Genomic DNA, 72,089 nt, shown 5'->3' on the forward strand with positions numbered 1-72,089 from the left:
AATGTGTGAAGAGCAAGAACAGTGCCAGGTCGGAACATCCCGGTGTTAGAACTGCAGCATTCCGAGGAGTTGCAAATTGGATGCACTGAAGGAAAAGGGTATGGGGCTTCACAAGATCAGGAGACGAAGCAGACAGGAGAGTCCCACACTTGGAGACATGAGTTAAAAATCCTAAGGAAGTGGCTGCCTAGGGACTGGAGGTAGGGATGGAAAGAATGGCAGATATTAGCTAAGGAGTACAGGATTGCTTTGGGGGAATGATGAAAATGTGCTAATATTAATCGTGAAGATGAATGCAAAATCCTCTGCATATACTAAAAGCCATTGAATTGTACGCTGCAAATGGGTAAACTGTGTGGTGTGAATTGTATCTCAAAAAAGCTGTTTTTAGAAAAAATTGTCCATGGTCTCTGCCTACCATCGCCTACCCCCAGGCTGCCCATTTGGGGAGCTCAGTAATATGACTGATTGAGACGGCACATTAAGAGATATGAGTCATCCTTCTCCAGTTTGACATTTTACAAGTTTCTTGCTTAACCATCAAAAAACACTTAAATTGTCTTTCTTAAAGAGACTCAGTTTAAGGGCAGTAAGGATTAGATTCCTTAGGAAAACAAGCAAATTTTAAGTTCTTCAACTCGTGATCATCTTCATGTACAAATTATGTACAGTTTCAAGCACAAAATCCCAAGCAAGCCCCATTGGGCTGTGTCTTTTCCTTGCAGTATGAGGTTGCACTGGCCAGGAGACGTGGAGGAGATGAGAAGCAAGCCAAAGTTATATCCCGAAAGACACGGAGGCCAAAAGCTATCAGTTCCACTCTAATTTCCTATGCAATGGAGCAGAGCTTCCCTGCTGGAGAACCGATTACAAGCATGCTGGCTACATAAGAGGAAACAGGCTTTCTTTCCAGAGAGAAACCCATCTTGCTGCTCTAAACAGAGCTGGCAACATGGTAGTCTGCTGACCTTTCACACTGAACTCAGGGCGGCTTCGGTCAGAAGGCCAGGAGATTGCAGCAAGGCCTGGCCAGCAGACACAGATGCAGCAGGAGGCCGAAGCCTCCAGATGCTGAGGCACTCGTCTCCAGTGCCTGCCCTGGCCTCCACAATGACATATTGTCCACAGCAGGGGTTGTGTGGCTGATGATCTGCTAGATACCAGTCGCCCAGGGTAAAGTCTGTGTCAAACATTTCAGTGCACTAGTCAGATACAAATGCAAGAAACCCTTATTTTTGGAAGAGCAACCCACAGATTTTCTTAAGAAGCAAACAGCAGAGCGAGAGCAGCACTAATTTCCTGGTGGTGACACCCTGGGGTCACACCAGCAGCAACTGTGGTCTGCACAGTCATCCAGCCCTCCTTTAACAGGGTGAGAATCAGCTGAGATCAGAACAGAGACAGCAGTATTTGCCAGAAATGAGTTGCCCAGGGGCACCTCCAGGTAGAAGGGGGAGATCAGCCCTCTCTGGGTTTAGGGCACCTCAGCTCCAGAGCCATCAGCCAGTCTCTCTCTTCCTCTCCCCAGATCCTGAGTTCCCCTAGCTGTGTAACAGCTCAACTATCTCATTATGCTTCCTGAATGTTTTTAAAGAAAAAAAAAAAATGTGAAACATAATTACAGGCTCTGACCTCAAATGACTTTAACCCTGACAAGAGCACCCAAGACTCACTGTGGGAATACAGTTTCCCTGTGATTGCCCAGGAGCAAAAGTTTCCTTTCAGGAGCTCCGCCACGTCCGCTGGCAATGCTGCAGAAGGGTTCCGGCTCACAGGCCAAACTCACGGAACAACTGGATCCCAGGCGTGAAGCCACACTGGCTGACATGTTCTCAAGCTGCTAGAACTTTTACACTTCTGAAACACTCCCGCATCATTCCTAGGCCTGCAGTAATGCAAACATCCTCCAGATATCTGAGATGTGCCCACATGAGGCTGGAGAGCACAGCTGTGCACATTAAGGGAGAACAGGATTTGGGGACTAGATTTATCGAGAATCTCTTCTGACCTATTTAGACTTAATGTGTGGTCCAAGGACTCCCACCAAGCAAATCACTTGGGGTGAGATGGAAGGGAGTGGGGGGGGGGTGGGGCCGGTGTAGGAAATTCAGATTTCTAGGCCTGCCTAGAGCTCATGCATCAGTATTTTCTTGGGTAAAGCCTGGGAATCTGCAATTAGGGGAATTCTTACACACTTTCACTTTTAAGAACCACTATCTTGCAACAAGGACACTCTAATGGCAGATTCCAATAACAGGTCACTTACCACGGGTCTGCTTACACTGCTAAGCACCATATCTACAATTATCTCTGCTGTTCCTCACAATTATATTGTAAGATATAATAGATATTTATTATCCTCCCTTGCACTTAAGCTGCTTTCTCCAGTTTCAGCTCCAAAGGTCAAATCCAAAGGCTTCTAAACAAGTCCTCACCCAAACTGGCCAGGAAGAAACATCAAGTCATCAAAGCCTCTCCAACTCTCTGCTACCCACCTGCTAAATGTGGACACTCCCCATGGTTTCAGCATCCACTCTTGTCTCTCACTCCATGCCAGGTGTTCTTCACCCTTGCTGCACATTAGGATCACCTGGGGAGTTTTTAAAACACCCCATACCCAGATTGCACCCAGCCAAATTATATCAGAAACTCTGAAGGTGAGTTCTGAGCTCCCCATGGTGATTCCAATGGACAGCAGAGGCTGAGGACCCCTGCATAGGTCTCACTCTTATAGATTCAGTCACTCCCAGGGACTCAAATACCACCTGGGGAGAGCCAAACCTATACTGGTAGCCCTCATCTTCCTCCAGAGCTCCAGACTTGTGCTTCCCACAGCCTCGTGGGTGTCTCCACCTGTATGCCCTGTAGGAACTCAGCAAGGACAAACCTTACTTTACTCTGTATCCCCCATCACACACCACGATTCCTCTCCTGTATGTAGTTCAGCCATCCTCCTATGGCCTAAGAAGGAAACGCTGGAGACACGCCTAACTCCTCTGTCACCCCTTCCTCAGGCATTATGTTGCTGACTATGTGTTCTCTTCATCCACACCTGATCATCTACTCTCAAAAATGCCATGAATCGGCCAGGCACAGTGGCTCATGCCTGTAATCCCAGCATTGTGGGAGGCCAAAGAGGGCAGATCACGAGGTCAGGAGATCGAGCCCATCCTAACACTGTGAAACCCCGTCTCTACTAAAAAAAAACAACACAAAAAATTAGCTGGGTGTGGTGGCATGTGCCTGTAGTCCCAGCTACTCAGGAGGTTGGGGCAGGAGAATCGCTTGAACCCGGGAGGCAGAGGTTGCAGTGAGCCAAGATCTCACCACTGCACTCCAGCCTGGGCAACAGAGCAAGACTCCGCCTCAAGAAAAAAAAAAAAAAGCCACAAATTCTGCATTCCACTCTATAACTTATCAGTGTTTATTTGAATATTCAAATTGTGATTCCACTGAGTAAAACAGATTTTCGGCAGACTCTATTCCCTAGCACACAGCCTCCTGCCCCAGACACCTGCAACCAAGTCTAAGGAATGTGTCACTCCCCTCCCTTTCCCCCGGGGTGTGACAGACAGATGGTGTCCATTCTCTCACATACTTCTGCCTTGGGACAGTGTTAAGCAGAGAATGACTCTCATACCACCGGTGAAATATGGGATTATTTTAGGCAATACAATGACAAATACTTTCCAATGTAATGATTATGATTTAATACTTATTTGAAGATATTTTTTTTAAAAAGTTAAACATATCAAACTTGCCATTTCTGAAGGCAGGTTCAAAAGCTCCTTTTTGAAATAAATGTATTTTGTAATGAGTAGACTTTTTTCAAAGTAAACAAATGGTGGCAAGAGTGGGGCAAAAATAACAGAGGTACCCTTTACGTGACTGATCATTAGTGATCACATTGCCCCATTGGGCTTGATAAGCCTTCAGTTGCCTTTCCCACAGGCCTCTGCTCCCTCCCCCAGAGATCCTTTTAAACTGTTAGCAATCACCCCTTTGTGCTGTGGGCTGCCCGTTTCTCTGCCTCCTCTCAAAACACTGAGCATCTAGGAGACAAGCACTGTGCCTGCTTCATGCCAGGAACCTGGCCAAAGTAGCCTTCTACATCAACAGGAGCTGGAACAGAGATGGCAGAGGACATGTGGCATGATCCTATCCTCCATCAGGGAAAAGTGCTAAGCTCTGCAGGAGAAGCTGCCAGAGAGAGATGTCATGCAAAACTCCCCACTCCCTCACCAGTTCCCAGGAATTCCAGCGCCCACAGGGAAGCTTCTATGATAGGCAATGTGTCCCCTAGACCGGAGTCATGGTCTCCGGTCACAGAAGGCAGAAGACTACCCTCCTCCGACACCTGCCGAATCTCCTGAATGTTGCACACGCTGCACAAAGATAAAAACTCAACAGCACCATCACTAGGAACACAAACAAGGTCTCTCGGATCCTACATTCAACTGATTTCTAGGTACAGCTGTCTCAGTTTAGGGAATGATTTTTGCTGTGGCTTTTAATCCCAGAATTAATAATACACACAAACTGGAAAGGGGAAAATGGAGAAAATTCTAAGTATCATTTTATTTACAGAGACAATTCTGTAATAAACTGTCTAAAATGGTGAGTTTCCTTCCTACTCTAAAATCATGGTTTATCAAATTCAGTTCACTCAGAACTTTTCAGAAACACTACTATGAAATACTTCTTAAAATGAAAAATGTACATACCCTTTGGTCCAGCAGTTTCATTTCTAGGAATTTGTCACCCATGTGCCTCACGCCAGAGGTGCCAGGATGTTCGCAACACCATTACTTGCAATGGTGAAAGGTTGGAAATAATCTAAATGTTTATTATGAGGGGAATGGTTACATAAACCATATTTAATTCATACAATAGAATACAATGCAATCTAACATGAGTGAACTCTCTATGTACCAATGTAGAATGATATCCAATATATTAAAAGCAAAGGGTAAAACGGCACATATGGCACATTACCACATAATGTGTATGTGTATTTGTTGGCACATGCATCGATTACACCTGAAAAATACCAAAGAAACTGATAAAACGACGCCTCCAGAGGAAGAAGTAGGGATGAGGAGACAGGAAGCATTGGAAGGATACTCACATTCTCTTTTGAAATGTGAACCACTTATAGGTATTACCTATTTAGACAACCCTTTTAAAAAGAAACACAGCTATGAGTTAAAGTAAAAATACCTTATTTTATTTGTTCAACTAATATTCATTGTCTACCCCTAACCCACAAGTGTGATAATGAGATACACAGTCAGGAATTTGCTAAGGCTTTGATCCTATCTGCTTGACAGTCTCCTTGGCATAGAAACAGCCAAAGTTCAACTCGGTCAGCTTGGAGATCTATCTGAAGTCTCAGAGGAGGAGGCAGTTCATATTTTCAAAGTGTTCAAATTAGCCTGCAGTAAACTTAAAAGCAGATCTAACAGCAAGATCAGATGAGTTTTGAAACTTACCGGTGGTATCTTTTCAAACCATATAAAACAGGAGTTTTTTGAGCTTTTGCTGTGTGGCAGCAGTAAGAGTCAAAGAGTAGCTTACTGGCTTGGCCCAGAGAAACCAGCTAGTTAACAGTTTGGTCCGGAATTCACAAACCCCTCAAACCTTTGTCTATCTGGCAAAGAAAACACACACACACACACATACACACCACCCTAACCCCAGGAATCTCCTCTTTCTAAATATAGCAGGAAACTGCCCAGTCTCCAGCTTACCCAGGGCAGCATTCTGTGCCTTCCAACCAAGGTGAAATGAGCCAGACACAAACATGCCATGACAGCTCGTGGCCCACACTGCCAAGCTGTTTTACTTATCATTTCCTCTCTCTCCATTCTGAGTTGCTACAAAAATGTGTAAAACCCAGTCACTATAATTTGTAAAAATTCCTCTGGCTGCTAATGCTGTTGTTCTCACCCTAAATAAACATGATTTCCTTCTTGGTCCCTGAGCTTGGAGGTTAGAATAGACTGTTAGATATGGGCAAAGCCCCATCCCATCTCCCATCTGACCTGTAAGAACATGCAGCTCAAAAAGCATACCGGGCTTTCTGATAATAGGGACACATCCAATTAATTGGACACATCCAATTAAAAGGGGGTGTTTTACACTGTAAACGTCTATATATGGTAGGGACACATCCAATTAATTGTCATCTCTCTCTCCCTGGCACACATACACACACACTAGTTTGTTTTTTTGCTTGTTTGTTTTTCCCCATCCCCTGGTTGTTTTAGAATCAGTGTCAGTGTGTAACAGAAGGGTCTGTTAAGGATGTTTCTGATTTAACCAAAAGGTTAAGCTTCAGAAACAATCTAACTACTCAAAGGAGCACCAAATTATCAACCGGCTACAAGGATGCAAAGGACCTAAACAATAGATGTCAAAGGGCTTGTAAAAACTGGAGTCAGCAACCATTCCACTTGAAGGAATACATCTCGGGGAAATGCTGGAATCCACATACCAAAGCAGGTGTGCAAATAATCATTGCAGCATGCTTTCTAATAGTGAACAACGGAGATAATCCAAATATCCTTCAACAGGAAACTGAGTAAATACCAACTATGGCATATCCACATAAAGCTCTCTGTAGTCATTAAAAAGAATGCACTACATGCATGTACTGACATGGAAGGTTTTCAAGACAAATGATCAACTGGAAAAGCAAAACACAAAATAATCCTTACAGTACAATCCCATTTATGAAAAAAAAATACAGAAAAAGGACAAGAAAAAAATGCATACCAAACTGCTGACAACGATTGTTAACTAGGAAAAGGGGGTGCTTTTACACTGTAAATGTCTATACTCTTTGATACTTTTATGAGAATGTATTCAGCAATTATCCATGTCATATTATTTTGTCTTTGCACTGTAAGATTAGGTCACTCATTCATATTGTTAATTTTACCCCTAAACCTAATCCTTCCCAAGCAAACTAGTTTAGAAAATAGTACCATCATTCACATAATTGCTCAGACCAAAAATATCTGAATCATTCTAGACTTCTTTCTTTTCTCTCATAGCCCATATGTTGTGCAGCAAATCCTGTGGGCTCTACTTCCAAAAATACCCAGCCTCTGACCACCATCTGTGATGCTGCCACCCTAGCCCACGGTGCCATCATCTCTCACCTCACCTATCACAACAGTTTCCTTACTGGTCATCTTGCCTCCATTCTTGCTCCACTACACTTGGTCTCTACACAGCTGCCTACATAATCTTTTTAAAGCACGAGTACGATCATGGCACAGCCTTCCGTGGCTGCCCATCACACTTAGAATAGCCTAAGTTCTTTCTAGAATTCAAGATCCCTATGACCTGGCCCTGGCCTATCTCTTCGTGCATTCGCCTTCATTCTGCTACAGTCACAACTGGCCGCGCCACTGGCCCCCAAACGTCCCACTCAATCTCCCCACTAATGACTCCTGCATTGGTTACCTCCATCCAAAAACCCATTACTCTATAGTCTAGGGCTTTGGAGGACATGGTAAAGGTTGAGCAGGGTCTCCATATTTGCTGAACGAAACTTCCTCTGATGGCAAAAAAATATGTAAGTTTAAAAGTTAAAACGAGGCTCACTCAGAAACTTAAATCTAGAAAAACTACTTTGACTGCTAGGTTAGTATTCCTCCACTGGCTAATTTTTAGAAACTCAATGGTCTTGACAGGATAACAAAGTCCCCTTTACAACTTGCTTTCCCCAGTAGCTCAATGGTGATAATGGTTCTTCCTTGGCCGGTTCTCATTTTGTCCATTGAGAGAGCTTGGATCATTAGCTTATGCAGGCCAGAATTAGGAAGTCCAGCCTGTGGCATCTGCCCAGAGTGATGCCCACTGGCCTAACAAGAGCAGAAACCTGAACCACAGCCTCATAAGAATCACTTTCCTAACTCCTGAGATCCTGAAACTGATCAGTTAAATACATCTAAGACGGAAGCACATGGAAACAAATAGTCCCTAAAAGAGGGCAAATGGAGAAAATATACTAAGTGCTGTTCACTTAATCATCAAAAGTTTCATGGGATAAAGTAAAGGAAAAAAAACATCTGAATAGACATTTCAGCAAAGATGATACACCAATGATCAACAAACTCATGAAAAGGTGCTCATCCTCATTGGTCATCAGGATAATGCAAATTAAAAACACAATGAGGCATCACTTCACACCCACTAGAGTGGCTACAATCAAAAAGAAAGACAACAACCAGTATTAGCGAGGATGTGGAGAAGTCAGAATCCTCATTCATTGTTGGTGGGAATGTGAAACGGTGCTTCTGTTATGGAAAACAGCATAGTAGGCTTTTTAAATAAACATAAGTTTAAATTAAACTTAAACATAAATTTACAATACAACCCAAGAAAATTCTACTCCTAGGTAAAAAATGAAATTAGAAGTGAAAACATATATACACATAAAGACACGTATGCAAACATTCATAGCAGCATTATTCATAAGAGCAAAAAACTGGAAACTACCCAAATCATCAGCTGGTGAATGGATAAACAACTTATGGTTTACAAAATGGAATATTTTCTAGCAATAAAAAGGAACAAACTACTGATACATGGTACAACACGATGAGCCTCAAACACAGCATGCTAAGTGAAAGAAGCCAGATGCAAAGGACTACATATTATATGATTCCATTTAGCTTAATTTTTCAGAGAAGATAAATCTTTAGAGACAGAAAATAGTAGATCAGTGCTTGTATGAGGCTTCAGGCAAAAATGCAGTGCCTGCAAATGAGCATGAGAAAGCTTTTTGGGGTGCTAAAAATGTTTTAAAACAGGACTAGGATGACGGTTGCATAACTCTGTAACTACAAACCACTGAATCATACACTTAAGAAAAGTGAGTGGTTAGGAGCCATGGTTCATGTCTGTAATCCCAGCACTTTGGGAGGCCAAGAGGGGAGGATCGCCAGAGGCCAGAAGTTCGAGACCAGCCTGGGCAACAACAAAGTGAAACCCCCATCTCTACAAATAATAAAAACAATAAAAAATAAAATTTTAAAAGGTGAATTTTATGGAATGTAAATTATAATTCAATAAAGCTTTTATGAAAACCTCCCCCAAAAACATGCCGACCTGAAGCAAGTTACTGCTTAGAAAGGAATAAATATAAATACAGTGTTCTTGTGAGAGACAACCATGATAAATTGGTGTGTCAATTCCAAGTGTTAGTGATCACACTGAAGGGAAACGAAATGGAAAGAAAAAAAATACATTTTTATGACTTTAAAAGAGAAAGAATAGTCTTTGTTAATGATAGCTGTTGATAATTAAAACTTAACAAGATATTCAGCCATGAAAAGAAATGAAATCCTAACACATGCTATTAACATGGATGAACCTTGGAAATATTTTGCTAAGTGAAATAAGCCAGATATTTATGACAAATATTGTATAATTCCACTTATAAGAAGTACATAGAATATGCAAATTCATAGAGACAGGAGAATAGAGCTTACCAGGGTTGGGGGAGGGGAAAGGGGGGAGTTATTGTTTAATAGGAACAGAGTTCTAGTTTGTGATTATGAAAATGTTCTCGAAAGAGATAGTAATTATACAACATGGTGAACATGCTGAAAACCACTGAATTATATACTTAAAAATGACTAAAGTGGTAAATGTTGTGTTATGTATATTTTACAACAAACAAACCTCAACAATAAGAAATAACCCAAATAAAAATGGGCAAAAGATCTGAAGACATCTCACCAAAGAAGATATGCAGATGGCAAGTAAGCAACATGGAAAGACGCCAAACATCATATGTCTTAAGGAAATAGTTAAATTGTTTTAAATGAGATACCACTACACATCTAGCAGAATGGTCAAAATCCAAAACACAGACAAAACCAAGTGCTGAGCAGAAGGTAGAGCAACAGGAACTCTCCTTCATTGCTGGTGAGAACGCAAAACAATACAGTGGAAGCCAGTTTAACAGTTTCTTAAAAAAACTAAACATACTATTAATATTACTATATAATCTAGCAATTATACTACTTGGTATTTACCCAAATGAGCTAAAAACTTATTTCCACATATAAACTGCATGCAAATGTTTATATCAGCTTTATTCATAATTGATAAAACTTGGAAATGACCAAAATGTCCTTCAATAGATAAAAGGATAAACTATGGCACACCTAGACAACAGATTATTATTAAGCAGTAAAAAGAAACAAGCTACCCAGACATAAGAAGACATGAATAACCTTGAGTACACACTGCTAAGTGAAAAAAAAGCCAGTCTGCAAAGGCCACATACTGTTTAATTCCAACTGTATAACATTCTGGAAAAGGTAAAACTAGAGAGACAGTGAAAAGATTCGTGGTTGCCAGGGGTTAGTGGGGAGGGAGGGATGAACAGGTGGAGCACATAGGATTTTTAGGGTGGTGAAACTATTCTGTATGATACTATGATAGTGGTTATATGTCATTATACATTTGTCAAAATCCACAGAATGTACAACACGAAGACTGAGCCCTAATGTAAATTATGGACTTTAGTTAATAATGTCATATTGATATTGGTTCATCAACTGTAACAACTATACCATGCTAATGCAGGATGTTAGAAATAGGGGCAACTAGAAGGAACGGGTATGAGGCGCTATGTGGGAACTTTCTACACTTTCCACTCAATTTTTCTGTGAATTTAAAACTGCTCTAACAACAACAACAAAAAATCCACTAATGATTTTAAGTGCAGGGGAGCAGGGTTTAAGCCAAAGCCAATGAGTTGAGAACTACAGACTGGAGGCAAATTTATTCAGTCCAACTAAGAACACAGAATGGAGTAAAATGAAGGAATCTTTTCAGCCAATGTTACATAAAAACTACAAAACTTTGTTTGAATTTAATTTACTGCCATTTATGCTTGTATGAGTGATATTCAAACTGTCAATTACTACCATTTACAAATAATTAGGAAATGCCTTTGATTTTCTTTATTCACAAGGTACTGAAGCAAAGCAAAAGATCTGGGGAAAATATTTTGCTACCCAACTCCACATCCATTTGTCCCACTGGGATTTTCTGAGTAACATAACTACTCCTAAACAAAGCAGGTTGGCATCAAACATCCTTTGAGAGTTTATGCCATTCAAGAAGCGCTTATGTACTGCAAAATGCCTATCCTTAATTCTAACAAGTACAAAAGGGTGACAGGCTTTAAACCATGTAACTCAATGCTGACCTTTTTACTCTTGCTTTAAAAGGCAAAGAGGATGAACCACTTACTTACCTTACTGAATCACACCAAGAACAGGTTTTTGGCCTCTCTGTTCAATGCTGTATTACTCAGTGAAAAGACAATCACTGATAATCATTCAGGGTTACCCCCAAAAGAAACTTTGCTGCTTTACAAAGCCAAGACATATTCAGTCACCCTTACCTGTCCCTCTAGCCCACACGGGTTCTTCAAAGCCTGTGATGGAGAAAGAATTACAAAACTTCAGAGGATAATACAACATCTTAGGTGGCCTTTCCTACCCAGGGCTCGGAGTCTAAAAAACAACTCGCAATATTTTCACTTAATCAAGCACATGCTGCATGTTTCTCCTTTACAGGATCTAGATCTATAAAGAATTTGCATCCCCATTGCCAGCATCTCATTCATAAAGTGGAAGTAATAGTAACAATGATCTACCTGAACTTTGGCAATCCCTAGAGGACAGTTTTACTGCCTGTGATTAGCACTCAAAAGCAAGCTAAATCCAAAGAGCTGCAAATACTAGTTACAAAATAACTGTAAAATAAAATAAATATGGCTATAAAATAAAGCCACAAAAGTTTAGAGCTATAAGAGAACACATTATCTAAACCCAGTGTTTATATAATTATGTATTTATGTTTAAGTTGTACTGGAGAAACACTTCTGTTTATAAACATAATAAACATGACTGAAGAAAAATAATACACAAACATTAATATAGTAGTACACAATGTAGCAAGCATCTCATGATACCAGAATGTCTGAAATCCAGGACACAATGGTTGACTCCACCCTCTATTTTAAGAGGTCACCTGACCTGATCAAGTAGTAGTTAGTAGTGGTAGAATACATTAGTAGAGTTGGATGTAGAGAGAACAGAATACCTAGTTCCCCATCAGTCTTTCCCCCAGATTACAGGGCTGATCCATTCCATTAGACAGCTTAAATAACCCTTCAACTCTATCACTGCAATGTTCCTTCCTACCAAAGAATTCCTGCCCCCAAAAAAATAGTAGTAGGAAAACTGTCAGTCACCCAAAGGAACCCTCCTCAGATTCAATGCCAAAATAGAAAATACCAGTCCAAATCCTAGGGCTTGGTGCAAGAGCTTCCATTCCGGGCAAGTGAGATGGGGCAGAAGTAAGAGCTCTGCATTGGCAGGGACTCCATCTCTGGCTCAAACCAGGTGGATTCAAAAGCTCTAGTCCTGCAGCCAGAGCTGTGTGACTCAGAAGAAGTGTTTTCCCCAGTCTCTGTTTCCTCATTTGCAAAATGAATCTAAGCACATGAGATAATTATAGGTGAAGAGTGCCTGGAATGAAGTACACCTCTGCAAGCACAGGGGTAGCAAAATATTCACTGCTACACCCTTAGTGCCCAGTGCAGCCCAGTGCAGTACCCAGTACACCACAAGCACACCAAAAGTTTGCTGAGTGAAGCAGAGGACCCACTAAAGCCAGCCTGAGGTTCAATCAAAATTCCTGGGCCCAACCTGTGAGTGGGCCCCCAACTTACTCCAAACCAGGGACCCACGTCCCCAAACCAAGAATGGCCTTGATCATTGACAAAAGAAGAGTCTGTTCATATGTTTCAGGTAAAGCACAGCCTGAGAATCCGCATCACATCACAGTCCTGTGTTCATTTCATCCCAAAAGATAGGCACTCTGAGCTGCCCTGGCATTCCATTGTCTCTCTCTTCATTTTTAGAAGCAACAAGCTGACAAAATGACATCTCAGGCACCTGACTTTTATAAGTGCCCTTTAAAGAGGCTTGGGAACAATTCTCATAGCTAGGACTCTATTCTGCTAAGGCAACCTTTCTTAGCTGAAAGGTATCACCTACTAACAAATCCATCACAGAAACAGATAAAATAACAGAGTCAGAGACAATTCCACTATCTGCCTTCATGTGGTTCCTGATTCTTAAAACTAAAAGATGAACTGAGCTATTTTTAAATGGGGAGACTGAAAAGGCACCAAAAACGTTCTCACAATCCAAAGCACTCATCCCTAGAGCACGCTTATTTGGCCAGAAAAAGAAACTCTCTGGCTCTGCAAAACTGAAGCAGAATGCAAAATTGCATCTCTCCCCTTGTACCAAAAGGAAAAAACGCAAAAATGGTTTTACAAAAAGTCCAAGAATGTTTGAAATACGTTTAAACTTCTTTCTGAGGACTATGGACATTACTTCTCAGACCTTTACGTTTTCAAGGATAATGGGAGAGGTAAAAAGGAGAGCTTGGGAGCAGGAGAGGGAGAGAGTTGGGATATGTACATTCTATTTTTAAACCCTCGCCCACAGTTTAGAGTAAAGGAACACTCTGATTCTCTACTCCCACCCCTATCACCTTCTGCTAAACGCAAGAATCAGAACCTGCGCACGTACTGATTCTAGATTTAGAGATCACTGGCTGCCAATACTCTAAGGAGGCGCAAGCTAAAACCAAGCATTCCACCCAGGGAACCCGGCGGCCTGACTGGGCTGGAGCTGCGTACAGGGAGCGAAGCAGTCGCAACCCGCCTTTTCCCAAGGGGAGGCAGCGCCCCCTCGGCAGGGCACGCTCTATTCTCACGGCTGGGCACCCAAGGCTGAGCAACTCTGCCCTGTGGGATCTGCCCGCAGGCTGCGGCGCGCTGGGCACTCTGGCCCCACTCCTGAGGACACCTGCGTGCCGTGCACGCCCACCCGCGGTGCCCCAGAGCACCACCCGCGCTCGGTCACCTCCCGACCATCCCCGAACGCAAAAGGCGGAGCGACGGGTCTCTCTCTTCATCTGATGGTTGCCGGTTCGCCTGCTTTACGTATCCATCCTGCCTCGGAGGCGTCGACACCGGTCCCCCAGTGTACCGGGAGCAGAAACCCGGCGGATGCGCGGGCAACCCGGGCTGAGCGCCACCTCCCAGTCCCTCCAGCCCCGGGGCCGCGTCCCCGCGGGGCTCGGGACACTCACTCTTGAGCGCGGTTATGAGTGACTTCCCGTCCTTGATGAGCTCCTTGATGAATTTGTTGGTCTTGTCCAGCTCTGCTTCGTGCGACTTGAGCGTCTCTCGGAAGTGCGGGCTATCGAGGCAGCAGTCGCTGAACTCGAGAGCTGGGAGCCCCATGGTGCCCGCGGCGCCCAGCCGCGGGGGCGCGCCTCCCCCGGGACCCGGGCTGCCCGCTCCCCAGAGCACGCACGCGGCAGGATCCCGACCGGCTCCTCCGACGGCCGCCGGCTCCACAGGTGTGGCGCTAGCTCGCTCACCGCGCGGTGACCTCCGGCACGCAAGACTCCCGAACCGAGCCCGGACCCTGCCGAGGGGCTGCTGCTCCGGGCGCGGGCAACGGAGTGGTTCGCGAGCAGGAAACGCAGCGCCGACCCGCAGCGGCGCCGGGAAGCAAGCGAGCGAGCCAGCGAGTGCAGACGCCGCCTCCCCGCCTCCTTCGCTAGCTAGCTCTCGGCAGCCTCGAGCGCCCTCTCACAGCAGCCTCGGCCGCCCCGCCGGCGTCTGGGCCGCTCGAACCTGCTAGCGATGACTTAATCCCCGCCGGGCCAATCAGCGCACCCTCCCCTGCCCGACCCTCGGGCCGCCCGGGGACGCCCGGCCCTTCCGCGGTCTTGATCCAATCAAAGGGGCCTGGAGGCAGGGTCTGCCGCCGGGGGCGTGGCCCTCGCCAACGCCTAGGTCCGCAGCGCAAACTCCGCCTCCTATTGCCCTCCCGGCGTTGCAGATCCCGAAACCTAGGGGTGAGCGTTGCTGTGCACTCGCTCCAGCACCCTTGCCCGCCTGCTCCGGCCCGAATCCGAGCCGCGCATGGGGAGTCTGCTGGTCCTGGGGGCCGAGGAGCCTCGATGTGCCAAGCATGAAAAACCTGGGAACTGGGGCTGCAGTTCACCACAACATGCCCTGCATTGCTGGGCAACCGATTTTACACTAAAAATGCAGCCTCCTGCCCCGGGAGAATCCCGAGCGACCAAACGCTCCTCTTCCAGTCAGGCAGAAAAAAATGTTATTTGCATCTTAAAATTACCAGCTCTTGCCTGCAGTCTTCCCGCCCCCTACGGTCCGTCTCCCTCACGGCCACTCCTGCTCAGAACCGGCCCACGGCTCCCCTCAGCCGAAGGAGCTCACATCCTTACTAGAATTTCAGCCGCCTGTTATTTTCCTGCTCTGCATCTAGCACAATTTTACATCATTCCGTCCAATGCCTGTCATCCTTCGCTACACGGTAAGCCCCACGAGGGCAAGTGCCCCTGCAATTTTATTGTCCGCTGTTGCATCCTGGCACCTAGCACAGTGGCTGGCATTTAATAACAGATATTGAGCGCTTACTATGTGCTATGTGTGCTATGGTGATTGATAAGTGTTTGTGGAATAAATGAATGGATCCTTTCCCAGAGCCATCTCCACCTCCCACGCCCAGTGCATTGCCCTGTAGTCCCTCTGTTCGACCGCAGGACTCAATTCTGGCATCTCACTCGTTGCACTTGTCAGGCTGGGTCCCACAGGGTGTCTAGTGCTGAATTGTGAACTCCTGGAGGATAGGGACTGTCCTTGAATAAATTATCTCTATGTCTTGGAACCAGCAGCCCTCCTTCAGCTACGTGGGGGCTTCATGTTTGTTTGGGTTGGTTTGTTTTTTAAATAGGTCTGCTATGTGCAGGCACTAGCCTAGATGGTAACAATACAAAGATGAATAACAAAATGAATTTAGCTGCTGGTGGTATTAGGAGAGATGGAAGCGAACAAGCGATAACCATGCCTTGTGATAGGATGGAAGGCCTGGGTGCTTGGGAACATGGATTTTTCACTCAGGAGGGGTCAGAGGTGTCCCATCTATATTAAGAAAGCAATTGATGTATTAAATTCATAAATGGAGCATGGTGGTTCACACCTATAATTCATCATTTTTGGAGGCCAGGTGAGAGGGTTGCTTGGGGTCAAGAGTTCAAGACCAGCTTGGGCAAGACCCCCCCTCCCCCCGCTGACCATCTCTATAAAAAAATTGTAAAATAAATAAATGTATAAATGAATGAATGTGATCTGTTTGATAGGTGTATCTACAAATTTAGACTTGATAGCAGGTCCAGACAGCTATCTGATAGATAATTACAACCAAAAATCATTGTTCTTCACTTGCCAACGATGAGAAAGATCTAGAATGGAAACCCTATGAAACTCAATCTGTTTAATGCTTTATCTTGAGCCCCTAAAGGTAGGTGTTCTGGTTATCTATTAATACAGAACAAATAACACCAAAAGTTAATGGTTTAAGACAACAGTAATCATTTTATTTTCTCTCACAATCTCTGTGGGTTAGGAATTTGGGGAAGCTGAAACCACTGGGTGGTTTTGGCTTGAGGTCTCTCATGTGATTGCAGTTGGATGGTGACAGGAGCTGGAGGAGTGGATGGTTAGCTGGGCATCTCCCACTTTTCAGGTAGACTCAGGGCTTCTCCATATGGCCTTTCTCTGTGGCCCAGTTTAGGCTTCCTCATATGTGTGTGAACATATACAGCTCACAAGGGGAAAGCTGCATCACCTTTTATGACCTAGCCTTGTGAGGTGGGAGGCCTGCAGGACTTGTTTTCCAATCACAACCCCACTGATCAAACCAGGATTCAGTCAAAACAGGATTCAGTGAAGCAGCCAGCAGAAACCAGCAGGCAAGGAAGAAAGACACTTTTAGTTGCCCTCACTGCTCATTAGCATGGAGACACTCCCACCATTGCCATGACAGTTTACAAATGCCATTGCAACGGGCCATGGCCATGGCCTGGAAGTTACCTTGTATGGTTCTGGAAACTCCCTGCCCCCTTTCTAGAAAGTTCTAAATAACTCACCTCTTAATTAGCATATAATTAAAAGTAGGTATATGTACAGCTGCCAACAGCCCTATACACTGCCCACCCTGAGCACACTCCCTATGGGATAGCCCTGTTCCACAAGGAGCAGCACTGATTCAATGAAAGTTGCTTTCTCTTACCACTGGCTTGCCCTTAAATTCTTTTCTGGGCAAAGTCAAGAAGTCTCCTGGGCTAGGCTGCAATTTTGGGGCTTGCCTGCCCTGAATCACTTGGAAGCCACATACTTCTACCACTTTCATTAGCTACAAGCAACTCATAAGCCCACCCAGATTCAAAGGGAAGGAGATTAGACTGTACCTCTAGATGGGGGAATGATAAGAATGGGAGATATTATCGTAGCTATTTCTGAAAAATATAATCTGCCACAGTGGGTCTAGCATAAATGGTAACATTCAATACATGTTAAATGAATGAAATAAAATGTGATCCACAATTATTTGTTTTATCCCATTGAGGAATAGTAGGTAAATGTGTATAAAATAATATATATGTATAATAATAACAACAATAATGTATCAGCTATCATTTGTTAAGCTCTCAGTTTATGCCAGGCATTATGGTAAATTATTTACATGCATTTATAGCTGTCGTAGTGGCACACGCCTTTAATCCCAGCTACTCAGGAAGCTGAGACACAAGAATTGCTTGAGCCCGGGAGGCAGAGTTTGCAGTGAGCTGAGGTCGTGCCACTGCACTCCAGCCTGGGCGACAGAGCAAGACTCCGTCTCAAAAAACAAACAAAAAAAATTATTTACATGCATGTAATCCCTACAGGGTGAGACTGGCACTATGATAGTTCCCATTTTTTCAGATAAGAAATTGAGGCCTAGAGTTGTAACCTGAACCAGCTTACCCAGATAATATTAATAATTCTGTGTGGCACAAACATGTAACTTAATATGCCCATTCACAGACAAATATGTAAATATGTGAAAAATCTGTAAATTTCTCATAAATTTAATCTGGAATTTCCACATAAGACCTCCCACACTTTAAGCAGTATTACTACAAAGAGAGAATCAGAAAGAGCAGTACAGGCTGGGTGTGGTGGCCCAAGCCTGTAATCCCAGCACTTTTGGGAGGCTGAGGCAGGCAAATTACTTGAGGTCAGGAGTTCGAGACCAGCCTGGCCAACATGGTGAAACCCCATCTCTACTAAAAATACAAAAAAAAAAAAATTAGCCGGGCTTGGTGGTGAATGCCTGTAGTCCCAGCTACTTGGGAGGCCAAGACTGGAGAATCACTTGAACTTGGGAGGCTGAGGTTGCTGTCAGCCGAGATCGCGCCACTGCACTCCAGCCTGGGCAACAGAGTGAGACTCTGTCTCAAAAAAAAAAAAAAAGAAGAAGAAGAATGCAGCAGTACAGAAACTGGCACATGGAGGGCACAGTTGTCTTTCTCCTCCCAGAAAATCAGCTCATGAGGGTAGAGATTTTATATCATTCAATGCAGCAACCCCAGCTTAGAACAGCAACTGGAATTTCAAAGGTGCTGAACATCAATGGGAGGGACACATGTTTAATAAGAAAGAAACAGGACTCACGTGACAACATCAGTTATGACCATGCACATAAATAGAAGAGAACAGTTAAGCCGCAGAAATCACTTTCATATGAAATAGAGAAACAATTTAGGCAACATTTGGCCTAAATCCTTTGGAAGAATGTCTGAATTCCTTAAAGTTAGCAATTAGTTCAAACAATTCTGCTTTCAGTATGAGTATATTTTAAACCTCAATGGTCCAATGGTCCAAATAACTTTACACCTGCCATGCAATTACCTCCCGTTTGCAGAAACTTTACCACTGGCAAAGTACTCCCATGTACATTGTCTCTGAGCCCATATAATCAGAAGTGGGCATGGACCAGTCACACATTGGTTCCTGAACACCAGTTTGAGAACAGATCTGATCCATGATGAAGCATTCATGGGTCCTTATGTAACTGAAAAGTTCAGGGATAGATCTAGCTTCAAGGAAGCCTCTGTGGATCTAGAAGATGAAAACAGCACAGGTTTCTCTCTCCATCCCTCAAGCTGACCTTTGTCTGTGGTGGCTTCAGTCTCAGTGACTCTCTCAGCTTCTCCAAATTACACCCAGCAATATCAGCAGGAAGAGAGTTTTCTAAGAATTCCAATAGAAATGACAAGACTGGAGTCAAGGATGAAACAGCCCCACTCCAAAAACATAAAGTATTGGGGAGAAGTTTTTCCACCAAAGGACAAGCACAGTGCATTTAGCAGGAAAAACAGAGATCGCTGCTGCAGAGGCAGAAGCAATAATGTATAGTACATTTGACCTGTCCCCAACTCCCTCACAGTGAATGCGCCTCCTGCCGCATTCCCATGGTCCCATAATTCTAGTTAGCACTTATTCATGCTTTTTTATGGTCGATACCATATTTTGTGCTGCACAGTGACTTCTCCTTTTTATTATTACTAGATAAAATACCAGTTTTCCTATTTTAAAATAACAATTTAGGGTTGATGTAAATGTTCTATATCTCAGTTATGGTGGTGGTTACACAGGCATTGCATTTGTCAAAACTCATGGGTGCATTTTATTGTGTGTAAATTATACCTCATTAAAGATTGATTTTAAAAAATAATGATGATGGGCCAGGCACGGCCTATCCCATGCTTATAATCCCAGCACTTTGGGAGGCCAAGGCAGGCGGATCATGAGGTCAGGAGATCGAAACTATCCTGGCTAACACGGTGAAAACCGGTCTCTACTAAAAACACAAAAAATTAGCCAGGCTTGGTAACACGCAGCTGTAATCCCAGCTACTCGGGAGGCTGAGGCAGGAGAATTGCTTGAACCTGGGAGGTGGAGGTTGTAGTGAGCCAAGATCACACCACTACACTCCAGCCTGGGTAACAAAGTAAGACTCTGTCTCAAAATTAATAATAATAAAATAATGATGGCAGTGATGCTGGTATTTATTAAACTTTTGTTGTGTAACAGGATCTGTGCTAAGCACTCTATTACATTTCCTTATTTAATGTTTACTGCAATCCTGAGAATTAGATGCTGCTACCATCCCCATTTTACAGATAAGGAAACTAAAGCTTAGAGAAGTAAGATGCCTAATGTAGTTACTGATAGAGCTCGGCTTAGAATTCGAATCTATCTGGCTTAAATAACTACATCCATATAAAATGTCTATAGAAATACATTTTATATGTCTAAAAACATTGTTAAATAATAATAGCCAAACACCTAAAAATTGGATGAGATCACATATGATGATGGAGGAGCGATCTCATTATGAGCTGTATGTGGTTTTCCAGGGCTTTTTGCTGGTATGTCCCAAATATGTCAATAATTATACAAGCCTCTAATCTGCTTTAGCTTTAAATCACAGGCCCTACAATTTCTGTAGAAGCAGTTGATTGAAACAGACATAAAATCCTCAATTTCCTTAAAGAAAAAAGAATAATCTATCCTCAGAAAGTCACTGGCTCATAGTTCCTTAAGGGAGGTAGCAGCACCTATTTAACTTTCTTTGGCTCAAGAAATTAGTGAAACTCCTAACATTTGTTCTACACAAGTTTTACATGTTAGCAACACTTTTATTTTCAGTTTTCATGATTTATTTCATGCTTGCCACTTTTCTACCTAATATTTACTCTTTTCCTTACTCATTTATTGAAAGTGCTTATATAACATTTACTATATACTGGATACAGTTCTAATCACTTTGAATGTATTAACTCAATTAATACTTAGCAACCCTATTGTTATCTTATCTCCCTTTATAGGGGAGGAAAGTGAAATGAATCACCTGTAACTAACTAGTGGCAGAGGTGAGATTCTCAAAAGGTAGTCTAGCTCCAGACTTACGTTACGTTTCTAGCAGAACCCCAATGTGCCCAACTAAAGAATTTAATTTCTTAGGTTTTCACACAGCTGGTGGTGGCCATGTGCCACTTTTCTGACCACTGAGATACACTTGGAAGTCTATTGGCTGGGGCTTTGGAAAAGTTTGTGTGTTGTTGTTGTTTTTTAATAAAGAGACAACTGCTGACACACACCTTCTGCTTACTTTCCTTCCCTATTCTTTTGGCCTTAAATGTGGATGCAATGCATGCAGCAGCAGCAGCCATCTTACAGTCATGAGGATGAATACCACATGCTAAGGATGGCTGGATGGGAAAATAGAGGGAGCCAAGTACCCTGGTGACACCCACGAGCCACAACACCCATCTCCAGAGTACCCACCTCCTGACTACTCATCACATAGAGAGGGAAAAAGCAACCTATTTCTTTAAGCTACATTAATGGGGTTTCCTGTTACTCAAAGCCAGACACTACTGTAGTTGATATAATGCATTAATTATAAAACCTATTGCTTCACCTCCTCTTGGATTTTGAGCAGCCGCATTGATCCATGGTCCTTAGGTTTTAGAAAACCGTAGTTTTAAGGATGATTTCTTAAACATTTAAAGATGATATCTGCATTTACAGGGTAGGAATATGTATTAAATGAGGAAAAGTATTTAAGAAAAAGGACAATGTATTGATAAAAATAAACTGTTCAAACGCTAATATGAAACCAGAAAACTATCAAAGACAATTTCAACCGAGACCCAGAATTATCTGGGTCAATAAAAATAATTGGCCTATTCTTCTATAATTGTTGGTGCTAAAATGACCAAATAAATTAGTTCACTTCAGTAACCTAAACTAAAACATTCCTATGTACCTTGCTGTCTTTCTTGCCTCCAAATCTTATACATGAGTATATGCTTTAAATGGACAATAGCATATTATAGATCCTGAGAAATCCTGTGTTAAGTAATCCTGTGAGATTTTGCTTAACCAAGTATTTCTTGTATTTCTTTGAGCACAGAATCCTGTTTTCCCCCCAAACATTACATTCCATGCATAGTGTTCTATAAAATACATTCACGAGGGTGTGGTATCTCACACCTGTAATCCCAGCACTTTGGGAGGCTGAGGCAGGCGGATCACTTGAGGTCAGGAGTTCAAGATCAGCCTGGCTAACATAGTGAAATCCCGGCTCTATTAAAAATATAAAATTAGCTGGGCGTGGTGGTGCGCGCCTGTAATCCCAGCTACTCAGGAGGCTGAGGCAGGAGAATCGCTTGAACCTGGGAGGCGGAGGTTGCAGTGAGCTGGAATCACACCACTGCACTCCAGCCTGGGTGACAGAATGAGACTCTGTCTCCAAGAAAAAAAAAAAAATTGCGTTCAGGAAATAAACACTAACATAGACTACAGGAATAAGGACATACAAGATAAAGCAATAATTTCTAGTCTTTTGTCATTTTAGTTATTGCAAAATAGGTAGTCTGTCATGAAGCATTAGCAAACTTTCTAAAGCAAGTGGGAAACTATCACTTCCCAACTTCAAATCCTTATTGATGGATGGGCTTTTCATCCATGGGAATTCATATTTCTTTAGATGGCTCTGGTTTTGAGATGATGCTATGGTTTTTAGTGAGTGCATATGTTTGTTGAAGGTGGCTTAGTGCCAGTGAAGAGGGCAATATTTCAATAGATAAAGTATTCTGATCTTCTTTTCTTCTATGGAGAAGTCAGGATGAAAAATCAATGCTAAAATGGATTATCCTCCATCTAAACACAGGGCAAATGGGATGCAATGTCTGGTGGGGGAGAGTGAATACTGGCAGATTTCTTTACATCCCCATTTTCCTTTGTATTTCTTTTCTGGAATTTCCCATCACTGTATTTCTATTTTTGACTTTAAAAAGCTAGTAGCTGTGGACTGAGCGCAGTGGCTCACGCCTGTAATCCCAGCACTTTGGGAGGCCGAGGCGGGCGGATCATGAGGTCAGCTGATCAAGACCATCCTGCCTAACACGGTGAAACCCCGTCTCTACTAAACATGCACAAAAATTAGCCGGGCATGGTGGCAGGCACCTGTAGTCCCGGCTACTAGGGAGGCTGAGGCAGGAGAATGGCGTGACCCCAGGAGGCGGAGCTTACAGTGAGCCGAGATCGTACCACTGCACTCCAGCCTGGGCGACAAAGTGAGACTCAGTCTCAAAAAAAAGCTACTAGCTGTTACATTCTCAAACTAAAGCATTCTATCACTATAAAAACTAAACATTTAAAGATTATTTTGCCTGAAAAGTAACAATGTGAACTACTCAACTACTCCTGTGCTTCCCAAAGCTGGTCTGATGATACAGGCCAGTCTATAACGTCTTCTTTGATCCAAAATGAAATGAGAAAAGCAATGACCATGTAAAGTTTTTCATGAAGTTTAATATATTTCATTTTAAAGAGTGTTTTTGAGATTATATTCTTCCTACAAATTTGGCATTAATATACTTTTTTGTATTAACATACTCCTTTTATAAATAAAATGATGAGTGAAAATAGTAGCTGTGTTTTTAAAAAATACCCATTGGGGCCAGGCAGGTGGCTCACGCCTGTAACCCCAGCACTTTGGGAAACTGAGGTGGGCAGATCACCTGAGGTCAGGAGTTTAAGACCAGACCCGTCTCTACTAAAAATACAAAAAAAAAAAAAAAAAATTAGTGCGTGGTCACAGGTGCCTGTAATCCCAGCTACTCTGGAAGCTGAGACCGGAATATTGCTCAAACCCAGGAAGCAGAGGTTGCAGTGAGCCAAGATCGTGCCATTGCACTCCACCCTGGGTGACGGAGCAAGACTCCATCCCAAACAAAAAAAACAAACAAACCCCACTGGCAAAATTAATATTTGGAAGTTCTATGTCCCTCCAACTTTGTTTGTTGTTTATTTTTTATTCCAAAATTTAGAAACCACTTCTTAAGCCCAAGGCAGTCCTGCGTCTAGTTTGCCGTGTTGCCTGTGACTTGCAGAGTGCCTAGCAATAGTAAGCAATCAGTATAGTTGGTCAGCAAACTTTTTCTATAACAAACTTTTAGGCTTTGTAGGCCATACAGTCTTGGTTGCACCTACTCAACTCTGCTATTGAGGCAGAAAACCAGCCAAAAACAGTGCATAAAAGAATGAGTGTGGTAGCTACATTCCAGCAAAATTTATAGATGCTGAAATTTGGATTTCATATAAATTTTATGTCACAGAATAGTCTTTTTTTCCCCACCATTTTAAAATGTGATAATCATTCTTAGTTCATGGACCATACGAAAACAGATGGTAGGCTGGAATTGGCCTGTAGGCTGTAGTTTGCCCATCATTGGGCCAAATGAAAGAAAGGAGTGAGCAAGTACAGAGAAAGACCAGAAATCCAGAAATTTCAAATGTATAGGTACCAATTCTTCTTGGTACTGAGTGCCCGTGACCTCAGGAAAGCCAATTTAAGGTACCAGCATAGCCTGGTTTTCCAGCTATAAATTAGGGAAAGCAATTCAAATATATTTCTTCAGGTTATCATTGATGAGAGGTATTATAAATGACAGTGAGGAAACATGTTGCAACTAAGAAGGACCAAATAATATAACCATGACTATAAAAGAAAAAAAACTAATAGATGTATTTACTAAACTAATTTAAAAGTTTCAATTTTCTGTTTCAAAAAAAAAAAAAAAAAAGAGAGAGAGAGAAACAGGAGTCCCACTGATTACTGTAGAATTATCTTTGAAATGGGCTATTCATGGAATTACAGAACCAAGGAGCTTTAGGGCTAAGAGAGATCATGAAAAACTTCCAGTTTGATCACATTGTTTTAAAGGCAGGGGAAAATACCAGGAAAAAAAGATAGTTCCCCAAAGTCACTTATTTAGAGAATGAGAATAATCTAATAAGATAATACATCTTCTGAAGACTGAATAGGAAATAAAGTCATGTAATAAAAAGATCATGGGGTTTTGAACCCTGGGTTCAAATACTGCCTTCTACAGTTAACGTTTTTGAATTTCAAGCAAGTTACTTAACTGGGTCTCAATATCTTCATCTGTAAATCAAGGACAATAATATTTTATAGAGTTATAGTTAAGAACAAGTGAAGTAATGTACACAGTAAATTATATACCTAAATTATTAGGTATATAATTTAAATGCTTAATAAATGAGGATTTATGTTACATGAACTTTTCAAAGCTCAAAATTTACCACAGCTGCTAAAAAAAAATTGAAATTACAGTTTCTAAACTGAGCTAAGAAATGAAACCCACATATTTGATGTTCTTACAAAACTAATTTTATCTGTATTCATTGAAATACTTCTTGAGTTTCTATTTATATATTTCTGGAAGACAATATAGTGCTGTTTTTAAACTGGAAACCACAAACTAACACACTTTCATTGCAGGATGGAATTTGATTGCATTAAAGCCGATTTGTCACTGAAATACCCCAAAGCTCGTTCATTGTGGAGGAATCCTAGACCCTGTAATCTTTTATTTCGGTTTCTTATCTGACAATAATTTGGTAAATAAAATAAATGTAGTACTTAAAATACATAGTTTCTGCAGATCATATTGGGCCAAAAAAATACATTAAATGCCCTCATATTGTCATTTTCAAAGTAATGCTAAGAGCAAAATCTTAAACATCACAGACATAGGTTTTAACAACAGCTCTGCCACTTCATGGCTGTGTGACCTTGGATAATTTACTTAGTCTCTCTAAGCCTCAGTTTTTTTGAGTGTGAAATGTGGTTAATAATAATAGTATATACCTCATGGGGCTGTGTGATGATGAGATGATAGGATGCACATAAAATGCTCTACTTAGACCAGTGTCTGCAATATAGTAAGTGTTCAAAAAAAGTTAGCAAAATTAAATAACATCATATTGTTGGGAGAAGAACTTTGACAAATTCCATTTTCATGATCTTTTGTTTCTTCTGGTGGGTGTTAGATAAAACTTGAAAAGAACTGATTTTCAGAGTAATATTATAAATTATAAATAGTTGCTCATGTGAAGATAGAATTGGAGGCAGATTTCTTCCATTGTTCTATTAAGTGAGGAGGAAACCAATAACCTTGAGGGTTTCTACGAACTGGGAACACAGGCTTAATTCAGGATTCTAAAAAAGGAACAGATGAGCTGGTTACTTTGGAGACAGCAGAATCTAGCCCTTCAGAGATACTTCCCTGCCCTCCCAATTGAAAGTAATTCCCTCTTACTTCACTAAAATATAAGTTCCCTGTTGGCAAAGCTCATGTTGGGTCTATCTGCTTCATGGCTATATCATCAGCTTCTAGAACAGTGTCTGCACATTGCAAATTCCCAGGAACTACACAGCAAATGAATAAATGAGTGATTTTATGAGTGGACAATGCTGGTATATGCTCAGTGCTTCAAATTCTCCTTAGAACTGTAAATAAAAGGTGAACTGATCTTATAGCTGTCATAAGAGGAAAAGAGGAATATGAACTCATAACCACACAGGCCCAGTACTGAAGTCTTGGACCACATGGACTCAGAGTTTCTAGGGGAAGGAACAAAGGGAATATATGGCAGTTGGGTAACCCCAGGCCAAAAAGAATAAAGAAAAAACATCTTTACAGACACATAGATGTGGAAGTACACCATCCACTGAGACCTGGGGTAAATGGGAACTTGGTGGGTTGTTTCTTACTTCAAGCATAACAATCTTTCTTCACTTGGCCTCTGGGTCTCCACCCACTCACTTTCTCTTGGGTCTCCTTCTATCTCACTGATCCCTCTTTCTCAGTTTCCTTTTCTGATTCTTCCTCATTTTCCCAATCTCTAAATGTTAGAATACTCCAGGCCAGTTCTCAAATCTCTATCCAAACACACCTCCTAGGTGACACCAACTTTGAATACTCCATAGCTTTGAACACTGTCAGCACACTAACAATTTCCAACATCTAGCCCAGCTTTGACCTCGCTCCTGAACTCAAACAGGTTTTCACAATTGACTGCTCAACACTCTACTTGTATATCTGAATAGGCATCTCAAATTTAAAGAGAGACCAGAATTAACATCTCTCCCTCTCACCTCTGAAATCTGGATTTTTCTCCCCAAACCCCACTAAATCCATCCTTGTAGTTGTTCAAGACAAAATCTTAGAGCCACCCTTTTCCCCCCTCACAATTCATACCCAGTCATCACAGATACCTATTGCCTGACTACTTTTCCACCTATTCTGCTACCACCCTGGTTCAAGCCACCAAACATTCTTTACCTGGATTATTGCAACAGCCTCCATCTTTTACCTGGATAATTGCAACTGATCTTTTTATTTCTGCCCCTGCCACTCCCTGTGGTCAAGCCCAGGCAACTGGCTGTGATCCTTTAGAGTGAACATAGAAGATAGCATATCACTCCTCTGATCACAACCCTCCTGTGGTTTCCATCTTACCAGAGTAAAAACAAAACCACGATCTGACCCACAGATACTCTTCTCAGCTCGTGTCCTGCCCTTCTCCTTCTACCCACTCTGCCCCAGCTACCTGGCCTTCTTGATATTCTTCAAACAAGGCATACCTACTCTCTTCCCTCAAGGCCTTCACACTTGCTGTTTTCTCTGCCTATAATTCTTTTTTCATAGATATTAACAGGACATTCTTTTTCTTCCTTCAAGTCTCTATTGCAATATCATCTTTTCAGATAGGCTTCCCCTACCTTCCCCATCCAAAATAGCACACACACACACACACACACCATTACCCTGTTTTATTTTTCACCACAATCCTTATCATGGTTGTTGGTGATGTATACTTCTTGTATGATTTATGGTTATTTTCTTCACAATAGAATGAAAACCCCATGACAGCAGGGTAAGAGAGTGGGAGCGTGCTCTTTTAGACAGAAAAGTCCTTTGCTCAGTGCTATATCCCCTGGGCCTAGAACAGTGCCTCACACATAACAAGTACTCAAAAAAATTATTGAATGAATTAATGAATAATTTTGTTTTGGTGACATATTATGTGTATTCCAATAGGAAAATGCAAAGTCAATAACCATTTGCTGAATGCCTTCTACAGGGTGAATACTGTGCTTGTTCATTTCATACTCAGAATGCAGTACAAAGACTAGTTGACATTCCATATGGATTTAAAATTAATTTAGAAAATATTAGTTTGACAATTCCAGATAATGCTTAGAAAAACTGAATATAATAAATGGTTTAAACTAGAGAAATAGGATCTTATTTTTTTGTTAGTCATTCTTCTGATCCATTGTGTCAAACTAGTATGTATTTTAGGTTCTGTAGTATTTGTTTTTGGCCTCTAGAATTAATCCTTTGCTCCAGAAAATGCAAATTAGATTACCTCCAAGTTTCTGCTGGCCACCTTCCATCTCAAGCTTAGATAACAATCTCCTTTAGCTTTTAGTATTTTAGGGAGTTTCTTTGTCACATGAAGAGAGCTATGAAGACCAAGAGGAGAGACAGACCTATCATTATGAGAAGAATCATAAGCACTTAAGCAGAAACATAGATCTACAATGATAACTGTTCTTTCACTCCCCAGACATTTACTGAAATCTTACTATGCTTCAGGTGCTGGACTAGGCACTGGGGAGCCAAGGATGAACGAGACATGCCCACACCTTCAAGGAACTCACAAGGGAGTCTGAGTGACAGCCAGAGGACCTGAACTTCAGAGTGCAATGAGAGAGGATGCCCAGTGTGCTATGGGAGCCAATGCAAGGGCACTCAGCTCAGCCTGAAGAGTGCCAACAAGGCCTCCTAGAGGAGCTGCACCTCAACTAAAGCTTGGGGTGAGATATATTCCAGACAGAGGGTAGAGCATGCACAAAGCCACAGTGGTATGAATCTGTGTAAGGTGTGCAGAAAACTACAGACATTCAAGGCAGGTCACTCTAGAGGTAAAGCTGGAAGTGGAGCAGAGGGCAGGATACAGGGAACTTTATTTAGCATATTAAAGAGTATAATAGGCAATAGAGAGCCACTGAAGCAGGGGAATGTGATTGATACATGGATATGCTTGGAGGGAGGGAGACCAGCATTTAAATAAAAGGTGACACAGGTCTGAATTAGGGAAGGAGGAGTGAAGATGGGGGATAAGAGGTCAGACTTAGAAATACTGAGTCAAAAATCAGTGGGATTTGATGTTAGGGAGACTAGAGGGAGGAGGCAAGGACAATCCTGAAGTTTTGATCCTGGAGGGTATTACCAAGTATTAATACAAGTACAGATAGAATCAGGAAGGAAGAGGATTTCATTTTTAGGTATGTTAAACTTGAATCACTAGGGAGAAGCATTCTATTTATCCATTCAAGAACATTCAAGAACTACCTATAAAGGAACTCTACATGAATTTCCAAGTGTGAATTTGGAGGGAGAATCTAGACTTCAGAGAGTTGGGTATGATTAGCACACAGATATTCAGGAGTTAACCTATGAGGATGGTTGGCCCAGTACCTGGGACAAAGGAGGCTCTCAGTGGGTGCCTGTTGAAAAGAGTAAAGGAAGAGTTACTCTGCAAGAGTATATAAAAAGAGAAGAGCTGGAAACCAAAGATGAAACTCCAGAAACACAATGCTTCAGGGGTGGGTAAGGGAGGCAGAAAGGAAGTGGTCAGAAAGGTGGTGTCATGGGGATAAAGTAAGATAGGCATAGGAGCCAAGGACACCACCACACTTCATCAGGTATCATAAGGGCTTGTAAAATTCTGAGCCTTCTCCCATGTTAACATTTCTTCATGAATTAATCCTAAATTGAAAGTTAAGGCCAGGTGCGGTAGCTCATACCTGTAATCCCAGCACTTTGGAGGGCCAGGGCAAGCAGTTACTTAAACCCAGGAGTTTGAGACCAGCCTGGGCAACATGGTGAAGCCCTGTCTCTACAAAAAAATACAAAAATTAGCCAGGCATGGTGCAATGTGCCTGTAGTACCAGCTACTCAGGAGACTGAGGTGGAAGGATCACCTAAGCCCAGGGAGGTCAAGGCTGCAGTGAGCCATGATTATATTACTTCTCTCCAGCCTGGGTGACACAGTGAGACCCTATCTCAAAATAAAAATAAAAAATATAAAAAGAGGCCGGGCACGGTGGCTCATGCCTGTAATCCCAGCACTTTGGGAGGCCGAAGCAGGTGGATCACGAGGTCAGGTGTTTGAGACGAGCCTGGCCAATATGGTGAAACCCCATCTCTACTAAAAATACAAAAATTAGCCAGGTGTGGTGGCGCACACCTGTAGTGCCAGCTGCTCAGGAGGCTGAGGCAGGAGAATTGCTTGAACCCAGGAGGCCGAGGTTGCAGTGAGCCAAGATCATGCCACTGCACTCCAGCCTGGGCAACAGAGCAAGACTCTGTCATAAATAAATAAATAAGAGTTAAGTAGGTCTCCAGATGGAAAATATAAACATTTCTTTTTTCTAGAGCTTTTTAATCTTCTAATTCAAGGGTTATTTGAGCAATAGCTGCATTTCTAGTTACCAATTTTAATTCCAAGTTTATGCTGTTATGCATTTTTGTTTTAAATAATTTTGGATACTTTTTTTCCTCATTTATGATGATTATTTTCTATTCTTGGTGTTAACTCCCTAAAGCTAATTTAAACCAGAGCATGCAGCTTTGTCAGTGTAAAAACAACTGAATGTCTAAGATTGGGTTATTTAGAATTACATTCATGTACTTATGAGAGAGATTGTGGCTTCTGGTCAATTCTATGTGAGTGTGATGATTACTGGCTGCAAACATCTATTTTTCATTTGTTTTAATTTGATTTGTTTTTGCTTACCATACCCAATTCTGATATAAACAGTACCAAGTTTTTCTTGAGGAACCACTTCTCTCTGATTCCTAGTCCAAGTGATTTTGGTAAAGCTGAGTCCACTGAGCTTCAGGCGAGGGCATGCAGCCCAGAGATGACCAATGAAACACTGTAAACCCGTGGGCCCAGTAACGGGCTCAGGAATGAGCTTAGGACCCACTCAGAAGAAATGAGATAGAATTCTTGGACTTGTTAGAACAACCAGGCCAAAAGTACTCTTAGCTGAACTTGAAGCTGCATGGATATACACCTAGAGCTGATGTGGACCACTGCTCCTGTAGCACACTGGGCATCATGGGGAAAGACTCAGAATGAAGCGAACACAGAGGAAAGATGAACTGAGAGAGGAAGAAAGAGAGACCAAGTACTGAAGACATTCTTTGAGATCCTGTCTCTGACCATCTCTAAAGCTAGCATATTGCCATACTCCTCAAATATGTGAGCCTATAAATGCCCTTTTTAAGGGTTGGTCCTTTTTTTTTTTTTTTTTTTAATAGCTTTTCCACTACTTGCAACCAGTAAGTCCAGGTGATAGATATCATTTGATCTCTATTTTCTCTGCCTCATCTACCAACAGGGACTCAAGTGTCCAAGTTCATGCTTCTTCCCAGCTAGCCTATTGTGCCTTCCACACTGTGCTCAACATTTTCAGGTCAGCCCCTTGTTATTTTCTGTATCAGGCCCACTCTCCACTACTTTGTGATCCGTGTCAGTGCTCGATTCCTAAGCTGAATTCACTGAACTCACAGCCTAAACTGTGGACCTCACTGCTTCCCATGGACACTTCCTGTTTATTATATTCACCTAGAACAGGCTCTTTCTCCTTTTGCCAATCTGTTTGTTTTAGTAAGTAGAGGCAGGACTGGCTGGAAGCCACTTCTGTCCCCAGGCTTAGAAAGCCCAGTGCTAAATTGTTGGGCCTGGCTGCCACCCAGCAGCACCGGTACATTCTGTTCAAGCTCAAGCTCTCGGTCCCGAATGTTGTACTTGCTGCTGCTTTTCCTCCCTGCCTCCCAGGACAGGTTTAGCCTGATGTTATTCCCAATTCTGTCATCTCTATTGTTGCCATGCCACCCAGGACCTTTGTTATTTCCCCTGCAGGGATCTTGGGAATTTCTGTGAAATCATACCTTAGTGGTCTAGAGTAATCTAGCTTCCAAACACGATTTCACAACCACTGCAGTGATATCCTCCCTTCTCAAATAAGATTGTTTCTCCTTTCCCTGCCTCTGGACAGGCATGATAAGTCATTCATATCTGCCAAGAGAGAAAAATAGCTATCTTCAAAATTATATAAGAGGAGAAGAAGTTTTCCTTCAGCTTTCCCTGAAACACACAGAAATAACAGAGGGACAGAAGCTTCTCTGAGTAAAGGTAATGACTTGATCTCCTTCCTCTGCTTTCATTATCTTTCTCTCATTCAATCAGTATAAATGGAGTAGACTTTTATGTTCTTCTCAAGCCCTGAATTGAATTGTAACCATTATTGATTCAACCAATATTTACTTGAGCATCTATTACATGCCAGGCACTGTGGTAGATAATGGGTTCACAGAAGTAAGTAAGACAGACATGATCCCTGCTTCACTTAGATTAGAATCTAGTGAGGCTGGAGAAAAAGCAACAAATATGTAAATAAATAAATGAGCAAAATTTCTGACAGTTAAACATGCTATCAAGAAAATACAAGGAGAGGCCGGGCACAGTGGCTCACGCCTGTAATCCCAGCACTTTGGGAGGCTGAGGTGGGTGGATGACCTGAGGTCAGGAGTTTAAGACCAGCCTGGCCAACATGGTGAAACCCCATCTCTACCAAAAATACAAAAATTAATCAGGCATAGTGGTGGGTGCCTGTAATTCCAGCTAGTCAGGAGGCTGAGGCAGGAGAATCACTTGAACCTGGGAGGCGGAGGTTGCGGTGAACTGTGATCGTGCCTCTGCACTCCAGCCTGGACAACAGGGTGAGACTCTGTCTCAAAAAAACAAACAAACAAACAAACAAACAAAAAAAAAAAAAAAAAAACAAAGGAAAAGAAAAGAAAATACAAGGAGAGAATGTGTTTCCGAGTAAGGGTACTATTTTAGATACAGTGATCAGAGAAGACTATTCTGAAGAGGTAATATTTGAGATAAAACCCAATGAAGAGAATATACAAACCACATGGAGACCCACCCAGAAGAGCATTCCGGGAGGCAGCACATGCAAAGGTCCTGAGCCTGAAGCTGGCTTGATATGTTAGAGTAGGGGTTGGTAAAACATAGACCAAGAAATAACAGAGGGACCTGGCCTGTGCTTTATTTTTTTCTTTTCTTTTCTTTTTTTTTGGACAGCCCACAGCTAAGAATGATTTTTACACTTCTAAATGGATGAAAAACAAAACAATTTGTGACGTGTGAAAATTATGTGAAATTCAAATTTCAGTGACCATAAAGAAAATTTTTATTGGAATATAACTATACTCATTCATTTATTTATTTTCCATGGCTGGTTTTCATGCCTCATTGGCAGAGTTGAGTGGTTGCAAAAGAGACCATGTGGCCTGTAAAGCCTGAAATATTTACTATCTAGCCCTTTGCAGAAAAAGTGTACAGACTCCTGTGTTAGGGGAACAGGAAGAAATATCTTGCCAAGCTTGAGAGAACCCTGAGTTCCTTGAATTCCTCAGGAATTCTTGAATTATTTTGCCTATAAATAACAGAAAACCAGTGTCCAGTTGACTTAAATAGTGTGAAGGATTAAAATAGCCATAAAGTGATAATTTTCCCATCAAGAGGTAAATGATGTCCTCTCCCCTTGAATCTCAAAGGACTTTGTGACTGCTTTGACCCATAGAATATGACAGAAGTGATGCTGTGCCAGTCCAGGCTCTGGCCTTAAGATACTGGAGGCTTGTACTTCCTGTCTCTTGGAATACTCTCTCTGGAAGCCCCTCACCCTGGGGAGGAAGTCTGAGTACCTTGAGATGGCCATGTTGAAGAGGTCATGTGTGTGTGTTAAAGGTCCTAGCTGAGCCTACACTTCCAGCCAGCAATGCCAAGGTGCTAAATATGTGAACTCTAAAGACCAGCCAACTGAATACCACTAAGGGACCTCAGTCAATGATACATGGAATAGAAGAATTATCTAAATAAGTCCTTCCTGGCTTCCTGGCCTACAAAATTGTGAAATGTAATAACATGGATGCTGTTTTAAGCCACTCCATGTTGTGGTAACTGTTTTATAGCAATAGACAACCAGAAGAAACAACACAGAACTCCTATTATCTCACATAATAAGAAGCTCAGAGTACAGCAAGGGCCATCTAGAATACTGCTTTTATTTATGCATATTGGTACTGCTTTTATACAATGTCCTTGGCGCTACTTTTCGCTTTGGTTGGTTTAATTGTTAGACTGATAGCAAGATGACTTCAGTAGTCCTGGGAGTCACATTCAAACCCGACAATGTCCAGAGAGAGAAGACTATTTTTAAGAAAGAGAAAATGTAGGCTAATCAAGATCTACCTTGGAATTGGGAATTGGGTCACCTCCCCTGAGTCACTGGGGAAGGGATGGACACCTGATTATAATTTAGGTTCTATTAGAAAGGAAGTAGGTGAGTGGATATTGGGTCAACAATGCACTTGTCCAAAGTATCTTTCTTCCTGCCATCATTCATTCATTCATCTATTCATTCATCCAAAATAGTTTACATTTAATCATATGAATATGCTTTTTGTAACTCAAAAGTAGTCAAATAACCATAATTTCAAAAGGTTAAGCAATGTTTATCAAGCCTGTATGACAGTGGGAGGTATGGAGCTAGATGTTAGGACTATTAACACCTAATTTATAGCAATTAAAGGTGCTAAGTTCAAGAAAGGGAAAGAACAGGACCAGCTATATAATCTGCAGAACCCAGTGAAAAATGAAAATGGAGGACCCCGACTCAAAAAGTATTAAGAATTTCAGGATGGTGACAACAGAGCATTAAACCAAGCATAGAGTCCTTCTAAGTACAGAATGACTCTACAGGTTGTATGTCCATGAATCTGGCTCTGGGAAAGACCAGATGACCACAGAGAGAACAGGAAGGGCCCTAGTTTAGATTGAGTTGGGGGAAGAGGGTGTTAGGAAGGCCTCTCTGCGGAGGTAATATTTAGGCAAGGACCTGAAGGGTGGATAGGAGTACCCAGGTAAAGAGTGGAGGAATGCAGCTTCCTAGAAGAATAGCACTCTCCCTTCTTCTCCATCCTCCAGGTTGGTTAAGAGGCTTAGCATTCGCCTGTCTTTATCAGCTGTGATGAAACAAGACAAAGGTAACAGATCCTTTTCCTGTTTGTGCCAGCTCAGGCCTATTTCCCAACCCTTTTTTGTATTCCAGATCTTGGTACTTGGGTACCCTACCCGTATAATCTGATCTTCCCCCTTTAATACTGTAGATAGTCAGGACCACCCTAGAGGGGTCCCAGCCTTGCTCCTTGCTCAGTGCTTAATATGCTCAAGGCTTAATATGCTCAACGGCAGATGCTTTCTAGGAAACAGCCTAACCTGCATGATCCACTTGGTGCAGGCTTGTCATAAACAGGGAAAGACCTCTCCCTGTCCTCACATTCCCTCAAACCCCAAACCATGAAATCAGCTAACACAAATTGGACCTCAAAAAATATTATCCACAAACCCAAACCTTTCCTCTGAAATTATTGCATTCATCCATTTTGCATTGCTATAAAGGAATACCCAAGACTGTGTACTTCATAAAAAAAAAAGTGTATTTGGCTCATGGTTCTGCAGGCTTTACAAAAAGCATGGCACCAGCATTTGTTTCTGGTCAGGACTTTAGGAAGATTTTACTCATGGAGGAAGGTGAAAGTAGAGAAGATGAGTCATATGGTAAGAGAGGAAGCAGGCGAGATGGAGGAGAGGTGCCAGGCTTTTTAAACAACCAGCTCTCACATGAACTTATAGAGTGAGAACTCACTCATTACGGTGAGGAGGGCACCAAGCCATTCATGAGGGATTTGCCTCCGTGACCCAAACACTTCCCACTAGGCCCTACCTCCAACATTGGGGGATCACATTTCAACATGAGATTTGGAGGGGACAAATATTCAAACTGTATCATATCTTATCCCATTTTTAATTCTGCAATGTTCTCTTCCTATATCAGATCCTATGGAAATTTGATGGCGTAGTGGGCCTCCAAGTTGGTTGTAAGCAGAATCAGACGAGAGGCTTATTAAAAATACAGATGCCCCAGCCCTATGCCAAACCTAGCTTCTCTATTTTTAATAAGCTCCACAGGTAATTCTGATGCACTGCCAAGCCTCTGAACCACTGCTTTAGCAGACTGGATGGAATAAGGAAAATTCCCATTTGGCTGGTGGGGGTCAGAACATTTCCTTTCTGCCACTACCTGTGGCTCCTGGGCAAACCACTTTAATTCAGTTCCTCAGTTGTCCCTTTAAGTAAAGTGATGATTCCTCCATGACATCTCTGCCCTAGAAGCTTGCTGTAGTATGAAAGTACTGATACCTTCCCATGATCTAATCCCACTTCGGGTGGCCGTGCCTCAGTTTCCTTGAGGAACTACCTGCCCCTCTCCCACTGTAGGAAGGCTTTGTAGGACTGTCAGTCAAGGTGCTCTGCTGCCCCCTGGCTGCCCCCTGGGCCCAAGACCCAGTTTGGCCAACCAGATTTTCTCTCCCAGGAAATTAAATACTGAGAGAGCTGAAGCAGAGACAAAATAAATGAAGTTGATTCATCTGGTGTGGGTGACCCCAAAAATCTGTTAGTTTCTGCTTCCTAAGCTGTTGCCCTGGTTCCTGTGCTTTCAGAAACCTGGTTTTGCAGCCTTTCCCTCAGATCTGTAAGCAACCCTGATAACCTTGTAATAAATTGTTTCTTTTGCTTAAGTGAGCCAGAGTTAGTTCTGTTGCTTACCACCAAAGAATTCTGATTCTCACAATCAAAATCTTTGATAGAGTGTTGTATATAATAATGATGTCATAGCTTCCATTCTTATAAAGCCATTGTGAATGATTCTCTTGTAGCTAAAGTGACCATTCTATAGAAGGTCAAAAGTTTGTTTTAATAATGACATCTTTGTTCCAGTAATTCCAGACAGTGAAAATTTCTCAATAGGATAAGAGGTTATTCACTGTCCTGCTGAAATATCTTAAGTAGAAACAGGCCTTGGGTAAATACTCTTCCTCTAAACAAAGCTTATTGTTCTGGACCCAGGGAAGGAAAGGACAAGAGAAAAAAGAAAAAGGAAAAAAGTTTCGGCTCAGTTTAAACCAGCTCGCATTCAGCTATATCTGCCCTTTACATACAAATTTAATAAAAAGTTGACTCTTTATGAATTTTTTAAAGGCTGGAAATTGCATCCAAATACACATTTTAAGGGGTGACTATTGCAGAGAAAATAGCTTTGGTGATTGAACCCTTTTCTCTCATCAGCCATTTCTACACCCATCTGATTGTTACAGTTTTTACCCTTTCTTATTGTTGCTGGAATCCTATTTCTCATCTTTATTGGCTGTTAACAGTTATGAGCACTTCCTGTGAACCAGGCACGATGATAGATGTTTAACACGTATGACCTCATTTAATCCTTACAGTGCCCTTCAAAGCCAGTATTATTATCCCCATTTTACAGAGGGGAAGCTTGAAGCTCAGTGAGGTTAAGTAATAGGGCTAATGTGCAACATGACCAATCACTTATTACCTGGGTGTCCCTATCTGTCCCCAAGTCTTCCTTATACTGTGACCCATTGCCTGAAATTGAAAGTATCTGCTTAGTCCAAGGCATCACTGGAAAGAATATTAAATGTGACATTGCATCTCAAAAAAAAAAAAAAATGACAACTGAACTCATTGCCCATGTCACATTCTATATTCCTGACTAGACTATAAGCTCTTTGAGAGCAAACACTATGTTTTGTCCACCGCAATATTACCAGCACATGCCTAGCACAGAGGAAGTTCTCAAGAAATGCTTATAGAATCAATGAATATCCTGTAGGGTCCTCAGAATAAGGGACCATAACAAGGTTAGGAGAAAGTGTCAAGAAATCCCTTTTTGGGAAATAGAAATTCCAGGTTACCCCTAGTGAATTCAACCAACTTTGAAGTTTGGCCAAGCCTTTAAATAGCATTGGATGATTTCAAACATGGAATCCTGGGCAGCGATTTCTCTTCCTGAAGAGCTGTTGCAGCTTCTATGCATAGTCATGCTTTGGCTTGAGTTTATGAGGAACAGAAGTTTCAAAAAATCTGATTGGGAAGTATAAGCTAAAAGGCTCAAGCACCAGTCATACTTTTCCCAGGGCCAGTAAGCTTTCCGAGAGCTCAAATCCAGGTATCAAGCTCTCCATCAAGGACTGGGAACATAATGTTATTTTATCATTTTCAGAGATAATAACCTGAGATAATTTTTGGTTGACATAAGACTCACAACATATCCTTGGGTGAACTCTTTTCGTGTCTTAGTTCCTCAAATGGAAAACAGTCAAATAAGCACATATACAGTAAAAATCTCCCTCCAAATCTGTGAGGTTCCCTCAGTGGAGTCAGTCTCATTCATTCACTGCTATTTAGTTCAGAATTTGACCTTTGGATTCAGATAAACCTGAGATTAGGCTTTGACTTTGACATGTATCAGCCATGTGACCTTGAGCAGAACATGGTAGCTCTCAAAGCCTTAGCAGCCTTGTCTCTTGCAGGGAAGATGGTAAATGATAATGTGTTTAACGCGCTTAAACCAGTGCCAGGCACATACAAGGCAGTCGGTAAATAGTGACTTATAGTGATATTTCTGCTGGCTTCACTTGCACATTTCATTCAAAACAATTGAAAAGTCCAGTGTGTTCCTGGTGTTTTAACTGGCAGGTGTGATCTGAAGTCATCCTTCAACTAAATGGATTACTTTATCAACTTCCAAATTGTAAGCAAAATTAATCTGAACTAAGGCAATGAAGTGATACAGACATACAAATGAAACATCTGTCCTGATCTCTGCCTTGAAAAAATTTTAAGACTGAAATATAAAGCATGAAACAGGTTTGATTTTGAATATAGCAAACAGATGAAACATCACTCCTTTCTTAAAAGAGATTCTTAGCAGGCATTTTAAAATCCCTATCCTGTCTTGTTTTCACTAGATCACTGGTCAGTACACCACAGTTTCAAGCTAGATAATTTCAAAGTTTCAAGACATCAGTTAGATCCCACTGACTACAGGTAGATCTATCTGAATTAGAAAAATTCTAACACTGACGAGAGAACTCTTTCCTAATGTTAGGTGTGGCGAAGGATCTGTTTAAGCTATCGGAATATGGAGTAGCTTATAAGAATTAGAATACAATTTTCTGTGTCCCCCTTTCTCTTTGCCAGGGACAGTTGGTATTGATCTGGACATGCAGTGTGAGCAAAATAACTTTATGTCATTGTAAGCCACTGAGGTTTTAGGGCTGTTCATTTCTTGCAGCATAGCCTAGCCTTTCCTAACAGATATAGAATAGATATAAATGCAGCTCACATGTATAACAGACATACTCACGGAGTCACACACAGAGTCCTCTCATCTTGGTCTACAATTAATCTCCAGAAGTTAGTGGTTTAGTGGAATAGAGACAAAGCTCAGAACTACAGTCAATATCAGAATAGCTTTAATACACTGGCAGAAAGATTCAGAGGCATCTTTTCTATGTCATCATGAGAGTGAGAAGCATGATTCCTAAATCTGTATTCCTGGCTGGAATTCTCATCTGTCAACAGGTGTCATTGTCACCCTGAAGAGAACCAGAGCAGGCTCTGTCTCCCTCATCCTCGCACACTCTCCTGGTGAGTTGTAGAGCTGGGGCTGACCTCAAACTGAGAACTCCTTGGGACATAGCATGAATCCCAAGTAGCCCTCACTCTAGGGAGGTTTGCTTTTTTTTTTTAATCTGTATCTCAAGCCTAGAAGAAGCGCTCAAGGTTGATGCCAATCTTTGACACGTCATCTATTCCCAAGCCAGCTTTTCCATGAAGGAATCAGTGATCTTCCAAATATTTTCTTTTCATAGCTGAAATGAACAATAAATATTATTTATTATTTTAGTAAGAAACACATGATCTAAATCCCACTAGTAATAAAGATAATGGCCATTTGTTGAGGGCTTGCTATTTGGCACTATGACACGTACCATTTTATTTAATCCTCACGACAATTTGATTAGGTAATATATTATTAGAGTTCTCCAGAGAAACAGACCCAATAGGATATATATAGAGATATATGAGGAGATTTATTATAGAATTGGCTCACGCAATTACGGAGGATGAGAAGTTCTACAGTATGATGTCTGCAAGCTGGAGAACCAGGAAAGCTGGTGCTGTAATTCAGTCTGAGTTTAAAGGCCTGAGAAATGGGAGCAGGAGCTCATAGTGTAACTCAGAATCTGAGGCCCAAGGCCAGAGAAGCTGGAGGGTGAAGAGGCTTGCTGGTGTCAGTCTCAGAGACCAAAAGCCTGAGAACCGAGAGCATTAATGTCCAAGAGCAGGAGAAGATGGATGTCCCAGTTTCAGCAGAGAGCAAATTCACCCTTCCTCTGCCCTGTCATTCTATTCAGATTGGACGATGCCTACCCACATCGATGAGGGTGAATCTTCTTTCCTCAGTCTACTGATGTAAATGCTGATCTCTTCCAGAAATATCCTCACAGACACACCCAGAAATAATGTTCTGCTAGCTATTGGGCATGCCTTAGCCCAGTCAAGTGGATAGATACATCATCAGTAGGTACTGTCATTTCCTTTTTTACAGATCAAAAAACCAAACCTTAAAGTGGTCAAGTAACTTGCTTAAGGTCAACCAGCCTAGAAACAGGAAAAAATATGCAAATTCAAAAGCTGTTCTTTGCAAGGAGGCCCACTTTACTCCCCATCCTGGCCATAGTATTATATCTCAAGCTCCACACCCAAGATATAAACCCTGGAGTTTTCCTTGTCTTCATTCTGTTGCCAGTGACTTGATTACATCATTTCTGGTCTGACACCAGGACAGCTCCAGTATGTTCCCGAGAAGAATCAGGCCCCAACACCTGCTAATTTCTTCCTGCATTTGCAGAGGAGAGCCTGGGAACTTAACCTAAGAAAAAAACAAAACGAAGTGATCCAAGAAGAAAAAAACCCCTGGGATGAAGAAAAGTTATTTTCCTCTTTGATAATTCTGTGTAACTAGTAACTGTGGAAGAGAAAACTGATCTATGGGTTTGTTAGAAACTCTGGGGCCTGAGGCGGAAATAGACACTGTGAGACCAAGAAGGGGGTGGAACCAGAGGCTACAGCCAGGAAACAAAAGACAGGAAACAGGATTTCTTCTTGCCAATGTCCAAAACAAAGCTGATGAGGAGTTTGGCAGGAAGAGGGACCACCATTTCATACTTCCAGTGGAAAAAGGACTAAATGCTCAAAATTGAAGATATGTGGGAAGGGATGAGTCATGGAGAAACGGTGATACATAATCTTCTCTTTCTGAGAACAGTCCTGCTCGGCATCCTTTTATTATTTGACAGCAGTCCTTGTGCCTCTCTATGGGAAGCCAGGAAGGGGCCAGAATCATCTCATGCTGCTTGTTATGGGATGCACAACTAGGAAGCTGCACTTTCTTCCCCTTCCCCTCCTCTCCTTTCCCTCCTTCATGTATTACTCTTCCCTCTTCCTGGAATGCATCTCCCACTGTTAGCGTAGGTAACTCTTCTTTATTTTTAAGTCTTAGCTTAGATGTCACTTCCTCAAAAGAATTTTCCTTGACCCTTATTCTGTGACAGAGTTGTTAGCTGCCTATCCAGGACCCATTCTCCTCTCTTTCTTTTCTTCTTCTTTTTTTTTTTTTTTAAAGACAGAGTCTCACTCTGTGACCCAGGCTGGAGTGTAGTGGTGCAATCATAGCTCACTGTAGCCTCGAACTCCTGGACTCAAGGAATCCTCCCACCTCAGCTTCCTAAGTGTCTGGGACTACAAGCATGTGCCACCATGCTCAGCTAATTTTTAAAAATTATTATTATTATTATTATTTTGTAAAGATGGGGTTTTGCCACGTTGCCCAAGCTGGTCTTGAACACGTGGGCTCAGGTGATCTGCCTACCTTGGCCTCCCAAAGTGTTGGGATTATAGGCATGAGCCACTGCACCCAGCTTTATTTGCATTTATAACCAAGCTTTCAGCCTAATATCTACCAGGCTTGCAGCATATTGACTTTCTTTCACTGGAGGACATTATCCAAACAAAACATTATCCAAATAAAAAATAGCTCATATTTACTTGTGTGTGTTGGAAAGAGCTATTACTGGAAACTATTTATATTTTGTTTTAAAATTTTTTTCTGGAAATTTTTTTTTTTTTTTTTTTTTTTTTTTTTGAGGCGGAGTCTTGCTCTGTCGCCCGGACTGGAGTGCAGTGGCCAGATCTCAGCTCACTGCAAGCTCCGCCTCCCGGGTTTACGCCATTCTCCTGCCTCAGCCTCCCGAGCAGCTGAGACTACAGGCGTCCGCCACCTCGCCCAGCTAGTTTTTGTATTTTTAGTAGAGATGGGGTTTCACGGTGTTAGCCAGGATGGTCTCGATCTCCTGACCTCGTGATCCGCCCGTCTCGGCCTCCCAAAGTGCTGGGATTACAGGCTTGAGCCACCGTGCCCGGCCGGAAAATATTTTCAAATCATTTCTTTTGTGGGGAAAATGTCACCTGGATGAAATATTTGTCAAAGTGTGGTTGCACCTGTTCCCATTTATCATTTGATAAATTGGCATAGTCCATGCACAGTTGTACAAAGTACACATCATGCAAACCTTAGCTGGTAAGTATAAAAATGACCACTGACCCCTGATTTGCAAGCAGTCTCAGACTTGGTTTGGACTCTCCCAGAAGCAAACCTGGAAAAAATGATTCAAGTGCAAGCCCTTCATTTGGGAAGTGTAGGACACTGCTTAAGGGTTGGGAGGTGATAGAAGAAAGGAAGACAGCCAAAAAAGGATGTATTATTCAGCCAGATACTATAGTAAGTGACAAGAGTCTAACCCCACAGGGATACTCTGGGGAATAGTATCCCACAAGAGGCATGGGGAACTGGGATACTTATCCACCAATTCTCATCAGCCATCAGCTACTTCTAGGGTGTTAATTCCCTGGCAGCCTACAGGCCAAGGCAGAGGGGACTTCAATGGTTCCCAGAAAATCCCTCATGCACAGAGATGCAGATACTGGCAGTTAGATGTGTCCAGAGCAAGGACCGTAAGGTCTGATGCACGCTGACAGCCCTGACCACTGCCCCCTTCAAGCTAAGCTCAGACTTCAATGTCCTGTTTCACAGGGGACATAGACATTTTTAGATAATACAAGGACACATTTATTTTTTAATAGTTACAAATTAAGTTTCAACATTCCCTTCCACCTAATGCACAAGGTGCTGGTTTCCAGTTTGTGGTAGTGATGAAATATATAGATTGCAAAAGTAATCAATTTTTTAAAAGAGCATCAGTTGATTTAAAGTATATTGAAGAAAGGCCGGGCACGGTAGCTCACGCCTGTAATCCCAGTGCTTTGGGAGGACAAGGTGGGCGGATCACTTGAGATCAGGAGTTCAAGACCAGCCTGGCCAACATAGTGAAACCTCGCCTCTACTAAAAATACAAAAATTAGCTGGGTGTGGTGGCATGTGCCTGTAATCCCACCTACTCGGGAGGCAGAGGCAGGAGGATCACTTGAACCTGGGAGGCAGAGGTTGCAGTGAGCTGAGATGATGCCACTGCACTCCAGCCTGGGTGACAAGGTCAGACTCTGTCTAAAAAAATAAAATAAAATAAAAAGTATACTGAAAAAATAATTGTACAGATAGTAATCAATATGCAAAGATAATGGGGAAATGACTGAAGCTTGGAAAACACTGACGGATATTTTATAGGTAGTGAAATGGAAGCATAAAGCCAGGCCACCAAGAATCTATGAAGGAATATCTATTGCGTACCCAGCACTCTTCTAGGCATCAAGAAGGATGTAAGAGACAGAGAAAGGATGAACTCCACATTGGGGTTTTTGCCAGTAGCAGTAGTAGTAATGGCTAGCATTTAATGAGAGCTTTGGTTCTCCTGACCTGCCTTCCTTAGGAAGCTCTACTAGCCTTCAAAAAATACATGAAACAATAAAGGGTGCTCTATGCAGAATAAGAGGGTCAGACTTACTAGGACGATTTCATTAAAACTTCAGAGGGAAAAGCAGCAGTATGGCAGCGTAACCATAGACAGAACTGTACCAAACTGGCAGTGTTCAGAGCCAGAGAATAAGGAAGACACAGCCTTAGGTTTTTCCTCCATAGACCCATCTCCTGCTCCACTCAATCTACAGAGCAGGACTCAGCATCTGGGAGCAAGCAGGATAAAGAAAGAGGAAGCAAGCTGCTGCTGAATGTTGCCAAGCTACTCCCAAAATGTGCTGCCTTGAGAGGCTGTCTTATTGTGCAAGAAGACATAAAATCCAGATGGCAGTTTCTGGATTCTCAACTTTCTATACAGAAGTCGTATTTTTTCCAATACATCCTAATTCTATTTACTGTGTGCGTGATGGCCAAATGTCATTAACAATGGCCAGGCATGAAAATAAAGAAAGTAATTAGACTAGGAAATAGCTTGGCAGCTGCATCAGCTATGTGCTCTTCGAGTGGAGGTGCGGTGGTCAGGAACCATTACTGGGCTGCATTCAAGTGTTGTATGGCGTCTGGGGACCAGTCACATATGTAAGCACAAATCTAGACTGACGGCAACATCACATTCAATCAAGGCCCAGTCTTCGCAGAGGAGCCACAGACCCATTACAGATAATGCCTGAAGGATTGACTCAGAAAACAAATAGACTTTTATTTGCATTAGAACTTGGATTGGCACGTTGTTTACTTCCCGTAGGTGCAAAGAATACAACTATGGTCTATGCTCACATAGCTCCATGTCATTCTGTTTTCAAACTGGGTTAGTCGAGCCTGGAAAAACCATCCACTGGGCCAATGATAGATGAGGTGGCTAATCAAGAGTGTACCTGGGAATCAGATACTTGGCCCTGAAAGCTGGCTATGCCACTCACTCTAGCATAAGACCTTAGGAAATTTGCTTAGTTTCCCAGAGCTTTTCTTCTTCTGTAAAATGGGACAATAGAAGTATCCATTTCATTTTGAGGATTAAGTGAGACAAACTTTTAGCTTCGTGCCTAACACATGGTAAGTGCTTAAGATATACATGATTATGACTAAATATGACTGATTTTTATGGTAGAAATCTTTATTTAGCCTTTGATGACCTTCTTTGTGAAGAGCAGCAAAGGTTATGAAGAGGAATTGGCTCAAAAATGAAGACAGAAGTCGATCAAATCCAATCCTCACTAGAAGATAAAAGAAGAAAGAGGAAGGGGATATTAGTCAGGGTTCTCCAGAGAAACAGAATAAAAAGGATCCATATAGATATCAAGTAAATTGATGTTGGGAATTGGCTTATGATGGGGATTATGGAGGGTGACAGGTCCTATGATAAGCAGTCTGTAAACTGCAGGACCAGGAAAGCTGGTGGTGTAATTCAGTCTGATCCGCAGGCCTGAGAAACACGGGAGTTTATAGTGTAACTCCCTGTCCAAGGCCAAAGGTCTACATCGGGGTTAGGGCATAGGAAGGGAGGTAGGGAGGTATGGGTGCTGCTGGTATAAATCCTGGATTTTGAAGGCTCAAGAACCAGGAGCTCTGATGTCTGAGGACAGGAGATGATGGATATCCCCGTTCAAGAGGAGAGAGAGAGAAAATTAGCCCTTCCCCTGACTTTTTGTTCTATCTGTGCCCTCAACATACTGGGTGGTTCCTGCCCATATTGGGGAGGGCAGTTTGTTTTACTCAGATTCAAATGCTTGTCTCTTCCAGAAACACCTTCACAGATACACAGAAGCGATTTGGGCATCCCTTAACCTAGTTAAGTTGACCTGTAAAATTATCCATCATAAGGAGAAGAACTAGCTGGCTAACCATGAGGTTCTGAAATACTAAATGGGAATGGAAAACGTGAAAAATAAAGAACTCATCATAAGAATACACTTCTCAGAAATACAATTTAATTTTATGGTGACAGAGCATAAGATTTAAAATAACTTAGTAGGAAACTGCATATGTTCATTCCTAAATAAAAAGAGAAATAAGAAAGAATGTAATTAAAATGCCCACTAGAAGTGATAAAGGAGGTCATATTGTTTTTGCTGGTAATCTAGTAGTGTGAATATTAAAATAATATCACCCATGGTGGTATACACTGTGGTGGGATAATGGCATTGTTCCCACTGTAGTACAGGCACCACAGTCTGCCCTGTGCTATGATGAGGTTTCTCAAAGGTCTCCGGCTTCCACTTTTGCCCCTGCACAAACCATTCTCTGCCTACCAGCCAAAGTTACCTTTTAAAAAAAATACATATCAGCACCTTATCTCTGCAAGAATGGCCATAATCAAAAACTCAAAAAATAATAGACGTTGGTGTTTGGACGAACGGAGGCAAGATGGTGCACTTCCGGGTTCTTCTTCACCACCAACTCTTCCCGTGGGCGGGAAAATGCAGCCGGCGACCCAGGAAGGTGCAGATCAACTGGGCATGCGCCAGGTGACGTCAATCCGAAGAGACCAAGATTTACCTGGTCGCACCTGCGGAAGGCCCCCCGACACGCCCGTGCCCCGCCTATTGCCCTCCCACTCCTAGAAAAGCCACTCTTGGCCAGTGAGCCACGCGGCCTTCTCACAGCCCCACTCCTGTCAGGATGTGGAGACTGTGGGAAGTCCGTCCGAGAGCCCCACCGGGGGGGACTCTGCCAGCCTCCTTTGCCGGAGGCCGACAGACTTCTTCCCCACACCTTAAGTGACCAAAATAAATGTGCAGTTTTGCTCCTACCCTTTGCCTGGTCGCTGGTTCTTTTGCGCCTGCTGGGCTGGTCTTAGAAAAAACAAATCAGTTGGCATGGATGCAGTGAAGAGGGAACACTTTTACACTGCTGGGGGGGATGTAAATTAGTGCAACCACTATGGAAAACAGTGTGGAGATTCCTTAAAGAACTCAAAGTAGAGCTTCCATTTGATCCAGCAATCCCACTACTGGGTATCTACCCAGAAGAAAAGTAGTCATTATACAGAAAAGATACTTGTACACACATGTTTATGGGAGCACAATTTGCAGTTGCAAAAATATGGAACCAGCCCAAATGCCCATCAATCAACGAGTGGATAAAGAAATTGTGGTATCTATACACCATCAAATACTACTCAGCCATAAAAAGGAACAAAATAATGGCATTCACAGCAACCTGGATGAAACTGGAGACCATTATTCTAAGTGAAGTAACTGAGGAATGGTAAACCAAACGCCGTATGTTCTTACTGATAAGTGGGAGCTAAGCTATGAGGATGCAAAGGCATAAGAATGATACAGTGGACTTTGCGGACTCCAGGGAAAGGGTGGGAGAGGGGTGAGGGATAAAAGACTACAAATTGGGTTCAGTGTATACTGTTCGGGTGATGGGTGCACCAAAATCTCACAAATCACCACTAAAGAACTGACTTATATAACCAAACACCACCTGTTCCCCAAAAACCTATTGCTATTAAAAATATATATATATTGGTTGGGGCGCAGTGGCTCATGCCTCTAATCCTAGCACTGTAGGAGGCCAAGGCTAACTTGAGCCCAGGAGTTCAAGACCAGCCTGGGAAACATGGCTAAACCCCATCTCTACAAAAATACAAAAATTAGCAGAGCATGGTAGTGTATGCTTCTATTCCCAGCTACTCAGGAGGCCGAGGTGGGAGGATGGCTTAAGCCTTGAGATCGAGGCTGCAGCGAGCCAAGATCACACCACTGCACTCCAGCCTGGGTGACAGAGTGAGGCAGTCTCAAAAAAAAAGTATCAGATTATGTTACCATTCTGCTTCAAATCCTGTGGGCTTCCTAGTGGATTTAAAATAAAATCTAAACAACTTAAACAGTGATCTGGCCTCCAGCGACTTCTCTGGCCTCATCTTGCACCACCACCTTGCTCATGACTCCAGAACAGGCCAAGCTCATTCCCACTGTGGGGGCTGATCCCTCCGCCTGGATGTTCCTGCCCAGACATCTGCATGGCTGGTTTCCTAGCAGCGGAATCTCCAGTCAGACATCACCTCCTTAAAGAGACCGCCCTCCACCACCCAACCAAATGTTAATTCTCCCAACCCATTCTCTCCTGGATTACATTTTAAAACTTCTCTTTATAGCACTTTAGGCAAAATTGCCTTGTATGTTTATGCACTTATCACCTGACTCCCCCTGCTAGGAAGTGAGCCTCTAGAGAGGGAACTTATTCACTCATGAACCTCAGGAACTAGAATGGTACCTGCCACATAGAAGAGATGTTTAATAAATAAGTAAATAAATAAATGTATGTTTCACTCTCTTACTACTCCCACCCCAGCACCTTCCTGCCTTGGGGGAGTTTGTGATTCAGAGCTAAAAGCAGAAGTTGTCTGAAGCCAGCCTGTCGTTCTCTCTTTCGTGAAGATCTTACCAAGCTAAGGAGCAGATGCTTGGGGCCCCGGGGGCTGGAGCATGCGGGGCCTTACTGTGGTTGGTTGAGAACAGGAGGAACAGGATTTCTTCAAGCAGAGGGAGATCTGCAGGTTGGTGAACGATGGGTCCTAGAGATACCTCCTTGTAGATCCCTGAAGTCATGTGGGATCTGGGGAGTTGCAAATGGAGGAGGAACAGAGAGCTTCAAGGTGGGCTAAGGAAGGCAGATGCCAGGCATGAGAGCCAGGTATGAGAGTCCGGCACCCTGAGAGGCACAGAGGTTCAGGTTTCAGATGCTCACCTGACAAGGTGAGCCTGGACAAGGCTCATGCACTAGTCCCCTGAGTCAGCTATAGTGGAGCCCCCCAGTGTCTGGCAGCCTGGGAAACCTGGAGGGTGGAAGGTTTGGAATAATAACTGAGATGGACTTTCCTGAAGCCTGATAGAACAGGGGCTGGGAGTTGGAATTCATATCATTTTTTAAAAGTAATGAAGTCATGGGACATTTCAGACACCTTTGAGTTTGGGAAAGAGTACACGTCTGCTGCCCAATAGCCAGCCCAGGAATACTACACTTATGGCAGCTTTCATTGTTAAGAACTTAGAATGCCAGGCCTGGACTGGGCACTCCACAACTTACCCCCTTAAATCTTAAAACAATGCTATGAGAGAGACACTATCTATCATCTATTTAAAACTGAGGCCCAGAGATGTTTGACTGCTAGATCTCCAGGTCCATCCAGGGTGAGAGGCAGTAGTGGGGGCTCCACTTTGGAGGCCAATCCACTTGAGACCCGTACCTCTACTCTTCCCCACTCTGCCTAGAAGGTTTGTGAAGAACTCCTGGTCAAAAGCCAACCCCCAGACTAGCTCTTTCTGCATCAGCTTTGTCCTGCAGCTGGAAACAAGCAAGGACTGCCTGCCTGCAAAGAGAACAATCACAGCCGTCTGCTCTCCAGGTTGAGTGCAGTGTTCTGTCCCACAAGGCTGCAGGGTGAGAGAAGAGTGTATTGCTTCCCTCCAGTTTAGGACTGGGATAGTTTTCACCCTCAAGAGGTTCAAGACAAAAGCGTGTAGGTAGGCTAAGCCGACTCTGATGTCCTCCCCTCTCCCCAGCACCTGCTGGAGGCAGCAAGGGACACAGACATTGTCTGATTTTATCTATTTGTTGGCCTACCCATTGCAAGACATTAAGTGTTGTTTTCCTACCTCAAAGACACAAAGATCTCTTCCTAGAGTACTAACAGGTAACATGGCCAAATACCACACACACAAACAATGTGTAATCAACCGCTCCCTCCTGGTGGGGAAAAGCAGCCTATTTTGCAGTAGATCGCTTGCCTTCCCATCTGCTCTTCCCCTTGTAAGCACCCCCTGGTGCATTCCTCCTACCCAGGGTTATTCCTGGGATTGAGGAAAGGACCAGGAAAATGAGTTCATATGGGAGGATTTGCAATTTCATCATCTCATTCTTGAGAAGTGAGGGCAGGATTGGGAGGGGGGTGAGGAGGAATATCGTTTAAAAATAGGAGTCTAGAGGAGACTGTGTTCTAGATAAAGCAATGACTCCAAGGGTGGAAGTTGAGGCTACAAAGTCAGGGCAGGAACACAGCTGTGATCCCCTCAAATTACAATGTAAGTCTCTGGCTTGGGACTTAACCCTGAGGAACCCATTTGGCTGCTGGGACCTTCAGTGTCTCAGATTTTTCAAGCCTGACCAGTAAATCTTAGATGAGGCTCACTAAAAGTGCAATATATGCCCCACCCTCTCTCTGCCTGCCTTGTCGCAATTCTATGCCCTATCAGTTTTCATTCCTGAGACCAGGCCTGTGCCCAGGGCCAGTGTAGGGTATGTAAAGGGAGGCCCAGAAGGTGTATTTGGTTGAACTTCCAGGACAGAGGGGGCCTCAAACTCACACAATTGGTGACTCAGGATATTTGCACATTCTCACCAGGCTCAATCAGCAGGGAAGTTGGAGTTCTCAGCAATCAGTCACTTGCACACTGGAAGACTGTTCAGATATCCTCCCCTAAGGAGCTGGGGAGGGGTGGGGTGTGTAGTTGACTAATAGCCAAGCTGGATCTGCCACATTGTTTATGCCCAGGCTCTGCTTCCTAGAGCTGCTTCCAGCCAATGACTGAACATGGTGGGGTTCTAGTGCAGGACCTCTCTAACCATGGCTTCAGCACTCTCCATTAGTTTGGCTGAAACTTTCTTAGAACTGCACCAGAGTCTGAAACTCTTCCTAATGAATCCTATTCTCAGCCTCCTTAACCAGATGCAGTTCTGCAGAACAGTCTGAAGGCTCTCCCTATCTAATCTTGCTCTTTCTCCTTTCTGCAGGTAAATCTCTTGCGCGTCATCACCCTTGGCATCTGTTTCTTAGAGGACCCCAACTAGTACAGAAATGGTTGGAGAAAACAGGCAGAATGATAGGGCTTGGGAACTGCCTCACTCACTGCCAGGGAGGCAAAGAGGACACCATCCTAAGTAGACTGTGGGACACAGAGAGTCCCTGGCATAAGGTGGCAGCCTAATTGCTGAAGCTGTACTGGTGGTGGCTTGGGGACGCTTACTGGTGGAAGGGAACAGCCTTGCAGGTGGGACAAATCAGGCACCTGAAAGATATTCAGGGAGGCAGTGTCCACAGGGACAGAAGAGTTAACTGTTTTTTGCTAAATATTCTTGAAGCCCACCAGAGGGGGAAGAAACTGAGGTTTTTGTTTTGGTTTTGTTCTGCTTTGTTTTTTTGGGACGGAGTCTCGCTCTGTCGCCAGGTTGGAGTGCAGTGGCACAATCTCTGCTCACTGCAAGCTCCGCCTCCCGGGTTCAAGCAATTCTCCTGCCTCAGCCTCCTGAGTAGCTGGGACTAGAGGCGCACACCACCATGCCCAGCTAATTTTTGTATTTTTAGTAGAGACAGGATTTCACCGTGTTAGCCAGGATAGTCTCGAGCTCCTGACCTCGTGATCTGCCCGCCTTGGCCTCCTAAAGTGCTGGGCTTACAGGTGTGAGCCACCTCCACCGGCTGAAACTGAGGTTAACAAACAGTTATACAAATAGTTAAAGGCTAAGTGTGAAAACCAGAGGGCTTATTTGGAAATTTGCCAAGAGGCCCTTATTTCCTGCAGTGGAAGGGCTAACAGAGCTGAGGACCAGCTGCAGGACTTGATTGTTAGAGGTGTCGAGTTCTAAAGACATTCAAATGCTCAGCCTAGACTAGCCTATTTTACTAAAGACAAGATCCTAACTGGAAAACCTGGCCCCTGATGTATGGAGACATCTAGATGGATGCTCTGGGCTTCTTATTAGTAATATCCAAGGGGATGAACCTCTTCGTCCACATCCCCATGAGGTGGTTCTGCACCTTAGAGATTGCAGAGGTAACCCAAGTGAGTACTTCCCCATGCTGACTGATGCTAAAGAGACCTCTTCCCTGCAAAGCACAGGTTCTCTGGTCCCTCAGAAACTGCCTTCACTCTCCAATACCTAGGATTACATTTCGGGATGTGCCGAGCCTGACAAGGGAGAGAAGAGACTATACAATGTTTAATAAGAATGAGCTAGCATGAATCAAGAGAAGAAAGGGAAGGATTTTAAGGGTTAGATTTGAAAGTTCTTGATCAAGGAGTAATAACATAGGACTGAATACGCAATAATTCATTGACTTGGGGGTACTTTCTTGGGCCATGGGATTTAACACCTGGTTAAAGATCCCCGGAGTTAGGGGCAAACTTACTGCTAGGTAGCTATGGTACGCAGCCTCAAATATAATGGTCCCTATGACCTCGCCTCCTAATATTCATGCCCTTGTTTAATCTCTTCCCACTGAATGTAGGCTGAACTTATGGATTCACTTTTAATAACTAGAATACAGCAGAAGTGACAGGATGTCATTTCCATGATTACATTGGTTGAAATTTTAAGTGTATGCTCCCTTTCTCTTTAGCCTCTTCATTCAGCCCAACCACCAGGTAAAGAAGTCCAGGCTACCTTTCTGGAGAAGCCACATGGAGAAGAGAGATCCTGGAGGTTGGGAGGCCAGAAGGAGAACTGAGGCATCCTAGTTGACAGCCAGCACCAACTGCCAGCCATATAAGTGCACCTTTTTGGAAGTAGACCCTACAGCCCCAATCAAAGCTTCAGATGATGCCTTGACTGACACCTTGACTACAACCTCATGAGTCCGAGCCAGAACCACCCAGCTAAACCATTCCCAATCTGACCCACAGAAACTATGAGATAATGTATGTTTGTTGTCTTAAGTCACTAAGTTACGGGAAACAATAACTTAGCACAGCAATCAACAACAAATTCAGTAGCTCCTAGAAGCTCAGAGAAAGTAATGGTCCATGGAGGCCAAGACGGGTGGATCACGAGGTCAGGAGATGGAGACCATCCTGGCTAACACGGTGAAACCCCGTCTCTACTAAAAAATACAAAAAACTAGCCTGGCGAGGTGGCGGGCGCCTGTAGTCCCAGCTGCTTGGGAGGCTGAGGCAGGAGAATGGCGTGAACCTGGGAGGTGGAGCTTGCAGTGAGCTGAGATCCGGCCACTGCACTCCAGCCCAGGCGACAGAGCGAGACTCTGTCTCAAAAAAAAAAAAAAGAAAAAAAAAAAAAGAAAGTAATGGTCCATGCTGAACAACATAGAAATGCCTAATTCACCCCAAAAGATAGTAGAGAAAGAAAGAAAGAAGTTGAAGGAAGGGAGAAAGCTGGAATGGATACATTCTGTGAGGCCAGAGGATCATGTTCTATGAGAGGCCTCAGAGCACACACCACCAACCAAGGCTATCAGGGCTACCATCACCATGGAGAAGTCCAGTGGTAGTTCTCCTCTCCAGGCCAGAGAGCTGGTCACAGGGCTGGGCTGGTTAGTATCCACAGGGATGTCTCCTCATGCTCAATTAACAGAGGCCAGGTACATTAAGCATCAGAAGCCAGCTCTGGTAGCTTTTACCATAATGACTGGCAAGTTTGAAGGGGCAGCTAAGAGAGCTTCATGGAGTTGTGGCAATGACTGATAGAGCGTGGCACTCCTAGGAGCAAGATAGATGGGCAACCTACAAGGTGATGCTTACCGTCTATAACTCCCCCATCCCCTAAAAAAGCAAGTGTGAAGGAGGAGGAGACTGAGGGAAATTACCCCAATATGAAATCATGGGGCTGGGCACAGTGTCTCACGCCACTTTGGGAGACCCAGCACTTTGGGAGACCGAGATGGGCGGATCACCTAAGGTCAGGAGTTCAAGACTGGCCTGGCCAACATGGCTAAATCCCATCTCTACCAAAAATATAAAAAATTACCCAGGCATAGTGGCATGCACCTGTAATCCCAGCTACTCGGGAGGCTGAGGCAGAAGAATCACTTGAACCCAGGAGGCGGAGGTTGTAGTGAGCCAAGATCCTCAGACTGCACTCCAGCCTGGGTGACAGAGCAACACTGAAGAAAGAAAAGAAAAGAAAAGAAAAGAAAAGAAAAGAAAAGAAAAGAAAAGAAAAGAAAAGAAAAGAAAAGAAGGAAGGAAAGGGAAAGAAAGAGAGAGAGGGAGGGAGGGAGGGAGGGAGGGAGGGAGGGAGGAAGGAAGGAAGGAAGGAAGGAAGGAAGGAAGGAAGGAAGGAAGGAAGGAAAGAAGGAAGGAGGAAAGAAGGAAAGAAGGAAAGAAAGTAAGTTCAGACTCTCACTCAGTTCCTGAACCAGTGTCAGTTTTCAGATCCAGAACTAGTCGACTGAAGGAGTGAATTAGTCCTTAAAAGAAAGGACCTGGAAAGGCTATAGGAGGTGTATACTAGAATATTTACTCAGGTTATTGTACACTAAGAAAAGGGGATACCTGGATATTTATTTATTTGTTTATTTCTTTTTAATTTTTTTATTTTTTTTTATTTTTATTTTTTATTTTTTTGAGACGGAGTCTCACTCTGTCGCCCAGGCTGTAGTGCAGTGGCCGAATCTCAGCTCACTGCAAGCTCCACCTCCGCCTCCCGGGTTTACACCATTCTCCTGCCTCAGCCTCCCGAGTAGCTGGGACTACAGGCGCCCGCCACCTCGCCCAGCTAGTTTTTTGTGTTTTTTAGTAGAGACGGGGTTTCACCGTGTTAGCCAGGATGGTCTCGATCTCCTGACCTTTTGATCCGCCCGTCTCGGCCTCCCAAAGGGCTGGGATTACAGGCTTAAGCTACCGCGCCCGGCCGATACCCGGACATTTAAAACACTTGTAGATAGATGTGAAGTGACGTTGATGCCCAGAGACCCAAAGGATGAGCACAGTCCCCTTATTAAAGAGGAGGCTTACAAATGTTAGGATACGAATGGACTCATGGCTAAAATCTAGTTCACGGAAGGTCTCCTGGATCTGTTAAATCACCATATGATCATTTCCCCAGTCCCTGAGTGTAAAACTGGGATTGAAAAGCTTAGCAGTTGGTATGGCATCCGCATTGGTTCCTCGGCCTGTGAGGTAAGAATAATGGTAGTAGAGAGGGTCAAGTGGAATCCTCTGAAGCTACCTGTTCCTTCCTGGCTAAGACAGTAAATAAAAAATACTACATCCTACAAGGATGGAGACAATTAGCATCACCATTAAAAACCTAAGGGATGCATTGCTGATGGTCCCTCTCATATCTTTATTTAATTTGTCAGTCAGGCCCCTGCAGGGAACAGATGGATCCTGGAGAATGACTGCAGACTACTGCAAGCTCAACCGAGTCATGGCCCTGATCACAGCTGCTGTGCTGGAGGTGGGATTTCTGCTAGAGGGGATTAATAAGCTCTAAAGTACATATAAGGTATGTGGCCATCAATTCAGTAAATGTGTTATTTTCTATTCTAATTAGAAAAGAGGATCAGAAACAAGTCATTTTACCATGAAACTGGCAACATTTATTTATAATTTTGCCTCCGTGCTCTCTTAACTCTCTGCCCTCTGTCATGATACAGTCCTGAAGACCTGAACTAACCAGACGTCCCACAGAACGTCACACCAATGCATTATGCTGATTGATGGTGTCATGCTGATCTAACAGGATGAGCAAGAGGTGGCTAAACACTGGAAGCCTAGGTGAGACAAGTATACCCTCAGCATGCGAGATGGATGCTGTGAAGATTCAGGGACCTGCCACTTTAGGGAAGTTTGTAGGGGTCCAGTGTTCAGAGGTTTCACAGAATATCCCCTCCAAGATAAAAGAAACATTGCTGTAAGCCTCAGAGAAAGACTCATGTCGAAGTCCCGGGATTCCAGAGCAAGGCCACGCTATCCACAGCAGACAAGTCTCTGCCACTGGAGAAACAACCCATAATGTGTTCCTGGGCCCTAGCAGAGATAGATCCCTTGGCCATTGGGTACAAAGTGATCATGTATCTGAAACTGCCTATTATGAGCTAGTTTTGTTGGATCAAGTCATAAGCTGGGTGAGTGAAGCAGCACCACATTGTAAGATGGAAATGATATACTTGGAGTCAAGCTGCATGAACAGGTAGTCCAGACCCCAGGTCACCTGTCACAGTTGCACAAGTGTTTCTACCCCAACTGGTACCTATGCCATGCTGGGAGTTCTTTTTATTCCCCAACTTTTAAGTTCAAGGGCACTTGTGCAGGATGTTCATGTTTGTTACATAGGTAAATGTGTGCCATGGGCCAGAGGAGGAGAAAGAAGCCCTAGCTTGGTTTATGAATGGCTTGGGTTGTTAGGTGAAACGCAAAAGGGCATGGCAGCTGCACTCCAGCTACATCCCAGGAGTCGTCTTGAAACACAATGGATGGAGATGGAAAATCTTCCCAATGGATGGAGCAGAAAGTGGTGCATGTGCTCACCTACTTTGCGTGATTTGAGGTGAGACTATAGAGATTTATGGGCAGAGGCCAGTGGCCTGCTCATCAGATTAGGGTCTGGGAGATGAGGAGATCTGGGACAGACACATATGGGAGGGGGTACAAAGTGAGGATTTTTGTATCACATTTTAATGCCTGCCAGAAAGCACCCACCATGGAAGAGGTACTCAACAACCAAGGAGACAAATAATTCAGCAGACTGATGTCATGTGCATGGTGGGCACAGGCATGGAGTGGCCTTGGTAGCAGAGAGGGTGCCCACACATGTATGGGCCAAAAAACATGGATCCCCACCTACCATGGCTGATCTAGCTACTACTACCTTTGAATGTTCAACTTGGAAGCAACATAGACCAGCCCTAAGATCCATGGCATGGGTACCAGGTGGGGTAGAAACACTTGTACAAGTGTGACAGATGACCTGGGGTCTGGACTATCTGTTCATGCAACTTGATTCCAAATGTATCATTTCCATCTTACAATGTGGTGCTGCTGGGCTCACCCAGCTTATGACTTGATCCAATAAATAGGCAGTTTCAGATATATGATCTGATAGATCACTTGGCTATTGGGTACAAAGTGATCATGTATCTGAAACTGCCTATTTACTGGATCTATCTCTGCTAGGCTGTATAGTTCCCCCACAAAATTCATATGTTGAAGTCCTAACCTCTAGTACTTCAGAATGTGACCACATTTGGAGATGGGGTCTGTAAAGGGCATTAAGTTAAAATCAGCTCATTAGGGTTGACTCTAATCCAATATGACTAGAGTCCTTATAAGAAAAATTGGACACAGACACATACAAAGAGAAGACAACGTGAAGACACAAGGAGAAGATACCTGTCTACAAGCCAAGGAGAGAAGCCTAGAACAGATACTTCCTCCATATCCCTGTGAAACTTGCCACACCTTCATCTTGGACTTCTAGCCTCCAGAACTGTGAGACAATACGCTTCTGTTGTGTAAGCCAGCCAGTCTGTGCTACTTTGTTATGGCAGCCCCAGGAAATTAATATAGCCCCCAATGTAGCATTATTCCTGAAGGAAACCGACTGGCTACTTGGTGACAAGTTGGCAACATTGAGCTCTTTCTGTCTTGGAAGGGCTATCAGTTCAACCTCATAGAGGGAATTGTTCAGGATATGGATTTGCCTTTCCTTCTGACTCAGCCTTAGTCAGCACCATTATTCAGGGGGTTAAGGAATAAATGATCCACAGTTGTCCTACCCAACATAGCATCTAACCAGGGGTCCCTTCACAGCAAAAGAAGTGCAGATGTGGGCCCATTAACATGGGATCCACTGATCATATCACCCAGAAGCACACCATCTAGATGCAGTGGGCCTTGCAGTGTGTGGAAATGGCTTTCTACAGGCACAGCTGAAGGATGGGTGCCATGCATCAGGATCTGTCATAGGCATTAAATCAGGGATCTCAATGCCACTGTGTACCCAGTAGGATGAATACATTGATCAGGAAACCAAGGAATGGACGCAGGAGTGTCCCCACTTACCACTATTCCTAATGACCCATTGAGAGACTTGGTATTTCCTGTCCCCACCACTCTAGGCTCTGCAGGGTTGGAGGTCATGGTTCTCAGAGAGGACAGATGACACAGCAAGGGTCCCACTGAACTACAAGCTATGGCTGCTGCCAGGGAAGTTTGGACTCTGTGTGTCTAGGAGACAGCAGGCAAGGAGTTGCCATCTTGGCAGAGGTAATTGATCCTGATCAACAAAAGGATATAGGGATGCTTGTACACGATGTAAGTATGAGGGCATGCATGTGGAACCCACGGGACGTGTAGATAGGTACAGCAACCCCAGTTGAGAAGGCTGAGACTCAGGACCCTCAAGAATGAGGGTTTATGTCACATCACCAGGTAAGCTATAAAGGAATTTTAAATGGCTAGCAAGAGGGAGGGGATCGGCATCACCTGCAGCACTGAGACGCTGCATCTACTGAAGCTACAGAAGCTGTAGTCCATTTTCATCTCCTTCTAATTTCCCTACCAGGAAGAGAAACTCATGAAAACTCCGGAGGAGCTGCTTTCTGAGTGTATATGGAGAAGCGGGTCTGTGAGGACTAGGGATGGACTGTGGAAGCCATAGGAATGCAGCACTCAGGTCTTGCTTCAAGAAAGAACCTGTTGGAAGGACTGCAGTTAGCAGACAGTCTCCAGATTCAGTATCTTTGAGATAGACCTCAGTGTTCATGCTAGAGCAGCATTCTCCCCAAGCTGTTCCCAGCCAATGATAGTTTGGCAGAAGTACTAGAGCCAAGCCATTTCTGGCCAGCATGGACAACTTTGTGGGCAGGCTTTGTGCTGGGGCCCCAGCTGGGCTTGACAAGATGTTCTCAGAACCGCTCTACAGCCTGAAGCTCTTCCTACCCAGTCCTCCTTTCTTCTCCCTCTCCTTTCAAAGGCATCAAAGCTATAATGCAGTCTGAAGGCTCTCCCTGACCACTGCTGCTCCCTTTCCCCCTTATCTTTCAAGGCCAGGAAATCCAATAAATCTCTGGTGGTTTTTTTTTTTTTTTTTTTTTTTTGGAGACAGAGTCTTGCTATGTCACCCAGGCTGGAGTACAGTAGTGCGATCTCGGCTCACTGCAAGCTCTGTCTCCCGGGTTCACACCATTCTGCTGCCTCAGCCTCCCCAGCAGCTGGGACTACAGGTACCTGCCGCCACGGCCAGCTAATTATTTTTTTTTTGTATTTTTAGTAGAGATGGGGTTTCACCGTGTTAGCCAGGATGGTCTCGATCTCCTGACCTCGTGATCCACCCACCTTGGCCTCCCAAAGTGCTAGGATTACAGGCATGAGCCACCGTGCCCAGCCAATCTCTGGTGGTTTTAATGCCATCTTGGGGCCTGAATTGACATGCTAGCACTCCTCATCAGAACAGGCAAAACCCTTGGAACCTGCATGCCCTTGAAGTTGAGAATTGAAAGAGAGGGTTGGAATTGCAATTCCTAAAAAGCAAACACGAGTTTTTAATTTTCTGTTGCTACTCTGGAAAGGAACAGGCACTCCAAAACTCGGAGAAAAGAGGAAGTGAGAGTGGAGTCCTCAGTCCTCTTAGTTGGTTTCTTTTCATGTCTTGGATCTCTGGATGGTGGGCATTCTTGGATTCAGTCCTTGGACACTTCTATTCCTTTCTTTTTTTTTTTTTTTTTTTTCTGAGACAGAGTCTCGCTCTGTTGCCCAGGCTGGAATGCAGTGGTGCGATCTTGGCTCACTGCAACTTCCACCTCCAGGTTCAAGCGATTCTCCTGCCTCAGCCTCCCAAGTAGCTGGGACTACAGGCATCCACAACCATGTCTGGCTAATTTTTGTATTTTTAGTAGAGGTGTGGTTTCACCATTTTGGCCAGGCTGGTCTCGAACTCCTGACCTCAAATGATCCACCCACCTAAGCCTCCCAAAGGCTAGGATTACAGGCGTGAGCCACAGCTGCTGGTCCACTTCTACTCCTTATTAAGCTAACTTTCTATTGGATCTTGTGGAGCTTTGTGGCTTAAAATAACATTTATGTGCTGATGACTCTCAAATTTGTATGTCGGGCCATCCAAATGAAAAATTCTTATGCTTCCAAGGATGATTAAGAAAGAGAAAAGAAAATCCACAGAATAGGACAAAATATTTGTGAGTCATATATCAGACATGGACTTATACCCAGAGTATATAAAGAACTTCTCAGTTCAACAATAAAAAGATAAACAGCCCAGTGAAAAAAATAGGTAATAAATTTGAATAGACATTTTTTTTAAAGCAGATATAAAAGTGGCCGATAAGCACATGAAAAATGTTCAATATCATTAGTCATCAGAGAAATGCAAATCAAAATCACAATGAGATACCACTTCACCCTCACTAGGATGGCTATAATAAAAAAAGACAGACAATAACAAGGATGACTGAGTATCTGGAGAAATTGGAACTTTCATACATTGCTGGTGAGAATATAAAATGTACAGCTGTTTTAGAAAACAGTTTGGCAGTTCCTGAAAATGTTAAAAATAAAGTTATCCTATGACTCAGCATTCCACTTCTAAGTATACCCGAGAGAACTGAAAACACATGTTCACACAAAAACTTATACATGAATGTGCATAGCAGCATTATTCATAACAGCCCAAAGTGGGAACAACCCAAATGCCCATTGACTGACGAATGGACAAACGAAACATGGCTGATCTAGACAATAGAATATTATTTAGCCATAAAAATGAACGAAGCACTGATACTCATAAGTGTACCTTGAAAACATGATGCTCAGTGAAAGAAGCCAAAAACGAAAGACCACGTATTTTATGATTCAATTTTTATAAAATGTTCATAATAGGCAAATCAGTAGGGCAGAAAGCAATTTCATGGTATCGAGGGCTTGAGGGGAGAGAGGACCGGGGAATGACTAATGGGTGTGGGATTCCTTTTTGGGGTGATGAAATGTTCTGAAATTAGATAGTGGTGATTGTTGCACCATCCATCCCGTGACTATACTGAAACCTACCACTCTGTATATTTTAGAAAGAAAAATTTATGGTATGTGAATTATTTCTCAACAAAATTTTTATATTAAAAAAGAAACCATAGGAATGAGAAAAAAGTGATTATGTCAGTCAACCCTGACCTCTCTCCTCAACTGAATGTTGGTTATCTCCTCCTGGCTACTTGCTATCTCCATCCGGATGCCTAACAGGCACCTCAAACTTAGCATGTCCCAAACTGAACTCCTTGATCTCGGCATCCCCCCTAAATTTGCTCCTCCCATCATTTTCCCATCTCGTTAAATGTCAACTCCATGTTTCCAGTTGCTTATGACAAAACAAAACAAAACAAAAAACTGGAGCCATCCTTGTCTTCCCTCTTTCTTTACACTCGACATCCACTCTATCAGTGAATCCTATCACACCTGTAAGATATTTGCAGAGTCGGACCACTTCTCACACTTTCACACCTGTCACTCTGGTCCAAGCTACCATCACTCTTGCCTGGATCATGGCATTCGCCTGGCAACTGGTCTCCCTGCTTCTGTCATTGCCCTGTGACAGGTCGAACTGTGTGCCCTCCAATTCATGTGTTGAAGCTTTAACCCTCAGTAGCTCAGAATGGGACTGTATTTGGGGACAAGGGTTTTGAAGATGTGATTAAGTTAAAATGAGGTCATTAGGGTGAGTCTTAATCCAATCTGACTGGTGTCCTTATAAGACGAGGAAATTTGGACACCCAGACACCAGGGACGTGTGCGCGCAGAAAGACCCTGTGAGGACACAGTGAGAAGGTGGTGGCAGCCAGCCAAGGAAAGAGACTTCAGCAGAAAGTCACCTGCCAACCTCTTGATCTTACTTGAATGACTGGCCTCCACAACTGTAAGAAAATAACTTTGTTGTTTAAACCACTCAGCCTGTGGCATTTTATTATGGCAGCCCCAGCAAACTAATGCCCCGCCCCTGCTGACACCTGTTTTCTACACAGTGGCCAGAGTGGTCTCTTGAATCATATTGCCTCCCTGCCCTACAGCCATGGCCTGGAGAGTCTCATTCTCCTCCTGACCTCGTCTCCTCCCCAGGGCTGCTATGTTGCCCAAATCCCCAGGGTGCCGTGAACTTCCTGCTCCTTCCGGGCCTCCCCTTTCACTGTGCTTGGGCCACGCTGTCTTTTTGCGAGTTCCACAGACATCTATGACTCTCGTGCTCTGTGGTTTTTGCACACACTGTCCTCTGCCTGACACTCTTCTCCCACACATCGGTGCAGCTCCCCGCCTCCATCTTTAGGTTGCTGCCCAAACGCCAGTCCCTGGGGGGCCTCCCTAGTGCCCCTGTTTAAAATGGCCACACCTCTCCCCACTTTCCTTCCCTGGGCATGCTGTGGTCATTTTCATTAGCACTTAGCACCACCTGACATATGATGATCATGTGTGGCATTGTTTACTTGCACAGTGTTTCCCTCTCCCACTTGGAGAGTGAGCTACATGGAGATAGGGGCTTCATTTTTATTCTGGCTGTATCCTCCATGCCTCGGACAGTACCTGGCACATAGTAGAAGCTCAATAAATGATAGATTTAAAAAATAATAAAGGAAAGGGTAAAGGAATTGATGTCACTTGGGTTATCTTTAAGCCTGACCACTTCTTCCCTTGCTAAAAAGCTTAGAACTGGCTGGGTGTGGTAGTTCACGCCTGTAATCCTAGCACTTTGGGAGGCTGAGGCGGGCAGATCACCTGAGGTCAACAGTTCAAGGCCAGCCTAGACAACCTGGTGAAACCCTGTCTCTACTAAAAATACAAAAAATTAGCTGGGCGTGGTGCCACGTTCCTGTAGTCCCAGCTACATGGGAGACTGAGGCAGGAGAATCGCTTGAACCAAGGAGGCAGAGGTTGCAATGAGCCGAGATCATGCCAGCCTCAATGACAGAGTGAGACTCTGTCTCAAAACAAAACAAAACAAAAATCTGTGTGCTGTCTTTAGCAAGTGTGCCAGGAGTTCATGTATCAACCTCTACCTAGTTTCATTGGTTCCCCTTCCTTTATTTCTCTTTGTTGTTATTCCTCTTCTTGAGATATACTGTATGCAATTTTAAAGCTATCTTTTGAGACAGGGTCTCACTCTGTCACCCAGACTGGAGTGCAGTGGCATGAACACAGCTCACTGCAGCCTTGACCTCCTAGGCTCAAGTGATCCTTCCACCCCACCTCAGCTTCTCAGGTAGCTGGGTCTATAGGCACGTGCCACAACGCCTAGCTAATTTTTTTTGCTTTTTGTAGAGGCAAGGTTTTGCCATGTTGTCCAGGCTGGTCTCAAACTCCTAGGCTCAAGCAATCCACCCATCTCAGCCTCCCAAAGTGCTGGGATCACAGGCGTGAGCCCTCCAGCCTAAAGCTGTCTTAAATTTTGACATGATATGGAATATAATAAAATAAATTTTAAAACAATTTTTTAAAAATGTCTCCAGTGTCTGGCCTTCCAGGATGGCTGTTTGATCTCTGGCCACCATGGGGTGGAAGAAAGACACTTTGCATATTCCTGGCTTATAGTGCTGAGTGGACATGTGTTATTTTCATCTCAAGAGTTTCCAGGAGAATTCTTCTGAAGATGTAAAAATTCTCCCAGGGGCTGAGTATGGTGGCTTTTGCTTGTAATCCCAGCTACTTGGGGGACTGAGGTGGGAGGATGGTTTGAACCCAGGAATTCAAGGCTGCAGTAAGCTATGCCTGAGCCACTGCACTCCAGTCTGGGTGACAGAGAAAGACCCTATCTCTAAAAAAAAGAAAGAAAAAAAAGAAAAGAAAAGAAAGAAAAAAATTCTCCCAGGGATCATCAGCTGCAGAAGAAGAAAAGATACCCTCTTGAGGACCTCGTGGTCAAAGAATACTGAAAAACAGCGCCCTGGGGGAGGAAAGTGCATCTTCTTACCCTGTAAGATGTTGTTGGGCCAAAGTTGAAAGGAGAGCTTTAAAACTTGCCTGCCCTAAAGGGCACAGAGGCGGCTTCTGGGTTAACCGCCTGGGTGCCAGCAAACTCAGGAACAGAGTGGCATTGTCTGACCAGCTGGGTTCCTGGAGAATGCCTCCGTACTGGCTCCCCGCAGGGGAGGAAGGCTCCTGGGGGCTGGCAGCAAAGCCTGTCCTGAAACACTTCCCAGATCCGCAGACTGTACCTCTCCTCTCCCTTGGAGGTCAGACTCTGCCTTTGACCTTTGGGATCCAAGTTTCCAAACTCCCTGCTTACACAGTCCCTGCCCCAAGACTGCCCAGAAGAGTGCAAAATCCAGCCAGGCACAGTGCGTCATGCCTGTAATCCCAGCACTTTGGGAGGTCAAGGCAGGCGGATCACTTAAAGCCAGGAATTCGAGACCAGCCTGGCCAACATGGCAAAATCCTGTCTCTACTAAAAATACAAAAATTAGCTGGGCATGGTGGTACATACCTGTAGTCATAGCTACTTGGGAGGCTGAGGTGGGAGGACGCTTGAACCTGGAGGCAGAGGTTGCAGTGAGCTGAGATGGTACCACTGCACTCCAGCCTGTGTGACAGAGCAAGACTCTGTCTCAAAAAAAAAAAAAAAAAAAAAAAAAGTACGAAAGCCAAGCAAACCTACAAGCAGTGGCAGAAGCTTCTCCAAGGAGAAGGTTACTAATTCCAACTAGCCTGTTCGCCAAAGAACTGCCCAGTGTCTTTTCACACACTCCATTGCAACTCTCAAAGCTGGGTCATAGTCAAGGTGAGGATCCCTGGTGTTTTTCCATCACAATTCCTTCGCCTCAGACTCCACATGGCTTCAGATTACATCACTTTTCTACTTTCTTTGCCTCTTTTGTGTTATGTTGGCCAACAACACTTCTCTTGGCTGCTGAGGACAGTCTAGTTGAGTCAGGGAAAAAAAATCTAGGGTCTGCAGGACAGAAATTCAAGCATAATTGTTCTGGAGTAGTGGTCAAATACAGTGCATCAGAATCACAAATGGCAGCAGCTCTAAAACTTGACTGTGTTCAAGAGCCACTGAGGGACCTGTGGCAAAAGTCACCTGTTAAAAAGGAAGCAGTTGGCTGGGCACAGTGGCTCACACCTGTAATCCCAACACTTTGGGAGGCCGAGGAGGGTGGATCACGAGGTCACAAGTTCAATACCAGCCTGGCCAACACAGTGAAACTCCGTCTGTACTAAAAATACAAAAAAATTAGCCGGGCGTGGTGGCAGGTGCCTGAAATCCCAGCTACTCTGGAGGCTGAGGCAGAAGAATCGCTTGAACCCAGGAGGCGGAGGTTGTGGTGAGCCGAGAACATGCCATTGCACTCCAGCCTGGGTGGCAAGAGTGAAACTCCGTCCATCCACACCCTAGATAGAGCTGTCTATATAGTGGGTTTGGGGTATGGCCAAGGGACCTGCATTTTTAACAAGTCCTCAGGGGATTGGAGGCAGCCAGTTAGGGGACCACCCTGTGAGCTGGTTAATAACGCAGTTGTTTGGGGCTGGCCACACACCTACTGATTCAGAACTGGCAGCCCCGTGTGTGTCATATTCCCCAGAAAAACCCGGCACACAGCTGAGTTTGGGACCCACTGCTGCAGAAATTATCTCATTTCAGAAAAAAATAAGCCAGGCTTATACTTTTAAGGTCCCCTTTCTCTCTGGCCACTTATAACTGCCCGAAAATCAAGGCACATTATTGCTGGCATAGAAACCGAAGGAAAACTTGCACGTGCCCCAGCAGCTGAGATCCTTAAACAAAAAGGACTACAGAAACGACAAGCATGATTGTAAGAATTGTACGCAGCTGTTCTTTCTTTTCCTGGGTATGGTAGGAATCTCCAAGGTCAGTGTGGCCTCCTGGAGCTACCCACCTGGCTGGAAGACCATCCCGCTCTGTGCTATCTGGGAGTGCAGGCAGCCGCAGCCGTATCTGCCCATCACCCAGGAGCCGGCGTGGCTGGCACGAGTCCTGAGTGGCTACATATCGCCACCAGATGGGCTCCTCCATGCCAGGTGCCAGGTTGCTGCAGCTGCCAGGGAGTAGTCCGTCGGTAGGACTGTCTGCACCTGGATAGAATGATGTAACCTACAGGAACACAAGATTCACAGGCGTGCAGACAAGCCTCAGAAAATTATCAGCCTCAGCTCTGAGTTACAGCTGATTCAGCTGCAATCTCTGTGATCAGACTTGCCTGTTGAAGCACGCTGCTTCTCCGGTGGACTGGATGGCGTCACTTGGAGTTTATGTTAAAGTTGAAGTCTCCCTCAAACTAATGTAACCCTTATTTCCCAGTCCTTGTAAGACAAGTGGAAACCATGGGCCAGGCTTAAGCTTAGCTGATGATCTGATCTCCCAACTGCATTGGGTGCCACTGGGGTCACCTAAGCCATTGCTCCCTTTCACTCCTTCAACAAACATTTACTAAGTGTCAGAAATGATAGTAATCACAAACATTGTCTGAATGATTGCTGGGGTCAGGCATTGTGCTAGACTTGGCACCAGCATCTTCTTATTCAGTACTCACTAAACCAAATAAGTTCGAGTTCATTTCACAGGTGAGGAAACCCAGCTTCCCAGAGGCAAAGCAGCCTGCCTAAGGCCCCACAACTAATGAGGGGTAGAGCCTCTCATCCATCCGCTTGAACAACAAGCCTTACCCTCTCTGTGGGGTCTTCCCCATGGCCTGGCACTGAGAGTGTAGACACTGAATCAGCATACACAATGTCAGGTCGTGACTCCCCAGCCCCTCTGACTGGTCCCTTCCTCCTATCCATCAGCTGTCTCAGGTAGGCTCAACCCTACCATCCAGGGCTCCTTCTTGCTGCCTTATCACCACTCTGCTGACCTTCCCTGCACCCCTCTGACTTCTAATGCCTGGCCTCTTGAAGCTGGTGTTCCTCAGAGTTCTTTGAGACTTAGCCCTCAGGACGTTTCTCCCAGGAAGTCTTCCCTGACCCACACCTCCTCCACATTTATGACTCCATTGTATGATCGCAGTGCATACCAAAGATGCCTTTGTCTCAACATGATATCCCATATTAGGTTGGAATTTTTGGTTTCTGTCAGTATCCTTCATTAAAATGGAGTTTCATGAAATTGGACAGCTGGCGCCACCACGATGCACGGCGCATGGCGGGTCCTCCATGGATGCTTGCCAGACCGAGCACAGCTGACTCACAGGCCTCAGGCACCAGGGCATGGGCAATAAAGACAGGGAACCTAATATTTTAACACAAGAAGGAAAATACCACCTCACAAATGTCATTACTTGGAAGAGGGGAACAGATAACTGAAATATGGTCACCAAAGAATACAGGGAAGGATATAACACACAGGCTGAATGCATGACCCTGTAGTCTGACTACCTGGGCTTGAGTCTTGGCTCCCTCACTTGAAACTAGTGAGATTTGGAGCAAGTTGTTTTACCTCTCTGCACCTCAATTCTCTCATCTATAGAGTGGGAGTAGCTAATCTTACAGGGTTGTGTGAGGATGAGATAATTCGTGTGCAGTGTTGAAAACAGTACATTGTTCATGCTTGGATATTATCGTATTTTTTGTTCATAATAAATGGATTTGCTAGAAAGGGGTGAGGGAAGAAACTGAGAGAAACAATGGTCATAAAATTTCATATTGAGGTGCAAACCATCAGGTCCAATTTTTTAAAACGCAGGTCAGAAGTTACCACCCAAAGGTGTACAGATTTTTTTAATTTTCAATGACCTGCCTATTTAAAAATGAAGAAACTTTACATCATGAGAAAGAAATCCAGAGATCCGACTTCTGTTGAAAAACTGGATGACTTGGCAACTCTGAGCTTCTACTTCCCTTGGTAATAATTGTCGGGATTTGTGTACCACTGCGCACTTCAGAGTGGACATGTGCTCTCCAGCTCATGCGACCCCTCCAGGCCCTCTTGCTTCTTACCTGGCCTGCTTCATGCTATAGGCATTTGAGTTTGTGACTTCAGCAAGAGATGAAGTCTTCACAATAATAATATACACAGTTTTCCCCTGCTCAGACCCTTCTCATACCTCTTTGGTGTGTCTATCATAAAAATCAAACTTTAACTGCTCCCTCCTCCATCTGGGAACCCATCTCGCCTCATTTCCTATGACTCCCCATCCATCCTCCCGCCCCACCAGGCTGCCCCCTGCCCCCCTCTCATCCAGCTCCTCCCGCTATGGGGCTGGCATGGCCTCTCCCTCCCCTCTGCTTTCCCAAGTCCCCCTGCCCTGTGAAGGTTTAGCTCATGTCCAGACACCCTAATGAGCTTCTTCCCCACTCCCTAGCCCACAGCTGGTCTCCCTTTTCCAGGCTTGCACTGCCCTTCGGACAAGGGTAACTACTATTACAGTATGGCTGTGTCTTCTTAGTCTTTACTCTGAAAAGAAGCCTGTTCTTATCTATGCAGTTTCTCTCCTTTTCCCCTGCCCCTTGGGGCTTCTGTCCTTGCGGGGCCTGTTCCTGAAATTTTGTGATTTACAACAAAACCAGAATGGGATGGGGAGAGATTGGACAAGAGGTATGGGAGATAAGGGGAAAAGGAAATGAAAATGAGGGCAAACTGAGGGTGTGCTGTTGAGAGTGAAAAAGAAGGCAGGAGGCCCTGCAGCAGCAGCTGGGTGGGAGGGAATGGGAGAGGAAGCTGGGGAGGGGTCGTGTGCAGCATTGCGCGGCTCCCAGCTTCCTTGTATTTACCTATGCTGTCAGAACCATGTCGTGTGGGCCCTCTTTGGTCTGTTTCTAGGCGGCAACCCTGCCTTTTACAGAGGACTGGAAGCTGTGAGGGCTGACAGATTATTACTATTTAGTGCTCCTTACATCCCTCAGAGCCTTCGGCCCAGGGCTGAGCCCAGGGATTGCACACATTCGTGCAGAATGACTGACCTCAGAATCCCCAGGTGTCCTCAGGCAAATGACCTGTAGGCTCTTCGATTTCACCTCCTGGCAGAAGTGTGATGAGATCAGATACCACCATGGTTTTGCGTCCCAGAGAATAACCAGGAAGATGCTCTGGAGGAGAGAGTAGCAGTTATCGAGAGGGAGCAAACATGGCAATCACCTGGGAGGGGAGGGGTCTTGTTAAACCAGAGATTGCTGGGCTCCACGCCCAGAGCTCCGGATTCAGCAGGTCTGGGCTGGGACCCCAGAATGTGCTTTTCTAACAACTTCCCAGGTGATGAGGATACAGCTGGTTGGGGAGCCACACTTTGAGAAACTCAGCTCTAGACTTCAGGGCTGAGATCTGATCCAAAGCCACATCATCCTGCCACTCTACTGGAAGGAAAGTGACATCCCCTCCCTTTCTAGTGACTGTTCCCTCTTCATAACCAGCAACTCATTCAACCTGCCTCGGAGCTTTATGGAGACTGTAGATGCTCACGGCTGAGTGGAGGGTGTCCTCTTGTGGCCCAAATAGAAAATTACCTGAACTGCAGTGACCTCACTCTCAGCCTTAACAAAGTTTGCCAAACGTTGAATTTTATCTGTCTGACAAAAGATCCAGGGAAACGGGATGTTCACCATTCGCCCGATCTGGTCCACTGTAGAGGAGGGGCCAAGGGCCCGCTCAGTGTGAGATGCGTCAAATACTTGACCCAAAAGGTGTCCAAGGACTGCAGAAATTATTTGTTCTCATGACGTTGGGATTTTGTAGGTTGGGAAGGTGTCTTAGGAGAAAAGTCCAAACCCAGATACTCACAAAATTCTCTATTGAAGGATACACCTTTGAAACATGAGTTAACAATCTCAAAGCCTTGGAAACACCATGTGACTAAGAAGGGACCTTAGAATGGCTTTGAATCATGTTTGAATTTGTTCCCTGAACTTTCCTGAAATGAGAAAGCTAGCATCATGAACTGTGGGCTAGTGTAAGAACACTGGAGCAATTGTCACCAGCTCCGTCACCAACCAATCTGATGCAAGCCAGTCCCTTCTCAGCATTTAGCAGCCGTTCCAACACTGTTCTGCGATTCACTGCCACCTATCGCTCAGGCCCGGAATGGGCAGGATTTGGTAAACAGGACACAGGGGCAGTGGAGCGGCACTTCTCAGAGTTTGGCTTGTATTAGAATCACCTGGAAGGCTTGTTAAACTGTAGCTACAGGGGCTTCACCCCCAGAGATTTGACTCAGTAGAATTGGGGTAGACCTGAGAATTTACTCTTCTAGTAAATTCTGGGTGACACCAATGTTGCTGGCCAGAAGATGCCTCTTTGGATAACATTTGTAATTCTCCTACCACACACTTGCTGAACTTGATTATTAATCAGTCACATCTGTAAGTGATCAAGAGCCACTAATGCAGGATGTCTCAACCTGGGCCCGACTGATATTTTGACCTGGCAATTCTTTGTTGTGGGGGTAGCTTGTCCTGCACATTATAGGATTTTAGCAGCATTCCTGGCCTCTACCTACTTGATGCCAGTAGTAGCCACTTCCCCCAGGTTTTGATAATTAAATATGTCTCAGACATCACCAGATGGCCCTGGGAGGCAAAATTCTCCCATTTGAGAACCACCTCTCTAAAAAGTGGGACTATTTTCCTCTTCCATTTGACAGACTGTGAGGGTATCTTCAAGCATTGCCTTACCTAGGATACTGACATATAATAAGCTCTCAGCTGTTTGGGTTTGAACAACAACAGAAAAAAATAGACTACCTATCTTGAGAGCTTAGTATGTGTGAGTTACTGTGCTAACACTTTTTAGTATGTAATCAATATTTTTTAAAATCTCTGATATATTTTACATTCTTGTTTTTGCACTTAGTATGTATCTTACCTTTACAGCAGATCCTAAATTTGCAGTAGCCTCCTTTCCAGTGCTCCAGAGACACGCAGCTGCCACACTGGATCCTGCAGGGCTAGACTCTGAGCCCAGATTCTGCCTCTGCCCAAATGGCTTCCAGCCTTTAGATGTGGAACGACACGTGCCAATTTTACTTCAATGTCCTTCCATTCCTGTCCTTATTTCAGCTATTTTATCAGACTCACATACCTATTCATGTACTTTGCAATCAGTCCTTGGAATAGTTCCACATCGTTTAAAACAAGGTCTGCAGTTTTATAAAATTTATCAAACAGCAGAATACCTCATCTGGTGGCCAGACTGTGTTGACTATTATCATATTTTAGTTCTGATAGCTTTTCAAGGGGCTGTTTTCCAAAAGCAGTCTGTGTTTATGCATGCTAGTCCTATCCAATGCTAATCACTGATGCACAAGTTCAATCACACTCTCCCGTATTTTGGTTTATCTCACAATATCCAGGAGTGTTCTTCTCCATTCAGAGATTCTGCCTGTTCATTAGTCCTATGTGATGTTTCTCCCTGTCATTCCTCATGTTATCCTTAGTAAATGTTTCTGATCACTTACAGAACCAATTATTCTCTAGAAAATTTGCAGTGAACCCTTTAGTCTTACCACATTTGTTCATTCAAATTTTACAGGCAAGAAAATCAAGACAGACTTAATTACTAAGGTCAACTTTTAAAACCTTTAAGTATTATGCCAATAAAAAGTAGTCACGAGTTAACCCTAATGAAATGTTTCCTGTGAGCCATGCCCTGTGCTCAGCTCTTAACATGCATTGTTTACTTATCCTAATAGGCCTATGAGGTAGGTGCTGGGATGATCGCCATGTTAGAGGCAGGGTAAGAAGGCACAGAGAACTTAAGTAACTTGCCCAAAGTCACCCAGCTAGCAACTGGCAGGGCTGGGGCTCATATCAAACTGTGGATGATGATATAGTTGGTCCTCTAACCTCTAGACTCCATTGCCAGGAAAGATGATTTACAAAAGTTCTTGTTAGGCCTTCTCTTGATGAGGAAGAATATATATATATATATACGTATATCTCCTGGTATTCTAGGAACTGCCTTTGAAGCAAGGTGCAAAGACTTCTCAGGATGCAGCGCTTTTGACTTGAACAGGGGGCTGAGTTCCCGTCAGAAGCTTGAACCAAGATGTCACATCAGAAACTCTCAGAATCCAGTGCCAGGAGAGCACCGAGTTCAAGAGTGAATGGGAGTATGGATGTGGAAGTGGCAAGTGAAGATGATTCCTTCACGAAGATAGGCTACAGCAGGAGAGAGAGAGGAAGGATGGGAACTGAAGGGAGGCAGGGCTTAAGGGAGGGTTGTGCTTTCTCTGTATTAATTTGTTTTGTTAACTACTTGAGCATATTGCAATGGTGATGGGGGAAAAATTAAGAGCTGAAGGCATAGGAAAGCATAGGGGGGCGGATAGAAGCTGAATCAGCAAGAACCCCGAAGAGTCCGCTTGCGAAGACATTTGAAGCTCATGTCGGGAGACATGTTTGCTGGGTCTGACACCAAAGCCTGCTCATATCTGCATCACTCTCTGGCTTCCCACTATCACTGCCTGACAATCTACGGCTATCAAAGATTCCCAGAGCCAAGTGGCTTGGAAGTTGTTTACAGTCAGAA

General features: G+C 43.8%; 1 protein-coding gene and 1 long non-coding RNA gene across 8 annotated transcripts in view; both read right to left on the reverse strand.

Annotated features, from left to right (window-relative positions):
- ARHGAP26 (Rho GTPase activating protein 26) overlaps positions 1–14,761 on the reverse strand; it is a 469,263-nt gene extending 454,502 nt beyond the window's left edge. Inside the window, exons 1-2 of one of the 7 annotated variants that reach the window (XM_023187730.2) lie at positions 14,209–14,758; positions 11,438–11,470 (exon numbers count right to left, since the gene is read on the reverse strand). In XM_023187730.2, the coding sequence (XP_023043498.1) occupies positions 11,438–11,470; positions 14,209–14,362 (187 nt within the window). In that variant the 5' untranslated portion in view covers positions 14,363–14,758. Of the gene's footprint in view, positions 1–11,437; positions 11,471–14,208 lie in introns of all 7 variants that reach the window. The other 6 variants (XM_023187733.2, XR_003309454.2, XR_003309455.2 and 3 more) reach the window with 6 other exon arrangements.
- A 9,382-nt stretch (positions 14,762–24,143) lies between these two features.
- Positions 24,144–39,421, reverse strand: LOC111523272. Its single transcript, XR_002725486.1, has 4 exons — positions 39,303–39,421; positions 28,292–28,388; positions 27,202–27,309; positions 24,144–26,075 (listed from the first exon to the last, which is right to left on the reverse strand). It is a non-coding gene; the product is annotated as an uncharacterized LOC111523272 (long non-coding RNA).
- Positions 39,422–72,089: the final 32,668 nt, after the last annotated feature.

This window comes from Piliocolobus tephrosceles, chromosome 4 (genome assembly GCF_002776525.5).
Source record: "Piliocolobus tephrosceles isolate RC106 chromosome 4, ASM277652v3, whole genome shotgun sequence".
NCBI classification, from domain to species: domain Eukaryota; kingdom Metazoa; phylum Chordata; class Mammalia; order Primates; family Cercopithecidae; genus Piliocolobus; species Piliocolobus tephrosceles.